The sequence below is a fragment of the Phacochoerus africanus genome, chromosome 5, assembly GCF_016906955.1.
Source record: "Phacochoerus africanus isolate WHEZ1 chromosome 5, ROS_Pafr_v1, whole genome shotgun sequence".
Lineage (NCBI taxonomy): Eukaryota > Metazoa > Chordata > Mammalia > Artiodactyla > Suidae > Phacochoerus > Phacochoerus africanus.
In genome coordinates this window covers 8,336,524-8,398,705 of record NC_062548.1, presented here as the reverse complement: position 1 = coordinate 8,398,705, position 62,182 = coordinate 8,336,524, and the positions used below count along the sequence as shown (strand labels likewise).

At 43.8% G+C, this 62,182-nt stretch overlaps 1 protein-coding gene across 1 annotated transcript; it reads right to left on the bottom strand.

The window, feature by feature from the left end:
- Positions 1 to 11,066: 11,066 nt before the first annotated feature.
- LOC125127075 (cytochrome P450 3A29-like) lies at positions 11,067 to 49,112 on the bottom strand. The gene is made up of 13 exons (XM_047779603.1): positions 48,959 to 49,112; positions 44,919 to 45,012; positions 43,079 to 43,131; positions 40,070 to 40,169; positions 31,305 to 31,418; positions 30,957 to 31,045; positions 29,262 to 29,410; positions 24,736 to 24,863; positions 23,171 to 23,237; positions 19,188 to 19,348; positions 15,850 to 16,076; positions 13,013 to 13,175; positions 11,067 to 11,536 (listed from the first exon to the last, which is right to left on the bottom strand). Exons 1-13 carry the CDS (start codon positions 49,027 to 49,029, stop codon positions 11,441 to 11,443), a joined length of 1,512 nt encoding a protein of 503 aa, XP_047635559.1. The 5' UTR covers positions 49,030 to 49,112; the 3' UTR covers positions 11,067 to 11,440.
- Between the last annotated feature and the right edge of the window lie 13,070 nt (positions 49,113 to 62,182).

Here is a 62,182-nt window from a genome sequence, read left to right as displayed (position 1 = left end):
ACATTTTTAAAATTTAAAAAAAAACCATCAATTATCTTGTTGTAAATGGAAAGAATATTATTACTTGTTTTTGTCAGAAACCCAGCTGGTTGATCCCAGGGGGAATAATTCAAATATCGCTGAATAAATTAAATATTCTTCTACCTTGTGAGGCTGTTTGCACTGATCAACAAGGGTTCGTTTAGCTGAGATCACCTAGGTTCCCAAGCTGAGTTCCCCACATTTCATTAGAATATCAGCTCCTATTGGCATTCCTATTGTGGTGCAGTGGTTCACGAATTTGACTAGGAACCATGAGGTTGCAGGTTCGATCCCTGGTCTTGCTTAGTGGGTTAAGGATCCGGCGTCCCCTTGAGCTATGGTGTAGGTCACAGACACGGCTCAGATCCCACGTTGCTGTGGCTGTGGCATAGGCCAGTGGCAACAGCTCCAATTAGACCCCTAGCCTGGGAACCTCCATATGCCATGGGAGTGGCCCTAGAAAAGGAAAAAAAGAAAAAGATCAGCTCCTATGATAATCATAGGGCAATAATAAACCATATACCCAGAAAATAAACAAATACTCATCATTTGTGCATGTAGTTCCAAGAGTTTCCTGAAGGGACATATCGCCACGGTGCTGGCCAAGCCCAGGGGACCTGCCCCGCCAAGTACAGCCCAAGCCTGGACTCCAACATAAGGTACCCTATTCTGATCAGTCACACAGTTACCCCAGGGTCATAGGTCCTCTCTATCAGGCTCAATCTGCCTTCACTCTGCCCACCGCTATGACGCACCATGGGGACAAAGTGTGAAAAAGAATGTCGTGAAGGGCGCATTCCTGGCTGGGGTGCTCCGTGCAAGTAGACGGGAGGCTGAAGTAAGCAACGCTAAGTGGGATCTGGAGACACTGGAGGGACGGATGGGCTTCCCGGAGGAGGTGGCACTCGCAGTACCAACGACAGGGCAGTGTTGCCCAAAGGAGAGAAGGACACAGGGCATTGCAGGCTGTTGAGAATGGCCCAGCTCACCGTCATCACTGCTGAGTAAGTCTGTCATTACTTGGTTGCAAAGCACAGTGTCTAAATCAACTCAACTTGGGTTACCACTGATAGGGAAGTGTTCAGATCCCCGGTCCTGTATTTCTAGGGCCATGGTTCCAACCTGGACAGCTCAGCAGGGAGCCAAAGGCTGTGCATGGCCTCTGGAAAAACTCACTGATTTTCAGGCATCATATATATGTCTGAATGTCTGAATGGTTTTGCCTATTCTACATGTTTCATACACATGGAAGCATATAACATATGGCCTTTTGTGTCTGGATTCTTTCATTTACATGTTTTAAGGTCATACCCTCTTAAACCATGTATCAGGACTGAAAACCCCTTTGATGGCTGAATAATATCATGTGGTACCGATATACCACAATTTATCTCTTTCTCCACTGACTGGCCTTGTTTCTACACTTTAACTGTCATGGAGAGTGTTGTGATGTACATGCAGGTACATGTGTTTCTTTAAGAAACTGTGTTCCTGGAGTTCCCGTCGTGGCGCAGTGGTTAACGAATCCGACTAGGAACCATGAGGTTGCGGGTTCGGTCCCTGCCCTTGCTCAGTGGGTTAACGATCCGGCGTTGCCGTGAGCTGTGGTGTGGGTTGCAGACACGGCTCGGATCCCGGGTTGCTGTGGCTCTGGCGTAGGCTGGTGGCTACAGCTCCGATTCGACCCCTAGCCTGGGAACCTCCATATGCCGCGGGAGTGGCCCAAGAAATAGCAACAACAACAACAACAGCAACAAAAGACAAGTGCCGCGGGAGCGGCCCAAGAAATAGCTAAAAAAAATAATAATAAACTGTGTTCCCTTCTCTTAGGTATCTCCCAGGAGTGCAATTGTGGGGTCATACGGTAATTCTGTTTACCTCTCTGAGTTGCTGCCAAACGTTTTTGCCAATTGTTGCACCAATTTACAACCCACCAACAGTGAAAAAGCCTCCCAATTTCTATACATTCTTGCTGAACACTTGCTTTTGACATTTTCCTCAAGTTGATATCCTAGTGATAGTGAGCCAGTAGAAGTTCTGGAATGTTGAAATAATTAAAAGGCTGGGAGTTCACGGATTCTGAGCTCTATTTTTTTTCCCTTCTCATTGATTGTATTTAAATGGCTCTCTTAATAGCCTGCTATGGGTGGAGCCACTGAGTCACTGTTTAAGATTTAATATCCTGGATTCTAACTGGGGCTGGTGGTGTCTGTCCAGCTGTCTGAGCTCAGCACCCTGAGCACAACCTCCCCACCTCAGGGCACGGAGCTCCCCCCTCTCCCCACCCCTGTGGGACCTGAAAGCCCCTTGTGTTGAAATACCTCCCATTCTCCTCCTCCTGACCTGGGGTAGAAATTGTTTCAAAAAGTGCCCAAACTTGAGTCCACTGTAGGCAGAGAAAAGATTAATCACAAAGGAACAAAAAAACAAAAGTAGAGAAAGTTTATTCCCTCCTTACAGACACAGAGTATTTATAAAATGCAGCCAGGACTTCCAGGCAGGGAACAGACTAGGACAAGAAGAGTGAGGCATTCCACATGAAGGCAAAACTGACAAACTCTCAATCATCAAGATTAGAGTTTATCTGACATGATATTTGTAAAAACTGACATTAATGCAAAAAATCTATGAGTGATAAAACATCAAACATTTTAACAAAGGATGGGATCAATAGGGTAATTTTCTTTACATCCAGAGTTCTTCTAATTAATGACACACATGCTCTACTTTCTAGGGGCAAACTGTCCTTATTGTGCACATACACTGAAATGAGTCAAAAAATAAAATGGGTTGAGGGTGGGTAGAGCGGTGTGAAGATGAAGGCTGCTACAAATAAAGCAAGATGCTACCTGTTCAATCAAGAGGGTGGTGCAGGTATCTTTACAATTTTTTCCATGTTTCTGCTCAAATTTTCTATATTTGAAAACTTTCGTTATAAAATTTTAGGAAAGGATAACTAGCGATATTTTTGGTACTCAAGAGTAAGCTATACTATACTATTTATTAATCAATTTTACACATGCTTGCTGAGGGCCTACTATGCAAACATCACTCTGCAAGAGTTAAAAATACAGTAGAGAACCAGAAAACTTAGCTCCTGTATTCAAAGTGCTCATACTTTTGTGAGGAAGACAGATAGTATAGTAATTAAGAAGAGAAAGAACAGGAGTTCCCATCATGGTACAGCAGTAACAAATCCGACTAGGAACCATGAGGTTATAGGTTTGATCCCTGGCCTCGCTCAGTGGGTTAAGGATCTGGCGTTGCCATGAGCTGTGGTGTAGGTCACAGATGCAGCTTGGATCTGATGTTGCTGTGGCTGTGGTGTAGGCCGGTGGCTACAGCTCCAATTAGACTCTTAGCCTGGGAACATCCATATGCCATAGGTGCAGCCCTAAAAAGGACAAAAGACAAACAAAAATCGAGAGCAAGAGAGAAAGAACAAATCTTCTTTATACAGATTTTGTTTTGTCTTATCTACTAACTAGCAATATTTTTAAAGAATTTCAATAACATAGGCAGAATACTCTTTGACATAAATCACAGCAACGTCTTCTTTGATTCACCTCCTAGAAAAATGACAATGAAAACAAAAATAAAAAGTGGGGAGTTCCCGTGGTGGCGCAGTGGTTAACGAATCCGACTAGGAACCATGAGGTTGCGGGTTCGGTCCCTGCCCTTGCTCAGTGGGTTAACGATCCGGCGTTGCCGTGAGCTGTGGTGTAGGTTGCAGACGCGGCTCGGATCCCGCGTTGCTGTGGCTCTGGTGTAGGCCGGTGGCTACAGCTCCGATTCAACCCCTAGCCTGGGAACCTCCATATGCCGCGGGAGCGGCCCAAGAAATAGCAGCAACAACAACAACAACAACAACAACAAAAAAGACAAAAAAACAATGGGACCTAGTTAAACTCAAAAGCTTTTGCAGAGCAAAGGAAACCATTAAAAAAGAAAAGACAACGCATAGAATGGGAGAAAATCTTTGCAAACGATGCAACCAACAAGGGCCTAATCTCCAAAATATACAAACTCATACGACTCAACAACAACAACAACAAAAAGCCAATTGGAAAATGGGCAGAAGACCTGAATAGATATTTCTCCAAAGAAGACATATGGATGGCCAGCAGGCACATGAAAAAATGTTTAACATCACTAATTACTAGAGAAATGCAAATCAAAACTGCAAGGAGGTACCACCTCACGCTGATCAAAATGGCCATCATTAATAGGTCTACAAATAACAAATGCTGGAGAGGGTGTGGAGAGAGGGGGACTCTCCTTCACCGTTGCTGGGAATGTAAATTGGTACAACCACTATGGGAAACAGTATGGAGGGTCCTCAGAAAACTAAACATAGAACTACCAGATGATCCAGCAATCCCACTCTTGGGCATATATCTGGACAAAACTTTCATTCAAAAAGATACATGCACCCCTATACTCATCACTGGAGCACTATTCACAATTGCCAAGACATGAAAACCTAAATGACCACCAACAGATGAATGGATTAAGAAGATGTGGTACAGGAGTGCCCATCGTGGCTCAGGGGTTTAGGAACTCGAGTAGGAACCATGAGGTTGTGGGTTCGATCCCTGGCCTCACCAGTGAGTTGAGGATCCGGCGTTGCCGTGAGCTGTGGTGTAGGTCACAGACACGTCTCGGATCCCGAGTTGCTGTGGCTCTGGTGTAGGCCGGCGGCTATAGCTCCAATTAGACCCCTAGCCTGGGAATCTCCATATGCCATGGGTGCGGCCCTAGAAAAGGCAAACATGCACACACAAAAAGAAGATGTGGTACATAAGCACAATGGAATGCTGCTCATCTGTAAAAAAAATAAAATGTCATTTGCCACAACATGGATGCAACCAGAGATTCTCACGCTAAGTGAAGTAAATCAAGAAAAGACAAATACTTATGATATAATTTATCTGTGGAATCTAAAATATGGCGCAAATGAACCCATCTACAAAAGAGAAACAGACTCACAGACATGGAGAATAGACTTGTGGTTGCCAAGGGGGATGAGAAGGGAGGCAGGTGGACAGAGAGTTTGGGTTTGGTAGATGCAAACAATTACATTTCGAATGGGTAAGCAATGAGGTCCTGCTTTACAGCAGAGGGAACTGCCCAGTCCCTTGTGATAGATGGTGATGGAAGGTCGTACGAGAAAAAGAATATGTATATGGCTGGTCACCATGCTGTAAATCAACATGGTGATTTACAGAAATTGGCACAACACTGTAAATCAACTATACCTGATAAAAATACAATTAAAAGATAATTCCAATATTTTTCATACCTTGCCCACTTCTCACTCACCACACCCCTATCCTAGGCAGACCCCCAACATCTCTGACCTAGACAATGACCGCAGCCTCCTGTCCTATCTCCTCTTAGACGGCAACCTTTGCACATCTAATCAGGACACTCCTAAATCTGACCCCTCCCACAGTCCTGTACAGCCTGTGCCTCATCAGGTGACAGGTGACACCCCAGCTGTATTCCCAATGGCCCTTATCAGACCTCACACTGCCTCAGCCTGGAGTATTTGCAGGTCCCTGCACAGCCCACACTACCTCCCACCTCTCACTTTCACTCAAGCTGTTCCACCTACTTATAATCTCCCGAATCCCTCTTCATTTTTAAGATCCTCTAACAAACTTTAAACATGGTGGGTTGAACACATGCTTTTATTTCTGAAGCAGCCTGATGCCCCAGTAAAATGCAGAAAAGAACTCTGTCTCTCTCTTTCTGTGTGTGTGTGTGTGTGTGTGTGTGTGTGTGTGTGTGTGTGTCTTTTTAGAGCTGGACCCATAGCATATGGACGTTTCTGAGCTAGAGGTTGAATCAGAGCTACTAGCCTACACCACAATCACACCCACACCAGATGCGAGATGTGTCTGTGACCTACACCCCAGCTCGTGGCAACAGTGGATCCTTAACCCAGTGAGTGAGGCCAGGGATTGAAACCACATCCTCATGGACACTATGTCAGGTTCTTAACCCACTGAGCCACAACGAGAACTCCAAGAATTTTCTGAAAAGGCATAACCCCACAGGCACAAGGACAACCAGATGGGAGACAACAGCCACCAAACATTTGAACCTACAAGTAATTGTAGCCAAGAGCATTGGTTCCTTAGAAGGAACCAATGCTGCTGACACCTTGATCTTGGACTTTTAGCCTCCAGAACCACAGAAGAACCAATTTCTATGGTTGAAGCCACCTAGTCTCTAAGACTTTGCTCTGGCAGCTCTAATAAACTAATATAGATCCCTTCTCCTTCCCTCATGGGCTTGGAGCAACAGTGCCTGAGGTCACACTTAAATGTGCAATAAGTATATTTTTGTCTCTTTAATTAAATTATGGGATTCTCCTGGGTGGGAACCAGGATTTGTTCATTTCTATATTCCCAGGGCCTAAGACTGCTCTAGCTGGCATGCTGACTTGCAAGGAATGCATTAATGAAGGAGTAATCTCCATTTTGCACAACCAACTTCAAATTTTAGTTAGATGGGGAGTGCAGAGGTCACATCAGTCTATAAACAGACCAATTGATTCCTCATTAGAGGGGTCATGGGGCAGGAAGCTGTTAAGCCATTAAAGTCACTGGAATAGCAAGAGTTGGGCTTTGAGTAAAGCCAGGACCACTGACACCTGGAATGGCTGGCTTTAGGTTCAGGGTCTGCTTTGGCATTTCACCTGAAGTTAGTTCAAATAAGTCAATCCAGCAAAACTGTAAGACTTTAATACCTAGATCTTCTATCACTGCCACTTCTCTGCCAGATAAAGAGATGAAAGCTCACAAAAATGGAGATTAACCATAAGCCGGGTTTAGGGGAAAGCCCACCAATGCACCAATGTGACCATGGCATGGGAGCAGCAGGGTGGGCCCAAGAAAGGGACAATGCCGAGGAGGGGGCAGATGTCAGGGCAGGACGTACATCCAGAAATAGAGACAAGTCAACTTATGGGAATACCACAGGCACAGCCAAAAAACAAACAAAACAAAATAAAGCACTTTAGAATTACAAACTTAATACAAATTACAAACTTCATGTCACAGGGCAGCATCAGAGAGGATGAAATGGAGAAAAAGTGAAATCTCAAAAAGTATCCTCAGACCTCCAGGGACTAAGCCACTAGGAAAACTGGCTCTTCAGCAAAGTGATCTGTGGCTAAGTGGGATGCTGCCATCTCTTCTGCAGCTCAGACCTGGATCCTCACCACGAAGGCCAGCTCTGTTGGTGGGTCAACATGTGCTTGGAACCATTCCCAGTCTCCTCTGAAACAACTTCCTAAATCCCCTCAATAACCCCATGAAGCAGGTGCTATTTACCCCTCTGCTGCCCAAGGGGTAAAACTGACGTTCCCCAAGGTCACCTCCCTAGGTCACCCAGTTTATAAGTGGCAGAGCTGGGTAACAAATCCAGGGGGAGAGAGCCTGCCCCTCGACCCCCTTCCCCTCCTGGAGGCACCACTCTTTACCCTCCAATCACAACACCTGTTGGGCACCCCCGCCCCCACTTCACGGGTGTGCCCACAACCCTGTACACACACCACCACACTCTCATGGGGGGTTTGTATCTTCAAACAGGACTCTGTGGAGAGGACAACTGTTGGCCTGTAGAAGTGAATATGGAAGTAGAGACACTTCCATGGCTGAGGGCCTTCCAACCCCATGGATGAGCACCACGCTGCAGAAGGTATCAGCCATGAGTCACAGGAGGGGAAGTGAATCCTGAATTAATCATTGTTGACTATGGTCCTGCCTCTGCATCTTTGACCCCTGATGGGATAAACTTGCTTCCTCTTAGCTTTTCATGTGTCCTGGACACTGCACAGCCTAGACATGACCAGAGAAACCTGTCAGAAACTGGAACCACAAGAGCAATTTGAAGGGAGGGCAGGAGAGAGCCCCATGGATACAGCGGCAGCATTTCCCCAGGGTCACGGCAGTGCACCTGCCCTGCTTCCCCAGGCTTACTTGTGATGACAAAGCATGTCTGGCCGGGGGTGTTTATATTGGTCTTTGCAAAAACATTGAAGAGCATCCGTCACTGGTCTGACATGGATGATGTAATAAAGTTTCATGACAGATGTTTGCCATGATTTTTTGAAACAGTAGATGAAGCTGGAGCTGATAATGCTGATGCCCAAACCTTGGAACCAATGTTGGCCTCCTGACAACAAGATAATGTGTCTGTGAGAATAACGGCCGTTATTTATTGTCAGCTGACTCTCTGTGTCCTAAACACATCACACACATCCTGCTTTCAGCCTCCCTTAAGGTAGGTGCTGGCATTAGCCCCTATTTTGCAGACGGGGACTCTGAGGCACCAAATACTAAGGGACGAAGATAATTACCTTCTCCAAAGCTGTATTCATCAGTGTCAGTAGTGGAAGAAGTTACCAGATTCCTTTCCTGGGCTGCATGTTCATCCCCCAGTCATGGCAGTGTTTGCCTCATTAGTAATTAAAGCCTGCCTCATTCTCTGGAGCATCTCCTGGGCCAAACTAAAGTCACTTCACCTGGGAGTTTGTGCCTCCTGAGGGATGGGAGGGTCGGTCTATGACTCACTGATGGGGTCCAGAAGGCTGGTCCCCTGCCTCAAATTGGGATCCACTCTGTGTTACAAAGCTCAGATCTCCCTGTGGGATCAGCCAGCTCCACAGAGACCCCTCTTCACTCAGTTTTTCCTCCGGCCCCACCCAGAGCCCCTCCCTCCCTCCCTTCTCCTGGGAGCCCTCCCTCAGGAAAGTATTTATACAAGAACCCCCACCTCAGGTACTCTTTTCAGGAAACCTGACTAAGGCATTGGCTGAGCCCCAGATAATAGATGCACCGTGGCATTTCGCTGAGGGCCCTACCAGGGCTGACATTCAGCCCAAACTCTGTGCGCCAAGATATGAAAAGGGCAGGGGAGGGGGGCGCCTTTTCCTCATTTGCCCAAAGTCACTGACTTTGCTGGAATTTAAAACCCAGGAGCTCCGGCTTCAGAATCCTCCCCCCATCTCTCAGTCACAGGCTGGTGCTGCCCTCATGCTAGAATAATACAAAGTCTAAAGTGGGGGGGGGGTGAGTGCCAGCCAGAAGGTGCCCTTGTGACCACCGCCCTCAGCAATCACAAACTTATTGAATAGTCTGTTCAAAGAACCATGTTTCTGATCACCTCTGATACTTCACACCCCCTATAGCCCCCGCACACAATGACAGGTCCTCTGTGACCTCAACACCACCTCCAAGTCAGGGTGTTAATGCGGATACATCACTGCCCTCCAACCTCAGGGCCCCCAGTCCCCCCACCTGTCCCACCTGTGCCCTTAGAGACAAGGACCTGCTGTCATCTCCTTGGGTCTGGAACATTTTCAGTCCGTCTTTGGTTTTCATGATGCTCTTTCCAAGATTACAAGCCAGTTACAGACCGGGGTGAGTAGAACGTTCCTCAGGGTGGGTTTGTCGGAGTCTTTTCACAATTGCCCTCAGGTTTGTCTCCTTGGCAGGAAGAGCAACCAGGTGAGGTGACTTCTTCCCACTGCATCCTATCAGGCGAAGGGTGATCAACTCATCCTATTTCTGATGATGCTCTCTGACCCCTTGATGAAAGGGGTGTCTTCCAGGTTTCTCCTCTGAAGCTACCCCTTCCCTTTGGAATTAAGGGGTATTTTGAGCCCCAGTACTTTGAAACTATGTAAATATCCTCTTCAATTTATAATGTACCCATTTATTTATGTACATCTGTAGGTACTTGTGTTCTATTTTCTCAAAATGGCTTATAATCTCTTACCATCCGTATTTATAATTATGCTCAAATTGTCTTTGCATTGGTCAGTGGAAGCCTCTCTGGCTGGCTTCCACGCCTTTTTGTCCCATCAGTGTTTACATGTCCTTGCTTTCTAGCACAGGATGTTTCAGGGTCATCACCTACTTTCCCAGCCCTGGGAGCAGCCATTCCTCTAAGGAGGCCTGGTTCTTTTCAGTTGAAAATATTATTTAATAAGCCAAGATCTAGGCACAAGCTGTGATTGTTGCTATTAGGATGTCACTGTTTCTAAGCCCTAAGAGTGGAAAGAAGTAAGTAATATCTGTATTTATATCTACACACACACCTATCTATATATCTACACCTGTCATCTGTATATATCACTCATCTAACCAGCTATCATCTATCTTCATAGAAAGGTATGGATTTACACTGATAGATTCAGTTCCAATCTTTGACTCCCTGGGTTTATTCTGGTTTTCTCCCTTTCTGAATCAGTGACTCTCTTCTCCAACAGGGAGAATTCTAGCTTCCACCATCCTTCATATATTTGCTTCCTTGATCAATTCCCCTTTATGGAGCCAGTTCCCCGAACCATCCCTTTCTAAGCCTGGACACCCTCCTCACATACTTGGGATCTCCCACCCTATTTAGACTCTGGGTGCTGCTACAGGCCACCCTTCTTAGGGAGTCCTTTGGGTCCCCACACCTGTGCCAGGCTGCCATCCCTGTGGACACCCTCCACTCCCTCCTTGGTCTCTGACTTGGAAACTCTCTGCCCCCTTCTCTACTCCTGCCCTGCAGTGTGAGGCTGCCCACCTTTGGTGCCCCACCTCCTGGCCTTAGGACTGGATCTTCCTGAAAGAGCAAGTGAGGCAGTGGAAGGAAAGGAGAGGGAAGGAGAAAAAAAGGGAAAGGAAGAGCCCCATGCAGCTTCTGATACCCACTGAAACCGACCAGTGCTTGTAGCCACTCTGCCCCATCAATTGACCAATCAGCCACCTTTTATTTCATGCTCATTGTGTTAAGGTAGTTGGAGCTTGAGGATGGAATACAAAGAGCTATGAAAAAATATGTGCTCTCCCCAAAAGAAAGATTTAAACTATGAATATACTGTCTAAGCAAGGGGGATTAACTCTTACTTATTGAATAAATCAAACAGAAGTTTTTGAAGACCCCACCCAACGGGTGACTGAGATGGTCAAAAGCATTTAGTCACTGGCTCTTTCAGACACATTGTAGACATTTCCCCAAATGTGCATGAAGACATCAGATGATACTTTTGTAAAGGGATGTTTATTGACTTCATATAATATTTAATTTAGAATATTCAAAATAAAATCTGTAACACAAATATCCACTTTGGTCACCACAATAACTCTTATTTTCATTAAAGTTTGTTCCTAGGAGAACCCAAGAAGCTGAGTCTGCATATCTGACCCTCATTAATCACCTCTTTCAAATGACACAGTATGTAACACTCCACATTGACAGTGAGAAGCTAAAGAATGTGCAGAATCTCTAATCATCCATCGAATGCACTAGATTAAGCTTATCTTTATTTCGAGTTCTTATCACAAAGGAAATCAAGGTCTCTGGTACTCTGGGATGCAGCTTCCTTGAGGAACCAAGCCCGAGTCCTTAGGGAAAGTCAGGCTCCACTTGTGGTCCCATCTCTGGGCACAACCATTAGAACAATAGGTTTTTCTGGTTGGATAAGTCCCTGGGAGCTTATTTTCAGGGGGATCTGCAACATGTGAACAAGCAAATGAGAACCAATTAATGAAACATCACCAACAAAAGAAACAGACAAGCTACATGATGCACACTAATTCTTGACAAACATATAAAAGCTGACTTTTAGCACCATATAGTCTTGATTTTTTAACTACTAACTCAATATGTTTCAAAGATATAGGGAGAGTCAGACTCTCTATATTTCCTTGATTGAATTTTAATAGTTGGTGTCTTTTGGAGAACTGTTCTATATTATAAAATATATGTGGGAATTCCCATCATGGCGCAGCAAAAAAAGAATCCATCTGGGAACCATGAGGTTGCAGGTTCGATCCCTGGCCTTGCTCTGTGGGTTAAGGATCCGGCATCGCCGTGAGTTGTTGTGTAGGTCCAGATGCAACTCGGATCTGCTGTTGCTGTGCCTGTGGTGTAGGCCGGCAGCTGTAGCTCCGATTTGACCCCTAGCCTGGGAACCTCCATAGGCCATGGGCATGGCCCTAAAAGGACCAAAAAATTAAAAATTTTTAAAAATTAAAATAAGTTTTTAAAAATATGGGAATAAAGATGTTTGCAGTACTTCCTCATTATCCTCTTTCAAAATTAAAAGATGTCCCCTTTTATTGTGACCTAAGTGACTTGACAGCCGGGCATAAGTTTAAGATCCACATCATAATGAGTCGACTTACATATACCGTGAAATTATTACCACAAGAAGTTTTGCTAACACTCATCATCTCATATAGATAGGAAAAGGAAGAGAAAGGAAAAATATGGGGCTTTGTGTGTGTGTGAGAACTCTTCTGATCTACTCTCTTATGCTACACAGAAAAGTTAGCTCTAGTCATCATGTTATGAAGTGCATTCTCGTACTTATATTTTATCTGCAAATTCGCAACTTTTTCTTATGGCCACACTCATGGCATATGGAAGTTCCCAGGCCAGGGCTCGAATCCCAGCCATAGTTGCAGCAACGCCGGATACTTTAACCCACTGCCCCGGGCTGGGGATAGAACCTGCACTTCCCCAGCTATGGGAGCTGCAGCAGTCAGATTCTTTTTTTCTTTTTTTTTTCTTTCTTTTTTTTTTTTTTGTCTTTTTTTGCTATTTCTTGGGCTGCTCCCGCGGCATATGGAGGTTCCCAGGCTAGGGGTTGAATCGGAGCTGTAGCCACCGGCCTACACCAGAGCCATAGCAACGTGGGATCCGAGCTGTGTCTGCAACCTACACCACAGCTCACGGCAACGCCGGATCGTTAACCCACTGAGCAAGGGCAGGGACCAAACCAGCAACCTCATGGTTCCTAGTCGGATTCGTTAGCCACTGTGCCACGACGGGAACTCCAGATTCTTAACCCACTGTGTCTTAGTGGGAACTTCAGAAGACATTATTCTTTGACTAGATCACACTTTTACAGACAGACCCCTCAGTTTAAAAAAAAAAAAAAACTTAAGAAAACACTATTAATGGAGATAGGTAACTGTCTGACCTGTGTTTCTTTACAAGGTTTGAAGGAGAAGTTCTGCAGGACTCTGACGAGAGCGAGTTTCATGTTCATGAGGGCAAACCTCATGCCAATGCAGTTGCGGGGTCCAGTCCCAAAGGGCAGGTAAGTGTAAGGATTCATGGTGTCCTTGTTCTTCTTACTGAACCTGGTTGCGTAACAATACATGAAAACTAATTAATGCAACACAGAAACCTCAAGAGCTCCGAGTGTGAGGTGTTCACTCTTCAACCAGGCGCATGAGGGGTACGTCTGGGGGCTGGTCATTCATCCTGCGGTGGGTACGTTGCTGCGAGGAAGGGATGCTCCGGATCCTGCCCACCCCCCTCCCCCCGTGGGCGCTTTCAGCTGCACTGAGGGGATGTGATGCCTGCTGTTTAAAAGAAATGCATACACACAATGGAATACTACTCAGCCATAAAAAAGAATGCCATAATGCCATTTGCCGCAACATGGAAGGAACTAGAGACTCTCATACTGAGTGAAATGAGTCAGAAAGACAAAGACAAATACCGTATGATATCACTTATAACTGGAATCTAATATCCAGCACAAATGAACATCTCCACAGAAAAGAAAATCATGGACTTGGAGAATAGACTTGTGGCTGCCCAGGGAGAGAGGAAGGGAGTGGGAGGGATCGGGAGCTTGGGGTTATCACATACAACTTGGAATGGATTTACAAGGAGATCCTGCTGAGTAGCATTGAGAACTATGTTTAGATACTCATATTGCAACAGAACAAAGGGTGGGGAAAAAATGTATACATGTAAGAGTAACTTGATCCCCTTGCTGTACAGTGGGAAAAAAAAATAGTAACAAATTAAAAAAAAAAAAAAGAAAGAAATGTAAGTGTGACCAGATCACCTTGCTGTACAGTAGAAAACTGACAGAACACTGTAAACCAGCTATAATGGAAAAAAATTAAAATCATTATACTTAAAAATATTTTTTTAAATAAAAGGCAATTAGAAACAAAGCAACAACAACAAAAAAGAAATTTTGTCCTTAAACACTAAATTTCCATTCAGGGGGGTGAGGGGTTCACACTCTGAAGGGCAGTTAGGAAAGGAGACTGACTGTCATGCTCTGAGGATTTAACTGTTATTTCCCCTTGTTTTCCCATCCCCTCCCCTCCCCCTGTGTCCCTGCCTGGCTGGCTGGCTCTCTTTCTCTCTCTCTCACCCACAGAGGATGCTTTAGTCAGAATATTGATACGGACACATTAGGCGACTCTACCCAAGTGCAATCACTGACTTCCTGGTCAGCCCATACATTCCTTGATGCTTAGACCAATGTTTTATTCAAATTTGACTCCTCCATATTTGAATATATTAAGAAAAAAATGTGGATTTGGGGAAAGCGGTAATGGTGCTGTGGTTATGTCTATTTTTAAAGAGTCCCTATTTCGGAAAACATTCTGGAAGATTCGCAGACAATATGAACTAAAACAAAACAGGAATACAGAGAAAAGTAGCAGTAGCATGTGGATAAGGCAGCTAAATTGGGTTGATGATTCTTGAGCAGGGAATAGGCACAGACAAATACCTTAAAATAGTCCGTAGACTGTGCCTATAGAATAGGCTGTGGCTATGTAAATATACATATATCGTATATTTTTTTTAATTCTCCACAATGGTGTTGTTTTTTTTTTTTTAACATTTGGATTTCTCACTGCCTGTCCCAGGCCCTGACACATACGGGTCAGATGTATGTGTCTGCTTGACATCTGAACGAATCAGACAGAAATGCAGAGTGGTCTCTGGTTTTAGGTTCCTGAGGCTCCAGGAGGGGGCGCTGCTGAGCTTGGAGGTTCCCTGGCCCAGAACACAGAGGACTGGGTTGACTCTGACTTCCTCTTTCAACAAGTGCTGTGTGTGGAGGTTGTGTCAGCACCAGGGGCCGGGTGGCTAGCACAACAAAGTCCCTGCCATCAGGGAGCTTAGAGTCGGAGGCTATAAAAGTCTAAATTGCATCTAGTGCTCTAAAAAGTTCCCTCCAAATTGTGCTCCCAACACACAAAAGGGAAGAAGCATCGACTCCTTCCAGAGTCCAAGCTGTGTCCAGACCAGACCTCAGCTCTGAATTCTCAGAAGAGGATGCTTAGCTCCTCCAAGGAAGACATCTCAGAGGTCTGAGGGCAGAGGACGTCTCTGCAGAAGGTCAGCAAATACTGAGAAGAAGGATCTGGCCCAGGACTGCAGCCACAGACAGCACCGGGGCCTGGGTGCACCTCCACCCTCAGTGAGGCTCCTTGAACCACAGGGATGAGGCCTCTCAGTCCCCAGCCCGCATCTCACAACAATGCTGGAGGAAACGGCAGATGCCGTTTAAAGAAATGAAATGTGGGAGTGGTGGTGGTGGATTCGGAGAGAAGAGAGGACAGACAGAAGATCTAAAAGGAAATAAAAAGCCTACCCACCACCAACAATATAGTTGTTGGGTAACTTTTTGGCACATGCATACAAACATGTATATGTAGAAGGTTGTTTAGAATGAACTGTTAAATCAAATAATCAGTATAAAGCCAAATTAATAGAAGGCCATTTGAAATAGTAAGCATCTGTACAGGCCTAGAAAAATATCCTTAAGGACTTAAATTACAAATTGATGAGGCCTATCTTAAGGTATTGAGAATGCAGAGAACCATAATTTACTTTTTTCTAGTCCACCCTTTGTATAAATTTGACTCAACCAATGGAATCTTATAAAAAGAAAAACTTAACCATAAAAAGATGTACGAAGAAATGACTGCATGCGGTATCAGAATATACAAGCACCAAAGAGGATCAGGATGGAGCCCCTTCCCTGGGGTCTCGTACCTTTCAGGGCGGAACTCCTCAGGCTCTGGCCAGAGCTCCGGGGCTCTGTGAAGCGCAAAGATTGGCACCATCATCACAGTCCCTTTGGGAACGAACGCGCCATGGATTTCCACATCCTTCTTACAGACCCTCTCAATTCTAGGAGTAACTGGGAATATTCTGAGAGCTTCATTCACCACCATGTCAAGATACTCCATTTGCGCCAGACCATCGTAGGTGGGAGGCGCCTGGGAAGAAGAAATAGATCTTGATGAATTAAGATTTGGGATCAAGGGTCAACTCAGTCTATGTAGCCCTCTTCAAATGGTAGGACCTTCAGAGAATCATAGTTTTGAATTTATGGCACACCCACAGCATATGGAAGTTCCTGGGCCAGGGACTGAATCCAAGCCAGGACCTACATCACAGCCACAGCAACACCAGATCCTTCACCTATGGCGCTGGGCCAGGGATTTGACCGCCAAAGCAATCCAAGCTGCTGCAGTCATCAGATTCTTAACGTTCTGTACCACAGCGGGAACTCCTCCAAAGAATAATTTAAATGGGTAAAGGACTTTAGCATTTATAGACATTTTACTGTTTATTCTGGCCTTTGATTTCTCAATGGCCCATTGAGATGTGTGGAGTAGGTATGACAATGGGAGACCTTTGAGACAAACCCTAAAAATAGCCTGAAATCCTACTCATTATCGTGCAGTATTTTTTTCTAGGACAAAAAAAAATTGTGACAAATGGACGATGAACTTTAAGTGAAATATGCCGACATCACCATTTTCTTTTTAAAAGGAAGGCGTGACATCTATGCTAAGGAAAAGGAGATCCAGGAAGTAAAAATCTCCCTCTTCAATAAATTTTTTTAGTTTTTCTTTTTTTAATTACTCAATGAATGTATGACATTTATAGTCGTACAATGATCATCACAATCCAATTTTCTAGGATTTCCATCCCACACCCCCAGTGCATCCCCCCACCCCCCAAACTGACTCCTTTGGAGACCATAAGTTTTTCAAAAACTGTGAGTCAGTATCTGGTCTGCAAAGAAGTGCATTCTGTCCTTTTTTCAGATTCCACATGTCAGTGAAAGCATTAATAAATTTTTAAGTTGATAAATTCTAGTCACTAATTCTCTCTCCATGCTCTATTTTTTTCTTTCCTTTTCTTTTTAGAGCTGTACTTGTAGCATATGGAAGTTCCCAGGCTAGGGGTCGAATCAGAGCTGCAACTGCCCGCTACAGTCACAGCCACAACAAGAAGCCATGTCTGCAACCTACACCATACCTCACAGCAACCCCGGGATCCCTAACTCACTGAGCGAGGCCAGGGATCAAACCCACACCCTCATGGATACTAGTCGGGTTAGTTTCCACTGTGTCACAAGAGGAAATCCCATGATCACTAATTCTTTTGATTATACATATAAAATGTGAAACCAAATGATATAAAATCTCCATAAATAATATGGGGAGAAAAAGAGTTACTTTCTAAATCAAATATGTAAAATAGGGGTAAGATGGGTGGTACCAGGAACAGAATTTCAGTTCCAGGGAAAGTTACAAGAGGATCAAAGTGCCCCCCACCCCCACCCCCAGCCCCAACTCTGTCGCTGGAACACATCCCTTTCGTCCCTTCAGGTTGACTATAAGGTCTGAAAGTCCCTACAGTCAAACCCAAAGCCACTCCAGCCCCAGAGGCCAGGTCTCCTCACCCCACCAAGAATCCCAGTTTGGGCAGAGATCTGGGAACAGTGAGGGTGATATGTGAGTGTTTTAGGAACAATACTATAGGTGGTGACAAGGCTCAGGAGCCAACACCCTGGCTCCCAGTTTGGCGTCTTCACCACTGGGCACAAGGCCGGTGCATGCGAGTGCTTTATCTCTCGGTAGCTCAGTGTTCTGAAATGCTGCATGGACATAATCAGAGTTGACCCTTCCTAGGGTTGAATGACAGAGACAGTCTCTGCTCCCCAATATCCACGTGGTCCCCCTATTTCCCAGCTCACTTGACGTTACAGGAGACCAGCTTTGCCAATGGGCTGTGAACTGAGGCAGTTATGTTGGTTCAGGAACAAATCATTTAAAAAGCCAGGGAGCAGTGCTCAAGTTCCCTATTCCCCAGACAAAGACTCATGTCCAGATAATGCAGGTCCAGGATGCTGGGGCCTCCTAGTCCGTTTCCCTGAGTAACTGTGTGGAGCAGAGCTTCCCACTCCCGCCCTCCGCTGACCATCTGTGCTGCACGTGGAGATGTGGGTCAGAGATAAGCCTTTGCTATGAGAGCTCAGAGAGTTGGGGGCTCATCTGTTACTGAGGCATAACGTAGCCTCTCCTGACTAATGCAGAATTTTATGAAGCTTAGATTCATTTATAAATAGAAAGTACTAGAATAGATATACATATAGGAAGCAGCAAATGTTAGCCAAGAATGTTGTTATTATAAGTAATACACTAACAAGGGGAGAACCCAATGCTTAACTAATGTTTGTCTCTTAGTGACCTTCTCATCTTATTGCATCAAAAGCATCCCAATATGGCGTTTACCAGTGACAACAGACCATCTCTAAACCAGGGAGGTCCTAGGATGCATCCTTACCTTGTATTTGAAGGACCTAGGACTCTAGGCTTGTCCAAAACCACAGCCAGGACCCAAGCTCATGTCCTCTATTTCCTTTCCTATGCCCTTGTTGTTTCACGCCTCCTCCTGGTCCCAGGGTGGTAGACGGAATTAAAGGTCCCAGTTTTCCACCCCTTCCTGGGTCCACGTCCTTTGCCATCTAGCGTTTTGGCGCCCTCCTCTTCTGACTCAGGTTGACCAGGTGGCTCACTTTGAACCAGTGGGAAGTGGGCTCAGTGTGATGCTAGCAGAGTTTTGAGGACACCCACATGATTGGGGTTCTTGCTCTTGACACCTGCCACTGCCCTAGAAGCAGACGTGGGCTATGAGAGATGTGTGGAGCTGAGTCGGCCAGGCCAGCTGAGCCACGGCCAGCCCAGATGAGCAACAGTCAGACCAAAGCAAGTCCAGCCAAGTCAACAGTGACTATGCAGACGCTAGAGAAACAGATGCTTCCTATCAGATGACACTGAGGTCGTGTGACTTTTACATGACATAGCATATATGATATGCCAGTACCAGCACTTTTTTCACAGTACCTACAGATCTGTGCACAGCAGGCAAGTCCTGTTTTCTTGCCTTTGTTTTGTATGCTTTAGATCCTTCCAAAACAGTGCAGGTAAAAAATGTGGGATTCCCTTTTTTGGGGCAAAAATCTCCTAAGAAGGGGCGAGCAGGCATCCTGCTTAGGATTCATCCCCTCCCCCACTCCAGATATCACCACTCACCTTATTGGGGAAGGTCGCATCAATCTCCTCCTGCAGCTTCTGCTGGACGTCAGGGTGAGTGGCCAATTCATACACAAGGAGGGAGAGAGAACTGCTAGTGGTCTCGTAGCCAGCAAAAATAAAGAAAACACCTTGGGCCACAAGTTCTTCATCGGACAGACCTAAAAGGAGATGAAAGACATTTTAGGTAAAGCCTGTCAATACAGTGTCACAGTTTAGGTGATGAGAAACCCAAACGAAACTGCCAGATCTCTAGGGAACAAGTGTAAAAGCAGCTGAGAGTCATACTGGAAGTGGTTTTCACTCTCCTGTGCTCCTTAAGGAGCCAGCGAAAAGCAGCAATTGCCTTAATCCTGTTTCCCCCATACTGTTCTTGGCCTCTGACTCCCAACTATGGTGCCTCCCCCACAACACAGCTGAGTAATTTCAAGAGACAGCATTTGAGTCTAACAGACACTGCGTTATCAGTTATGTCCCTTGCAAAATCCTAAAAGGACTTCGGCTATAAGTAACACAGGGTAATATTCTCTTTCATCATCATTTAAATTATTCCAGCTAGAGGATAACTTGGTTTTTTGTCAGATATTACAAGACTAAAGCTTCATCACAGGAAACATTAAATGATCTTTTATGTCAATAGGTTTGTGAGAACTTAAGAGAACAATACTGGGCTACAGATAAATTCTAGCTACTCAAAGTGTGGTCCATGGCCCAGCAGCATCAGCGGCATCTGGGAGCTTGTTAGAAGTGCAGAGTCTCACACCCCGACCTAGAACTAAGAACGTTCATGAGATGTGGTGATTTGTGTGCACAGCGTAGCCCGAGAAGCAAGGGCTATACTTTGAGAGGCATCAGGTAAAAGAAGATCTGGGGCTCTAGTCTCCACATGGAGGCCCTCAGCTCTGCACAGAAGCTGCAGAGATTGACAACAAGCTAGAAGAGCTGTGATTGACCCTAGTGTCATCAGGACATTCAAATAGCAGAAGAAAGAATGTGTCCTCAGAAGGACACTGGCCATCATGCAATACAGCAAATGGGGGTCCAGTGAGTGGAACTTGCAGTGCTTATTCGATCGTGGCCCGAATGTCATCTTCTCAGTGCCTTCCCCCGTCTTTGCTCTTCTTTATGCTCAGCAAACAGCCCTGGGATTATACATGGGTCCCCCTGTTAATTTTCTCCTAAGAGAAACCAAGCATGGTCAGATTCTAATCTCTTCGATGGGAATGGACTGTGACAGTCAGATACTGACGGCCCTCAAATCAATGTGAGACCCACCCCAACCATGTAATTCACAACAAAAACAACACAAAATGAGTGTAAGAAGCATCTGCAGAGTTCTGATTTCCCAGTGATGATTTCTGTGATACTGCTGTGGGTAATTTCTACTATCAAAGTCTTTCCCCAGTTAATGTAAACCCCATGATACTCAGAGTTTAGAGCTGTGCCAGCCAGTACAGTAGTCACAGGTGACACTTAAAAAAACACACAGGGGAGTTCCCGTCGTGGCGCAGTGGTTAACGAATCCGACTAGGAACCATGAGGTTGCGGGTTCGGCCCCTGCCCTTGCTCAGTGGGTTAACGATCCGGCGTTGCCGTGAGCTGTGGTGTAGGTTGCAGACACGGCTCGGATCCCGCGTTGCTGTGGCTCTGGCGTAGGCCGGTGGCTACAGCTCCGATTCAACCCCTGGCCTGGGAACCTCCATATGCCGCGGGAGCGACCCAAGAAATGGCAACAACAACAACAACAACAAAAAAGACAAAAGACAAAAAAAAACACACAGGGAGTTCCCCTCGTGGCTCAGCAGGAACAAATCTGATGAGCATCTATGAGGGCAAAGGTTCGATCCCTGGCCTCACTTAGTGGGTTAAGGATCCAGCATTGCCATGAGTTGTGGTGTAGGTCACACATGTGGCTCAGATCTGGTGTTGGTGTGGCTGTGGTGTAGGCCGGCAGCTACAGCTCTGATTTGACCCCTAGCCTGGGAACCTCCATATGCCATGGGTGCGGCCCTAAAAAGACAACACACACACACACACACACACACGTACGTATATTTTATGGCCACACCATGGCATATGGAAGTTCCCAAGCCAGGGATTGAATCCAAGCTGCAGCTATGATGACCTACACCAAGCTGCAGCAAAGGCTGATCCTTTAACATACTGTGCTGGGCCTGGGATCAAACCCCTGCCTCTGCAGCAACCCAAGCTACTGCATTCAGATCCTTAACCCACTATGCCACAGGGGGAACGCCTACATTTATCTTCAAATTGATTAAATTAAATACAATGTAGCATGCAGTTTCCAGTGGCAGTAGCCACATGTCACGTACTCAATAGCCACATATATTTAGTGCTTCCTGTACAGAACAGTGCAGATATAGAATATTCCTTCATCACAGAAAGATGTGTGGGACCTGTGCTTACATATATAGATCAATATATTGAAGGATATTTACACATAGTTTTAGATACATTTATAGTGGGTGCAAGAGTCAGCTAATCCTTTCTTAAGCAAAATTTTTTAAAGTTCAAGAAATTTTGCGAGATGGTTGTCAACGCATTAGTAGCTTGAAGTTAACCATAGAGGAGCATTCGTGCCATGCAATAAATTACAGATCAGGGGCTTCTTGTTTGAGAGAACCTGTTTGTATCACTGGTGATGGGTAGACATAGAAATACCTATGTTCATCAGTCTTATGTTGGATGTTCTTAGCTTTGTCCACTGAAAAACATTCCTAGATCCCAGGCTTTGATTTCTAAATACCACTTCTCACTAAAGGGAACCATTACCCCTTGGAGAAATGGTTGGTTCCAGGGCTACTCAGGGGAAATAGAAGAGAAACCCGGACTGTCTTGCCTCAGAACGTGAGGAAGTTCTCTGAAAATGATGGATTAAAAGGATACCGGATACTCCCTATGCTGTAATGGTGGGGATACCTTATTATGCATTTGTCAATACCCATAGAATATACACCAAGAATGAACCATAAGGTCAATTATAGACTTTCAGTGCTAATAATGTATTAACGTATCTTCACTGATTGCAACAAGCGTACAAGTCCAGTATTATCCTTTGATAGGCGGTGAAGCTCTGTGTTGATGGGGCAGGATGTATGTTGGAAATCTCTGTACTTTCCACTCCATTTTGTTCTGAACCTAACCCCTCTTAAAAAAAATCCTTTAAAAAAGGATTGAAGAAGAAGAAAAGAAAAAGGAATACAGGATCGCACTTGAAAAAAACTCCAGTGGACAAACCTGGGAGAATTTGAGAATCAAAATCCAGAATGATGTGAGAGAATAAGTTAGCTGTCCATGAGACCGTCAGGATATAAATAAATAAACCAATAAGGAAATGAGGGCGGATGGAGCACTCTTCCCTACACAAGAACATGAAGAATGATGGACCTCGAAAGCCATGGTGTTGCCACCATCACAGCAACAAAGGTTTCAGTCAAGAACCATCCATGGATAATGAAAGTGGTAGGTGAAATGTGGAGGATTAATAGAATATTTACAGTCTCAAAGGCTTCTCCCACAAGTTACTTATTAATGACAGAGAAAAAAATGAAACCTTACAGTGATTGAGCTGGTGAACTCAAGCTTCCCAGGAGCTTGTGCCTCCTGATGTGATGAAGCCTTGATGCAAATTTCCAGGCAGAGGCTCTGACTCAGTGGGTCTGGAGGAGCCTGAGCGTCCACACTGGAAACAAGGGCCCCAGAGGCTCCGCTGTAGGGGATGCACAGACCAGGACTGGCTTCTGGGCCTGACCTCCTTGCTGCACTTGCCCTTCAAGCTCTGAACAAAGTTGCGCCTGCCCACTTCTAGGAAGCACCTCTGGCTACCGTTTCTCTCTAAATGTGTGGCTTTCTTCAACGGGGCAGAAATGCTCATCTGCCTGGAAAAACTTCCTGCACATTTTCAGAACCACCCCTTCCTCTGGGCCTCCCCACAGGGGCCCCTCTGACCCCTCCGTGCTTACCTTTATGGGCGTCCGTTTCTTTGGAATTCTGGGAGTTAATCATCAGCTGAAGAAAATCCACTCGGTGCTGGAAAATGGAGAAATTTCAATGAGAGAAAAGTCACTTGCGGCGTCATAGATTAGTCAGGGGGTGGTATATCTCCTCTCTCCTGAGAACATGGCCCCTTAAAGACCAGGAGTCTATGTAGTACTGCCTGAGTCCTCAGTGAACACCAACACCACATACAAGGCTGGGAGACCATGGTGTGTCTCTAGGGAAACCCAGCCACCACATTCAAGAGCCTTTTGGTCCTTATTCCCCCTGAGCTTTGGCATCTCTGGCTTTTGAAACAGCTTCTTGGCCAAAGAATTGTCTACCCCCATTCCTGTCATAACTGCTTACTCAGGAGAGTAGCCATGATGTCAACCTTTTATTTCTCTCCGGCTTTCACGCTTTCTTTCTTTCTTTTCTGTTTGCTTGTCTTAGTTCTTGGTCCAGGGATTGAACGTGCACCACACCAGTGACCCAAGACACAGCAATGACAATGCTGGATCATTGACTGCCAGGCCACCAGGGAACTCCTAATTCCTAAGGAAGGGCCATATAAATGGAGCCCCTGACCTTTGAAGAGTTCAGTGGCATCTTTTGTAGAAGCATCTTCAAGCTCCTGATCCTTCCAGATCTCTACACAACCTCCAGGACCACCATGGGTACCCAGCCCTGTAACCTCTGACCTGCAGGCATCCCTGTGCTGGTCTCCAGACCTCACAAAGGCAAAGCTGGTTAACCAGCTTGCAGCCTCATCACCCAGAGAAGACCCCTGCCCACCCAGACTATGAGAGGCTCAAATGTACCATAGGCTACACCCCACAGGTGCCTCATGGGGCTTCCATCAGACCATCTGTGAGAGAGGAGGCTTGAAGTTGAAGTGGTTCCTTGCCAGTCTAATATGTGAGGAAATTATAATACCAGTAAAATCATTTTTAAACAGTAATTTTTATCCCTTGACAATTTATTGAAGAAAAGTGGTCCACTTCTTACCTCAATAATATTTATACAATAACATACGAATTTCTGTACCTTTCATTTGTTTTTTTTTTTTTTTTTTGGCTTTTCTTGTCTATTCAGGGCTACACCCCACAGCATATGGAGGTTCCCAGGCTGGAGGTCCAATTGGAGTTACAGCTGCCGGCCACAGCCACAGCCACAGCAATACGGGATCCAAGCCACGTCGGCAACCTACACCACAGCTCACGGCAACGCCAGATCCTTAACCCACTGAGAAAGGCCAGGGATCGAACCCAAAACCTCATGGTTCCTAGTTGGATTTGTTAACCACTGAGCCACAATGGGAATGCCATGTACCTATCCTTCTATATAAACATTGCTCTCTGACTCATATTCTTATTTTCTTCCCCAATCACCTCCTTCTTCACTCCCCCAGATTTTAAAACCCTCCTGTTCTAAACACTACAGTTTCTCTACCTTCCTTTAAAAATGCAGAGATATGCACAAGCCACATGTGTACAGCACAGTCAGTTCACTAAACAGTGAACGCCCTCAGGGAACCACCTGCCGATTTTACCGTTTGTTTATCTTTGAGGCGACTTTCTTTCATCCTTTTTACAGATTTCGTGAAAAAATTCACAACACTTTTGGGAAACACAGTGACGTTTAATACTTCCAAGATCGGGGTGAGGAATGGAAAGAATACTGTAGGGGAAAAAGATAAAAGGAAGCATGGTGAATTTGCAAAGTTTACCTGGAGCAATTACCATGTGCACTACCAAAATCAAAGAAGTACAACCACCAGGACACTCAGCCAGGAGCCAGTGCCTCTATGACTTTTACTGAGATTTCTGAGCCAATGACTGAGCCAGAGTAAGTCCACATACAGTGATGTCATGTAGAAGTGAGGTCAGTGGCCCTTTGGGCATCTTTGGAATGATGAGAGGATGTCACTACATTCTGGGAATTACAGTCTTTAGCTCTTGGACTGGCCTCTCTTTGGAGAAACCAGATCGCAATCTGTTAGTTCAAGTAATCAAACTGTTCAAAAACAATAATCGTGACAGAAATAATACAAGGTATATCATTACACCACTATGGAATGTAATTATAAATCAATAACAGAAAGAAAGTATGTGGAAATTAAATATCACACTCCTCAATAACCAATGGGTTGACAAAGATAGCAAAAGGGCAATCAGAAATTACTTTTCAATGAATAAAAATGAAGACACAACATGCCAACACTGATGAGATGTAGCAAAAGCAGTGCTCAGAGAGATATTTATGCCATAGGTTTCGATCTTAAAAGGTCAAAGATCTTAAGTAAATAATCAAACTTTCCACCTTAACACACTGAAAAGAGATGAGGAAACAAAAACCTAAAGTAAGTAGAAGGCAGAAAATAGTAAAGACAAGTGAAGAAGTTATAATGAACAGGAGAATAAAAAATTAGGAAGAAAATCCATGAAACCAAAAGTTGGTGCCTTGGAAAGAATTTTTAGCTAGATTGGCCAAGAAAGAACAACCAAATTGCTAGCATCTGAAATGAAAGACGTGCTTTTTAGGGCTGCACTTGCGGCATATGGAGGTTACCAGGTTTAGGGTCAAAGCAGAGCTGTAGCTGCCAGCTTATGTCACAGCCACAGCAATGCCAGATCCAAGCCATGCCTGAAACCTACACCACAGCTCACGGTAATACCAAATCCTTAACCCACTCAGCGAGGTCAGGGATTGAACCCACGTCCTCATGGATACTAGTCGGGTTTGTTAACCACTGAACCATGATGAGAACTCCTACAACTGACTTTCTAAAAATGAGAGCAGTTCCTGTTGTGGCTCAGCAGGTTAAGAACCCGACATAGTGTCCATGAGAATGTGGGTTTGATGCCTGGTCTGTCTTAGTGTGTTAAAGATCCAGCATTTCTGCAAGCTATGGCATCAGTTGCAGATGTGGCTCAGATCCTGCATTGCTATGGCTCTGTCATAGGCCTGAGCTGTATCTCCCATTTCACCCCTAGCCCTGGAATTTCCTCCAAACGCTGCAGCTATGTCCCTAAAAAAGAGAGAGAGAGTGAAAGATTATAAAGAAATCTATGGTAGATTCCTGGTGGCTCAATGGGTTAAGGTTCTAGCTTTGTCATTGCTGGGGCTTGGTTCAACCCATGGCCAAAGAACTTCTACATGCCATATAGCATGGTAAAAGAAAGAAAAGAAAAGGAAAACAAAAGAAAATAAATCTGTGTATAGTCAATATCTTGCAATCACCCATAATGGAAAAGAATCCGAAAAGTGAAAAAGTGTGTGTATGTGTGTGTCACTGACTGAATCACATTTCTGTATACTTGACACTCATACAACATTGTAAATTAACTATGCTTCAAATAAAAACAGTAATCTATGAACAACACTATGCCAATAAAATAGATAATTTAGATAAAGGGATAAGATTCCTAGAAAAACAGAAACTGACTCAAAGAATTAGACAATCTGAATACAACTATAAGAGCTCAAAAGTCTGAGTTAGTAACCAAGAAACCACCTACAGTTTGGCAAAGAAAAGCTCAGGTCCAAGGGGTTTAATGGTGAATACTACCAAAAAATTAAAGAAGAATTAATACCATATTAAAAGAAACTCTTCCAAAACTAGATGGTGCAACACTTCCAAATGTATGAATCTGATACTAAAACCAGGCAAAAATAGCACAGATAAAGAAAGCTACAGGAGTTCCCATTGTGGTGCAGCAGAAACGAATCTGACTAGGAACCATGAGGTTGCGGGTTCAATCTCTGGCCTCGCTCAGTGGGTTAAGGATCCAGCATTTCCCTGAGCTGTGGTGTAGGTCACAGACATGGCTTGGATCTGGCAAGACTGTGGCTCTGGATTAGGCCAGCAGCTGTAGCTCTGATTAGACCCCTAGCCTGGAAACCTCCATATACCGAGGGTATGGCCCTGAAAATACAAAAGACAGGAAAAAAAGAAAGAAAGAAAGAAAGAAAGCTAGCTACAGACCAACATAACTTATACCATGGATATACAAATCCTCAACAAAATACTAGCAAACTGAATCCAGCAAAGTATAAAAGGTGACAACACACCATAATTAAGTTGTAGTGTGTAATACATATCAAAGGAATAAAAGACAATGACCATGTGATTATCTAATAGATCCATAAAAAGCACATGACAAAATGCAACACACTCTTGTGATAAAAGTACTCAACAAACAGGAACAGAAGGGAGTTTCCTCAACTTGATAAAGGGCATCTACGGGAGTTCCCGTTGGGGCTCAGTGGTAATGAACCCGACTAGTATCCATGAGGATGTGGCCCCGCTCAGCAGGTTAAGGATCTGGCATTGCCGTAAGCTGCAGTGTGTGTTGCAAAGGTGGCTCAGGTCCAGTGTTGCTGTGGCTGTGGCACAGGCCGGCAACTACAGCTCTGATTCAACCCCTAGCCCAGAAACTTCCATATGCTGCAGGTACAGCCCTAACAATTAATTAAATTCCATTTCTATACACTGTAATAAATAACCCAAAAATTAAGAAAATAACTCTATTTACATAACATCAAGAAACAGAATATTTAGGAATAATTTAACCAAAGAAGTGCAAAACTTCTACCCTGAAAACTGCAACATTGTTGAAATGAAAATGATAATGATATATAAGTAAATGAAAAATATAGCAGCCCTAGAAATGGCAAAAAGACAAAAAAAAAGAGAAATATTGTATATACATGTCTAAGAACACTAAACATTGTCAAGACAGCAAATCTACAGATTTAATGCATTCCCTAGGAGAATCCTAGCTGGTTTCTTTTTAGTAATTGAAAAGCTGACTTTAAAATTCATTTGCATTTGCAAGGGGCACAGAAGAGCCAAAACACTCTTGAAAAAAAGAAAAGAATAAAGTTGTAGGACTCATACTTCCTGATCTCAAAACTTATCACAGATCTATAGTAAATCACAAATCTATAGTGAACAAGGCAATGTCATATGGGCATAAGAAAGATACAGTGAAATAGAATAAAATTTAGACTCCAGAAATAAACCCACTTTTCTATGGTAAACTCAACGTTGAGAAGAGTTCCAAGACCATTCAGTGGAGACAAAATAGTTTTTTTTGTGTGTGTGTTTTTTTTTGTCTTTTTGTTGTTGTTGCTATTTCTTGGGCCGCTCCCGCGGCATATGGAGGTTCCCAGGCTAGGGGTGGAATCGGAGCTGTAGCCACCGGCCTAAGCCAGAGCCACAGCAACGCGGGATCCGAGCCGCGTCTGCGACCTACACCACAGCTCACGGCAACGCCGGATCGTTAACCCACTGAGCAAGGGCAGGGGCCGAACCCGCAACCTCATGGTTCCTAGTCGGATTCGTTAACCACTGCGCCATGACGGGAACTCCGAGACAAAATAGTTTTCAGTGAAAAGTGCGGGGACACCTGGACGTCTACGTGCAAAAAATAGAAGTAGACTCTTACCTCACGCCATATATGAAAATAAATTCAAAGTAGACCAAAGACCTAAACTTAAGAGCTAAAACAATACACCTCTTAGAAGAAAACCGGTGGGTAGATCTTTATGACCTCAGATTTGGCAATGGACTCGTAGAGATGACACCAAAAGAACAGGAAAGAAAAGGAAGAAAACGGAAATTGTACATAATGAAAATTTAAAATTTTGCTCTTCCAAGTGAAAAGGCACCTATAGAAGGGGAAAAAAATCTTTTTAAATCATCTCTCCAATAAAGGGCTCTTATCTAGAATATACCAAGAGCTCCTATAACTCAACAACAGAAATGCAACCCAACTATAAATATAAATCTTACAGTGGTGCATTATACGGTATGTGAATAAAGCTACTGAGCTAATATTAAAGCTATTATTAAAAAAAGAAAGGTGGTGTTCCCTGCTGGCTCAGTGGGTTAAGGATACAGCATTGTCACTGCTGTGACGCAGGTCTGATCCATGACCAGGGAGTCTTTACCGGCCCTGGGGCAGCAAAAAAAAAAAAAAAAGGTGAAAAAGGGAAGGAAGGAACAAAGGAATGAAGGAAGGAGGGAGTGAAGAAAAGATAAAAGAAAAAGAATTCAAGTAGTCTACATACTTATTGAGAGAAATAATGGACTGAAGAAACTAAATTTTAAGAGCTTCTTGCTATTTTCCACAAAGGGGTCTCGTGGGTTGTTGAGGGAATCCGTGTTCACTCCAAAGGCTGTGCTAGTGATCACGTCCATGCTGTAGGCCCCAAAGATGCTGAGGAGAGAAAGATGAGAACGATTAAAATCCACCTCTCTTTACTGGCCTTACCCAACACGGGTAACAAGAAGCACCTGGAAAAATCCGATGTCTAGCCAAGAGAGGTAAAGAGCCACACTCTTCCAGAACCACCTGGTAGATCATGAAGCATCTGTGCTACCAACACTCACTCACTCACAAGGTGTACAAGGTGCCAATGATGCAGCTGGCCCTGTGCTGGGGTGGTGGGGACCCTAAGGCAAGTTAGACTCCCCCATAATCAGACAGAATACCGTAGTGTGTTTTGACCATGGGCAACAGGAGCCATACAAGCATTGTGTCTGAGTAGGACACGGGGTATGATAATTAACTCATCCTGGGGGGAGTCAAGAAAGGGGACAGACAAAAAAAAAAAAAAAAAAAAAAAGGAGTTCCCGTTGTGGGGCAGTGGTTAACAAATCCGACTAGGAATGTTGAGGTTTCGGGTTCGGCCCCTGCCCTTGCTCAGTGGGTTAACGATCCGGCGTTGCCGTGAGCTGTGGTGTAGGTTGCAGACGCGGCTCGGATCCCGCGTTGCTGTGGCTCTGGTGTAGGCCGGTGGCTACAGCTCTGATTTGACCCCTAGCCTGGGAACCTCCATATGCCATGGGAGCAGCCCAAGAAATAGCAAAAAGACAAAAAAAAGAAAAGAAAGAAAGAAAGAAAAGGGACACTGGCCTCGCCTCAGTCCCTGTACTCAGAGCCAACTCCTCTTCTGCACATTACAGAACAGCAGCTCCCTGTTCTGAGCTGCCAGGAACATCCGCCCTCCTCGTCTTACACCCCTGTGAAGACTCCTGAAAGGTTAATCCTTCACTCCAGAGGTGATACAGAGAATCCCATAGTAAGTGGTCTTGTGTTCTCACTCTTCCTGAGCCATTCTCAGTTTACGCCTGCTGTTCCTGCATGGTATGTATAAACTTTTTTATATACAATCTGCTTAGACAATACATGCTATGGTCACCCTACCCATAGCCTGCATGGGGGCTTTTCTCTCTTGAGGATGAAGGAAAGCCAAATGGTGGTTAAGAATCAATATTAGGATTTTCCCCAGGAAAATTCGGAAGAGCTTGAAGTCATTTCAAGTTCCACATTGAAATATTCCTACCCAACCCACTGCCTGCCATTACCTACCAAGAGCCTACCTCCACTGTTCCCTACCCTGTACGTGCAAAACTTGGAACGTGCACATGCATGCACGTGTGCACACACACAGGCGCACACACAGACACACACACTTTGGCATAAGAACATTTGTCTTTTCTAAACTATGGATTTTTGTTTTTCAGAATGGCCAAAGTGGCAGGTGAACAGGTAAGTTAAACCCTGGCTCATGCACACAGAAATCACCTTCTCTCTTGGCTGCCCTGACACTCAATCGAGGGTGGCCCCCTGAAGATGTACCACCACACACCTACTTCTGTCTGCTCCTTACAGTGACTCAGCAGTGGGGATCTGGCTCCGCGATGGGCAGAGGGAGGGTCTCAGCAGAGCTCAGAACCCCCGCAGCTCCACCTCTACTTACTCTTTCATGGTCACAGGTTTGCCTTTCTCTGCTTCCTTCCTCAGGTTGCTCACCAACAAGTCTCCATAATGGCTAATGATGGGGAACATCTAGACACAAAATAAACACCACCCGAAGTTAAATGCAGAGACTCAAGTCCTAGCAGGACCTGGCTTTCCCAAACATGGCACAGGAAGTGACATTTGACATTGAATCTTAAAATATCTCTTCGAAAGTGTAACAATAAAAGACATCATTAGGAAACTCAAGTTCAGCAGACTCTTCTTTGGAAAGGGAGTATGACCATTTTCTACCTGTCCCTAGAGTCATTATTTAAGTTCGTAGTGGAAAGCCCTCTGCTTTGCTCACCTCCTTGAGCTTTCCACTGGTGAAGGTCGGAGACAGCAACGTTCGTATTCTTTTCCACTCTTCATCCTCAGCCAGAGAGAGAGCAGTTCTCATAGCGCCACGAGGACCAAAAGACTAGAGTCAAAAGCCAAACACATTGACCCTGTGTAAGTTTTGGAAGTCTCAACAGTTGTAGAAAATGTCTATAATACAAACCAATTATTTAACAAACACTGACTGATGGTCTAGTTAGTAGCAGACCCTATGCTAAATGCTCAAGAAATATTTATCCTAGGGAGTTCCCATTGTGGCTCAGTTGTAATGAGCCTGACTAGTATCCATGAGGACACAGGTTCGATCCCTGGCCCCGCTCAGTGGGTTAAGGATATGACATTGCTGTGAGCTGTGGCATAGGTTGCAGACGTGGCTTGGATCTGCCATTGCTGTGGCTGTAGTGCAGGCTGGCAGCTGAAGCTTTGATTCAACCCCTAGCCTAGGAACCTCCATATGCTGCAGATGCAGCCCTAAAAAGAAAAAAAAAAATAGTAGGTAATACATTAATATATTAAAAATAGATTTAGGAATCTGTTTGCTATTCTGAAGAAATGTTACAGTTACATAGAAATCCTTTTCTCTTCCATTTTCCTCCAGTGGTAGAAGGAAAAGGAAAGGGATAATTCTGTTTCTCAGTTTGGGATTGGATGATCAAGCCAATCTGCTTGAGACTTTTTTTCCATCTTCCAAAATTATATTCTGTTTTAAAATGGATACTTCAAACACCCACTCATGATGGAAACTTACCAACTTGATAGATAAGGAATTTCTATGTAATAACATGAATATGCGACTCCATATTAGAAACACAACATCATTTGTAATCACTCCCAGTAAAATAATTTGTTAAATACATAGTTAACAGAATGGGCACAAGATGGCGGAGTAGAAGGATTGGAGCTCAACTTCTCTCCTAAAAATAACAAAATTCACAACTAAAGACTGAGCACTCTTCACCCAAATGGACCGGAAACCTTAAAAAAGATACCCTACTCCAGAAGAAAAAGAGGAGGCCACATCAAGAGGTAGGAGGGATAATTTCACAATATAAACAACCACATACCTCCTGGGTGGGAAGCTCCACAGACTGGAAACTATCTGGTACACAGAGACTCACCTACAGGAGTGAGAGTTCTGAGCCACACATCAAACTCTCACATGTGGTGAGCTGGCACAGGGAGAAAGAGCCCTGGAGCATCTGGCATTGAAGGCCAGTGGGGCATGTGTGCAGGAGCTCCACTGGACTGGGGGAAACAGAGACCCCATTCTTAAAAGGCGCACACAGACTTTCACGTGCACTGAGTCCCAGGGCAAAGCAAAGTCTCCAAGGGAATCTGGGTCAAACCTGACTGCAGTTTTTGGAGGACATCCTGGGAAAAGAGGGGTGAATGTGGCTTGTTGTGAGGGAAGGACATTGAAAGTGAAGCTCTCGGGAATATTCAGCAGTTGCCTTTCTCTGGAGATGGCCATTTTGGGAAAATCTGGCCCTACCCATCAGCCAGCTGCTGAGAAGCCCCAGGGCAAACAACAACCCAGGTGGGATCACAGCCCTGCCCCTCAATGAACAGGCTACCTAAAGACCCCTTAGGCACACAGCTGCCTCTAATCCCATCCAGAGACTCAGCCCCACCCACCAGAGGGATTAGAATTGGCTCCTCCTACCAGGGGGCAGGCATCAGCCCCTCCCATCAGGAAGCCTACACCAAGCCCCCATACTGACTTCAGCCACAGGGGAGCAGACATCAGAAGTAAGAGAGGCTACAACTCTATTATCTATAAGAAGGTCACCACACCAAAAATCTATAAAAATGAAAAGACAGAGGACTATAACTCAGATGAGGGAGAAAGAAAAAACCCCAGAAAAACAGCTAAGCCATGAGGAGATTCTCAGCCTCCAGGAAAAAGACTTTAGACTGTTGATGCTGAAGATGATGCAAGACATTGGAAATAAACTGGAGGCAAAGATGGATAACTTACAGGAAACACTGACCAAAGAGATACAAGATACAAAACTTAAACAAGAAGAGATGCAAAATATAATAACTGAAATAAAAAATTCACTAGAAGCAGCTAACAGCAGAATACAGGAGGCAGAAGAACGAATAAGTGAGGTGGAAGACAGATTAGTGGAAATTACGGATGCAGAACAGAAAAGAGAAAAAAGATTGAAAACAAATGAAGAGAGTCTCAGAGAACTCTGGGACAACGTGAAACACACCAACATCTGTATTATAGGGGTGCCAGAAGGAGAAGAGAGAGAGAAGGAGACAGAAATAATATTCCAAGAGATAACAGCTGAAAACTTCCCTAACAAGGGGAAGGAATCACTCACTCAAATCCAGGAAGCACAACGAGTACCATACAAAATAAACCCAAGGAGGAATATCCCGAGACACATACTAATCAAATTGACCAAAATTAAAGACAAAAAGAAAATCTTGAAAGCGGCTAGGGAAAAGAAATAAATAACATACAAGGGAACCCCAATAAGTCTATCAGCAGATTTTTCAACAGAAGCTCTGCAGGCAAGAAGGGAGTGGCATGATATACTTAACATGATGAAAGGAAAAAACCTCCAACCAATATTACTCTACCCAGAAAGGCTCTCGTTCAGATTTGAAGGAGAAATCAAAACCTTCACAGATAAGCAAAAACTGAGAGAATTCAGCAACACTAAACCAGCCTTACAACAAATACTAAAGGAACTTCTATAGGCAGAAAACAACAAGAGAAGAAGGAAAGAAAAAAGAGCAACAAAAACAAATCCAAAGCAATTAATAAAATGGCAATAAGAACATACATATCAATAATCACCTTAAATGTGAATGGACTAAACGCCCCACCCAAAAGACATAGACTGGTTGAATGGATACAAAAACAAGACCTATATATATGCTGTCTTCAAGAGAACCACTTCACTTCTAGGGACACATACAAATTGAAAGGGAGAGGATGGAAGAAAATATTTCATGCAAATGGGGATCAAAAGAAAGCTAGAGTATCAATACTCATATCAGACAAAATAGACTTTAAAATGAAGACTATTTTAAGGGACAAAGAAGGACATTACATAATGATCAAAGGATCAATCCAAGAAGATGATATAACAATTTTAAATATATACACACCCAACACAGGTTCACCACAATATATAAGGCAACTGCTAACAACCTTAAAAGGACAAATCGACAATAACGCAATAATAGTGGGGGACTTTAACACCCCACTTACAGCAATGGACAGATCAACCAGACAGAAAATCAATAAGGAAACACAGGCCCTGAATGATGCATTAAACCAGATGGACTTAATAGACATTTGTAGGACATTTCATCCAAAAGCAACAGAATACACATTCAAGTGCACATGGAACATTCTCTAAGATTGATCATATCCTGGGCTACAAATCCAACCTCAGTAACTTTAAGAAAATTGAAATCATATCAAGCATCTTTTCTGGCCACAACGCTATATGACTGGACATCAACAACAAGAAAAAAACTGCAAAAAACACAAACACGTGGAGACTAAACAACATGCTACTAAACAACCAATGGATCACTGAAGAAATCAAAGGGGAAATTTAAAAATACCTAGCAGCAAATGACAAAGAAGATACGACACTCCAAAACCTATGGGATGCAGCAAAAGCCGTTCTAAGAGGAAAGGTTATAGCAATACAAGCCCACCTCAGGAAACAAGAAAAAGCCCAAATAAACAAGCTAACTTTACATCTAAAGCAGCTCAAGAGATAAGAACAGACAAGACCTAAAGTTAGTAGAAGGAAAGAAATCATAAAGATCAGAGCAGAAATCAATGAAATAGAAACAAAGAAAACCATAGGAAAGATCAATGAAACGAAAAGCTAGTTCTTTGAAAAGATCAACAAAATTGATAAACCCTTAGCCAGACTTACCAAGAAAAAAAGAGAGAGGACTCAAATCAATAAAATTAGAAGTGAAAAAGAAGCAACAACAGACATCACAGAAATACAAAGGATCATAAGAGACTACTATATGCAACTATATGCCAATAAAATGGAAAAACTAGTAGAAATGGACAAATTCTTAGAAAAGTAAAATCTTCCTAGACTAAACCAAGATGAAATAGAAAAGATGAATGGACCAATCATAAGAACTGAAATTGAAACTGTGATTAAAAAACTTCCAACAAACAAAAGTCCAGGACCAGATGGCCTCACAGGCAAATTCCATCAAACATTTAGAGAAGAGCTAACACCTCTCATTCTGAAACTATTTCAAAAAATTGCAGAGGAAGGGATACTCCCAAACTCATTCTATGAGGCCACCATCACCCTGGTACCAAAACCAGACAAAGATACCACAAAAAAAGAAAACTACAGGCCAATATCACTGATGAACATCGATGCAAAAATCCTCAACAAACTTTACTAGCAAACCAAATCCAACAATACATTAAAAGGATTGTACATCATGATCAAGTGGGATTTATCCCAGGGATGCAAGGGTTCTTCAATATGCGCAAATCCATCAGTGTGATACACCACATTAACAAACTGAAGAATAAAAACCATATGATCCTCTCAGTAGACTCGGAAAAAGCCTTTGACAAAATCCAACACCCATATCTGATAAAAACCCTTCAGAAAGTGGGCATAATGGGAACCTACCTCAACATGATAAAGGCCATATACAACAAACCCACAGCGAACATCATTCTCAATGGTGAAAAGCTGAAAGAATTCCCGCTGAGATCAGGAACAAGACAAGGATGTCCGCTCTCACCACTACTCTTCAACATAGTTCTGGAAGTCCTAGCCACAGCAATCAGAGAAGTAAAAGAAATAAAATGAATCCAAATTGGAAAGGAAGAAGCAAAACTTATCCCTATTTGCAGATGACATGATACTATACCTAGAGAATCCTAAAGACTCTACCAGAAAACTGTTAGAGCTCATCCACGAACTTGGCAAAGTCGCAGGATACAAAATCAATACACAGAAATTGACTGCATTTCTATATACTAACAATGAAAAAGAAGAAAAGGAAATTAGGGAAGCAATCCCATTTACCATCACATCCAAAAGAATAAAATACCTAGGAGTAAACCTACCTAAAGAGACAAAAGACCTATACTCTGAAAACTACAAGCCACTGATGAAAGAAATCAAAGATGACACAAAGAGATGGAAAGATACAATGCTTGTGGATTGGAAGAGTTAGTATTATCAAAATGACTATAGTACCTGAGGCAATCTATAGATTCAATGCAATCCCTATCAAATTACCAAGGACATTTTTCACACAACTTGAACAAAATATTTTAAAGTTTTTTTGGAAGCACAAAAGACCCAGACTAGCCAAAGACACCCTGAGAAAGAAACATGGAGCTGGAGGAATCAGGCTCCCGGACTTCAGACTATACTACAAAGCAACAGTCGTCAAAACTGCATGGTACTGGCACAAAGACAGAAATATAGATCAGTGGAACAGGATACAAAGCCCAGAATTAAACCCACGCACCTACAGCCAACTCATCTATGACAAAGGAAGCAAGACTATACAATGGAGAAAGGACAGCTTGTTCAATAAGTGGTGCTGGGAAAACTGGACAGCCACATGGAAAAGAATGAAATGAGAACACTCCCTAACACCATACACAAAAATAAATTCCAAATGGATTAAAGACCTAGATATAAGACCAGACACTATCAAACTCTTAGAGGATAACATAGGCCAAACACTCTCAGACATAAACGACAGCAACATCTTCTCAGATCCACCTATCAGAGTATTGACAATAAAAAGAAAAATAAACAAATGGGACTTACTCAAACTTCAAAGTTTCTGCACAGCAAAGGAAACCCTAAACAACACAAAAAGACAACCCACAGAATGGGAGAAAATCTTTGCAAGTGAATCCACTGACAAGGGATTAATCTCCAAAATTTATAAACAACTTCTGCAGCTCCATACCAAAAAACAAACAAGCCTATCAAAAAATGGGAAGAAGATCTAAACAGACAGTTCTACAAAGAAGACATACAGATGGCCAAAAACACATGAAAAGATGTTCAACATCACTCATTATTAGAGAAATGCAAATCAAAACCACTCTGAGGTACCACCTTACACTGGCCAGAACAGCCATCATCAAAAAGTCTACAAACAGTAAGTGCTGGAGAGGGTGTGGAGAAAAAGGAACCCTAGCACACTGTTGGTGGGAATGTAAATTGGTGCAACCACTGTGTACAACAGTATGGAGATTCCTCAGAAAACTAAACATAGAACTACCATTTGATCCAGCAATCCCACTCCTGGGCATCTATCGAGAGAAAGCCATGACTCGCAAAGACACATGTACTCCAATGTTCATTGCAGCACTATTTACAACAGCCAAGACATGGAAACAACCTCAATGTCCAACTACAGAGGAGTGGATCAAGAAGATGTGGTCCATATACACAATGGACTATCACTCAGCCATTAAAAAGAATGAAATACCAGCATTTCTTGCAGCATGGATGGACCTAGAAACTATCATGCTAAGTGAAGTCAGCCATACAATGAGACATCAACATCAAATGCTTTCACTGACATGTGGAATCTGAAAAAAGGACAGACGGAACTTCTTTGCAGAACAGATGCTGACTCATAGACATTGAAAAACTTATGGTCTCTGGAGGAGACAGTTTGGGGGGGTGGGGAGATGTGCTTGGGCTGTGGCATGGAAATCCTGTGAAATCAGATTGTTATGATCATTTTTAAAAAAAGGAAATAAATAAATACATACATACATACATAGTTAACAAAACATGTAGAGTATCTGTATGAAAATGACACAATGTTGTGAAAGGAATCAAAGAAAACTTAAACAGAGAGACACACTGTGCACATGGATTGAAACTTTTTTTGGAGGGACCGTAAGTTCTGACCTAATCAACACATAGATTTTCCCTTCATTGATCTATAGGTTTATTTCAAATCTTATCAAAGTCCCAGTGTCTTTTGGTAAACATGCATAAACTGAATCTAAATTTGTATGGAAAAAAGGAAAGGATCTAGTAGAGCTGAAACAATTCTGAAAAAAAAAATACAGTGGGAACAATTTTCTACATGCTAAGACTTACGATACAGCTACACTAACCGTGATTCCCGGCAGGGGGCTAAATACATAGACCAGTAGGCAAAATAGAGCGTGAAAAATAGGCCCACACAAATAGGTCTAAGTGATATCTGACAAGGGGGCAACAGCCATACAGTGAAGGAAGAGCTGTCCTTCCGCAAATGCTGGTGGAGCAATTTAGACATTTATAGGCCAGAAAAAATAATAAAAGGATAATGACCTAAACTTCACATGATATACAAAAAGTAACACAAAATGGATCATAAACACAAAATATAAAAACTATGTAATGTTTAGGAGAAAATCTTCAGGACCTAGGGCTAGGCGAAGAGTTTTCAACTTCATACCAAAGGCGTTACAACCCAAAAAAGAATAAAGGATAAATCTGCCTCATCAAAAAAAATTTTTAATTGCTTTACGAAGACTCTGATAAGAGGAAAAGACAAGCTACATACCATGGCTACAAAAGACGAGTGAGAAGGGGCCTGATGAGGATGGAAGAGTTTTGTACATTAATTGCAGTGGTACTACTGTGAGGTACCACCTGCCACTAGCCAGAAAGGCCATCATCAAAAAGTCTACAAATAATCAATGCTGGAGAGGGTGTGGAAAAACAAGAACCCTCTTACACTATTGGTGGTAATGTACAGTGGTGCAACCACTATGGAAAACAGTACTGAAAAATAGAACTACCATGCAATCCGGAATAAACCATCATTAGAAAAGATATATGCACCCCAATGTTCCCTGCAGCACTGTTTACAATACCCAGTACAGGGAAGCTACCTAAATGTCCATCAACAGAAAAATGGATAAAGAAGATATGGTACATATATACAACAGAATATTACTCAGCCATAAAAAAGAATGAAATAATGCCATTTGCAGCCACAAGGATGGACCTAGAAACAAGAATACTAAGTGAATTTAGTCAATGAAAGACAAACATCATACAAGATCACCTATATGTGGAACCTTTTTAAAAAAGGGATACAGAGCAGAAACAGATTCATAGACTTTGAAAAACATATGGTTACCACAGGGGACAGGCGAGGAGGGCGGGAAGGATGGACTGGGGGTCTGGGATTGGCATATTTACACTGAGTTATATGGAACAATTGGCCAACGGGGGCCTGCTGTTCAGCACAGAGAACTCTACCCAGTATTCTGTGATAAGCTACGCAGGAAAAGAATCTGAGAGAATGCATATGTCTATATGTATGTCTGGGTCACTTTGTTGTACAGCAGAAATTATCACAGCCTTGTCAATTCACTAAACTTCAATAAAACTTAGAAAGAGAGATACAAAAAAATTATGGTGGTAGTTACACCAATTATACACATATGATAAATTTCCATAGAGCAATACACACACACCAAAAGAATGCACAGAAAACTGATAAAATCTGAATAAGCTCTGTGGTCTGTGGATAGTATCAATGTCAGTTTCCTACTTGGAAACTGTATGATATTTATCCACAGTAGCAAGAGGGAAACAGGATATAGGGTACACAACATGGCACCACCCTGTCCTTTTCTCTTTTGACAGTAACCTGTGAATTTATAGTTACTTCAAAATAAATATTTAATAGATACAAATTTAACCTTAAAAAACTGATGCTTACCCGCCGGTTTGTGAAGACAGAATAACATTCTTTCACGAGGACTGTTTTGATCATGTCTGGATCAGTGATAGCCAACACGGGCTGCCGACCATCAAAAAACCTGTGGAGGGAAAACAGGTCTGATTAAAAATGATCTAGTTTCTGCAGCTGGAGTCACACCTGGAAGTCAAGACTCTCACCCTGACATTACATAATCCTTCCTCCTAGAGATCACAGTTAGAAATAAGATTAGAGGGAGTTCCTGTTGTGGCTCAGGACTGGTATCCATGAGGATGCAAGTTCGATTCCTGGTCTCATTCAGTGGGTGAAGGACCCAGCACTGCCATGAGCTGTGGTTTAGGTTGCAGACATGGCTCAGATCTGATATTCCTTTGGGTGTGCTGTCGGCCAGCAGCTGTAGTTCCAATTTGACCCCTAGCCTGGGAACTTCCATATGCCATGGGTGCAAGCCCTAAAAAGAAAAAAGAAAAAGGAAAAAAATTAGAACATTTGCTAAGTCTAGGTGTTGTGGACATAGGTATTTCCTATGCCATTCTCCATGATTTTTATGGAATTTTTTTTTCTTTTTTGGCAGCACCTGTGGCATATGGAACTTCCTAGGCCGAGGATTGAACCCACACCACAGCATCGGCCTGAGCTGCTGCAGGGACAATGCCAGATCCTGAACCCGCTGCACCACATGAGAACTCTTCTCCATTATTTTTATATGTTTTTAATATTTCATTATCAAAAAGGCAGTTAGCCTAGTAAATAATGGAGGGAAAGTCAGTTATCTAAGAATGACAAAGTAATTAAGGAGAGTCCACTCACTCATTTTTGCAGATATATCAAAACCATAAATGAGGCATATGAAATTTGGAGACACAGAGGTCATAAACATGCAGCAATTTGTCTGAAAATGGAAAAAGATTTGGAATGCACCACAAGTGAGAGGAGGACGATGAAAGATTTCCCGGTCTATTTTTTAAAATTTGCTTGCTGGTCTACATGTTTCTAAAGGAAATGTTATATTAATCAGGAGATATACTGGGTAGCATCAAAGTTAGAAAAGCTTGAAACCAAAGGACAAAGAGAATAAAGACATTGAGAGAAAGGCACAGATTTCATTTTGAAAAATATATTATTTTCATTACTTATATTTATTCTTCTGTATGAATTCCGAGTGGGCCTCGGGCTCCATGTAGGTGGCCTCCCGCAGCAGTAGGGTGGGCCCACGCCTGACACGCGTACCACTCAAAGCTGACCCTTCACATGTGCTGCGTCCCAACTGGCCTGATCTTCTGACTGTCAGGATTCCTGTTCATGGGAATGGGCCTCGGGCATGAGGTTGACTCTAAGTTAATTACACTGTCTTCTGGCCTTTTGTGTCCCACTGTCCATCATTCACAATCGGCTAGAACACAGTGGAAGATTTCCTACAAGTCAATTATTCTTTCTTGGACCTCCCAGAGGGATTTCCAATGGTTTTAGGACCACATTTAAACATGGATGAGAACCACTGCTTTATTCCTGCCCCTTTCCAAAATTATTCTGAAATTCAGAGGCCATAAGGGGGTGTCAAGTGTATTTAGAGCTGAAGCAGAGTCAAAAGGGAGTGAGGAGGCACATAATCTGCTCCCCATCTGATGGATCATATTTCTTGGATGATTCCCTTCTTCCCGTCATGTTTTTAAAAAAACACATGGGTGAAGACAGGACAGTGGTTTGGGGGAGGAGGCTAACTTTTTATATTCATGATCTCACTCCAGCCTTAGTACTTCTTACACCATCAGTTAAAATTCAGATTTGGGGGCCCCACCCCAGACCATACTGATTCAGTATTGCCGGTGGGTGGGGTCAATATCTGTATTTATCACTTGCTCTCCTGTGTGGTTCTTCTTGACACCCAAGCATAAGTACCACTTCCTAATGAGGAAACTGGGATCCTCCATCAAGAGCTCACAGGTAGTAAATGTCGGAGGGGCAGCTGGGGCTGGGCCAGGGAGGATCTAGTGCTATGTGTCCTTCACACTGAAGCAGGTTGTCTTTTCAGGGTCATGCCAACTCCACAGAGCCCTAAGGTTGCTGAGGACTTGATGAGAGAAGAGAAAATGCACAGAGAGGGAAAACCCTCTCTCACTTCTTCTTGGCAAATAATCACCATGTACACCTCTCCTGCTGTTCTCACCAAACCTCCAGAAATCCTAAAATTCATCAGCCCACAGGACACACTGTGGATTAAAAATATCCCACATCTTCTCAAAGGAAGAGGAAAAGCGTGCATAAACCACTAATTGTATATGCTTCTATTTAAAAGGCTTCATTAAAAAAGACATAACTCTATACTCATAGAGAAAGTAAAAAAATAAATAAATAAAAGTTAAGAAACAGTTTCCCATTTCTGAAGGCCTATGTTCTCCCCCAATATTTTCCAACAGCACATGTTGAATCCAAAATATAAATAAAGGAATTGTGGCTTTTAATTAAAAGTGAATCATGTGGGAAGGGGCAATAATATATATTGATGTGCACATATGAGAAGGGTCTGGAATTATGCATTTTATGCAATTAAAGCCATCCTATAAGTTATCCAGTGGCTTGGTGGGTTAAGGATCTGGTGTTGTACTGCTGTGGCTCAGGTCACTGCTGTGACATGGGTTCAATCACTGGCCAGAGAACTTCCACATGCTGTGGGTATAGACAAAAAAGAAGAGGGGGGGCACCTTAAGGAAGGAAAAATGGCGGGTGGGGGGGGATGGAATGGCAAGACATTGGGTAAAGAGATGCTAGGGGTCCCCAAGCCTCCAAGTCTGGAGCAAAGTGCTGACCTGCAGCTCTGCAGGCCTAACTCAGACTGGGGAGCTGGACACCTGGTGACATCTGGGGTCCCTGGTGGAACAAGCCTCCAAAGCTTTACAGTAGATGGTTTCCTCCCCAGGAGCTCTGAGCTAAGAGGGTCCTCCACTCCACAAGGGGGAGCCGCATCCCAGCAAGTCTAGGCAATGGAAGGTTCCAGAACATCATACTCACCCCCACATTTTCCCATACTGTTGAAAACACTTTTTATCAAAATGGTCAACACCCTGTAAGAAGAAACAAAATTAGAGTATTAATCTGAATGTATTGAACCCTACTTCTTTAGGAGACAAAAATGTCTTCCAATTCATGAAATCAGGCTACTGTTTTGCATAGGCAGTTGCAGGGATAATTCTTACTCAGAGACGTCTCAGAGCAAAGGAGGGAAAACAGAGGAGATATGGGAAACGAGAACTTAAAATCACGCTTGAATTTTCTCCAACTGTTATAGATACTGAAGGCTTACATTTGCCTGAGAATATTCAGTATCTCCTTGTCTTCTGTGAGAAAACTGAAGCTGGGGGGAAAGTTAGAGTGCCTAAACACCCTTTCAGCTCCCAGCTAAACATCCTTTCCATTTCTCTCATGAGCCCTCTCTGGAATTCCAGCAGAAGGAGGAAGTCAAAGACGCCAGTGAGCTTTATTGGTCTAGCAATTATGTGTTGAATAAGAAAGTGAGTGAATGAATCACAACGTAGAATTCATTTTCTAGTTTTCTAGATCAACACACAAAAAATGGAAGGTGCTGCAACCCGACAAAGATGTTATAATTTACCCTGAGTTTACGCTTCTGTAACTTAACAAAACAAAAACTTCCTGTGACTAAGTTTCTGCTGTAATATTTGATGGTGTAACTATGCAAATAAAGGTCCCCAGAAATGTGGGTCTTGGGTGCATCTACTAGGAGATTAATCTACTAGGAGGAAGAAGGGAAAGTGTTGCTTTTACAGGGGGAAAAATGTTCAGGAGATTAGGCAGTAATGAGACAATGAGGGCCTCTGTTGGGGAAAATCAGGATCTGAGATATGAACTTGAACTTCACGTCTGCAAGAAAGGAAATCTGAGCCAGAGAGCAGCCTGCATACAAGACTCTCTCCCTGGGTATCTGGACATAGTTCATGACCCTCAGTTCAGGCACCAGGCCCTGGGCGAGGCATCAGAGCTGAATTAACCACAAAGGCTCTGCCAAAATTCACAATCCATGTGTCACCTAGTACATTCCATTCAGTTAAATTAAATTTTTAATAATTTTGTCAAATCACATCGTTTTGATTTATTTTATATAAGTGATTCTGCCTTGTTTAAAAAACTTCACATCCTATTTAGTGGTTAACTAGCTGAAGTAAATAGACAACCACCATCTTGCCCCTGTTATACCTACTCCCTGCTCAGAGGCACCCAAAAAGTGCCTCCTTTGAAGGCACAAAAGTGAAGGAGAAAACTCCTGCTCCATCCCTTAAAACCCAAAAGATGTCAGGGGTAGCAAAAGTGGAATAGAGCCACAGAAATAACCGCAGGTGTTAGCAGATCGTGAATGGATTCGAGTTCATGCAAAACTACCCAAAGGTAAACACTCGGGCTGCTTAGAAACTGAAGTTACCCAGCAAACCAGGAGGAAGAAGAAAACGCTATCCAGAGCTTGTGCTGCCAACAGGAAAGTCTGACTCTAAGGAATGCAGCTGAATGGGCAATGACCAGGAGCTCCTTCCGGCTTTTCTCCTGATATTAAGGAGGACTGTGCCTCTCTGGGAATCTGCACCTGGAAGAAGGGTCTCTTCACAATACTCACAAGACAGAACATCAAGTCCTGAACTGAATCAGCCAGAGAGCTGGGCTGTCGGATTCAGGCAAAATCTGAGGCTCCTGACAACTGCAATGTGCTGGGTGGGGCCCAAGACGTCATTTCTACAAGGTATGAAATCTCAGAACTTCCTCCCGAGGAGAGCAGTTTTACTGTGGAACTCAGCTGGAATTTGCAACCATAAGAAGTAAAGGGAGTTCAGACCACACACACCTTAAGGTAGCCCAGGATATTTCCAAAATAAGGCAGAGGTCTTGGCCCAGGAATCCCCAGCTTCTTAAAAAGTCCGTGTGAATAAGTCCCATATCTATAAAGTGAAAGAGAAAACCAGGTCACAGGGATTATGGAATAGGTGCTGCCTCATAACTGACTCAGACCTGGAACGGTCAACCTAGGGAGGTAACATGTAGGCAATAAATAATATCGGCAACTCCCAAAGCAGTAGTTACACTCACTCATCACCTCCTCTGCCAGCACCACTATGAGACCCACAGAAGGTAACGATGATTAGCTCAAAGCAGCCCAATTCTTCGTGAACTGTCGAGTGAACACTCGACAGATGTTTTGGCTGTGAGTGCTCCTGAGAGGTTCGGGCTGGAAGTCCTCCAGGGAATTCCTCAGATTTCTTTCATAACTTGACTCCTGGATGATTTGGAGAGTCTCATTCAAAGTAGAAATGGGAAATTTCTTTTTCCGTGTCCACAATGAGCTTTCGCTTAAATGTGCCCCCCATAAAAACAGTAAGTTACGGAGACCCTACTGTGACGTTGTTCTTGCAATTTTCTTGGAGATTCTTATGCTTTTCTTTCCCTCTATGCCCTGACATGTCAGGATTTCATTCTACTTGAATCTATCTTCATAATCATACTTTAGTAAACAATAGTGCTTCTATTGTCATAACAGAAATGTGAGTACCTTTCAGCCACACCCAAGTTTCTGTCCTCAGGCAATTTGGTTGGCTTGAGCCACAGAGAAGGGTGAGTGACCATATGTTCCCTGAATATAAGTTCATAAATGAACCAATGACTCGTGAATCCATTTCCAGACCATTCTTTCTCAAATGGTACCTGGGCTTACAACTTATGGTACTCACCTGCTAAGCACAGTGCCCCAAGCACACTCATTTTTTCAAGATGTTCAGTCACAAAATAGTTACTTTACTGCCTCTGTGCATTAACTATCCCCAAAAGCCATTAAGACTGGTTCTTTCTATGCCTCATGGACCCAGAACTCATCTTCCTGTGTCCTGTGTGGAATTCCACAACTGTGGGTTTTAATTCTTGCAGATCCTCTCAGTCTGGTGTTACTCAGAGATGAGACTGGAGGAAAAGAGAGGCTGAGGGAAGAGGTTGCCAGCAATAGTTTTAACCATGAAGTTGCTAAGCCTCCAAGACCAATACTGTAGAGGCAAATTAGGAAGACGGGGCTGAAAAGTGTGCTATGTATAAGTGATTCAACATGTCCTGCAGGTGTTTTCAGCTAAAAGTAGGCCTTTCACACTTCAGGTACCTTCTTGCCAATAGCAAAAAAAAAGTCATTGTGTGGTATAAAATGAATAGCCATAAAATGTTTCAGATTGGTGGATTAAGACCTGTCTCTTCTTTGATGCTGAGCTTTTAAGGTCTTACAGGTCCCAGATATTCTGTACAAATCCATCACATCTTATAATATGCGACAAAATAAACACAAAAATTGCATGAGGGAAATTGCATTGTTTGAAGATGCAGCATGGGCACCTTGGCCAAGCACAGCTGAGTGTTTGGATCTTTCCTCCAGAAGAGTTGGTGGAGGAGCGGACATCAGTTTCCAAAAAGGGAGTGACCTGGGCTATGCCCACCCTAGTTCCTTCCTCAGCCATCATAACCAGGGAAAATCAGTTTCTCCTTCTAAACTCTCAATGTGTTGCATGAACTCAAGACTGATGCCAAGACACAACTACAGATTATCATGTTAAGTGAAGTAAGTAAGAAAAATGCCATATGATATCACTTATATGTGCAGTCTAAAATATGGCACAAATGAACCTAGGTACACAATATAAACAGAGTCACAGACATAGAGAACAAATTTGTTGTTACCAGGGGTGGGGCCTGAGGGGAGGGAATGGGTTGGCAGGAAGTTGGGATTAACAGAAGCAAACGATTACATTTAGAATGAAGAGACGTTAAGTCCAAGGCCCTTCTGTATAGCTCAGGGAACTATAGCCAATCTCCTGGGATAGACCATGATGGAAAACTATATGTATATAGTTTGCTATATTGCAGAAATTGGCACAACACTTTGCTATATTGCAAAAATTGGCACAACACTGTAAATCAACTATACTTTTAATATTTTTTAAAGTGATGCCAAAACATTGAATGAATGTGTCTGAATGAATTGGTCCCAAGGAAAGATCTGGTCCAGTGTCTAACCACACATGATTTCATATAAAGGCAGAGTGTGGTCTGGGTGAATTCTTGGATTACTTTCCAGCTTCTTATGGTTTGGGAAAGCTTCTTTGAGTAAAAAGGAAGGGCCTTACAATAAAGCCAATCATTCTTATTGCGTTCACACTGCGTTGGCATCAGGAGAACTCTGCCTGCAGCTACTGACTCTTGGCTGCACCAGTATCTTCTAAGGCGACTGTGACGTTTGCCTGGTGCTGACACTACCTAGTAACAGCCCCAGGGCCAGATGGACCACACATCATGTGACTTAGATGGTGACCCACCCCAGGCTTCAAGCGGATGAGATGCCAACTCTGCTGACCCCCGGTGGGACCAGGTCAGACGATCATCGCTGGGAGGTCTGCTCTGAGGAATGAGGACTATTCCTCCCTGCATCCTGACCCTCCCTGGGTGCCTCCCCCATTATCACTGGCTCCCAGGCGCGCTTACTCGCCTGCACTGAAGATTAAAATAACCTGCTGGCAGGTGTATTTAAAACAATCTATATCACATAAGTATACATTTTTATACTAGATTTCATTTTCCTGACATGATTCTAGAAATGTCAGCTTATTTATCAACTTTTATGGTCAAAAATACTGAAGAGCAGATCTCTTTTATCCTTCAGAAAGAACATATGGGAAATTGTCTTATATCATTAACAAATCTATGATGAAGAATGAATTAAAAGCTATCAATTTTAAAATGTCAGGAGACAGAAAACGTGTTGCACATACCTGAATCACTACCATTACTTTCCAAGAATTAAAACATTTATAGAGTTCATGTCATCATGACTTCTTGCTGTTTTCTAATAAAAGTGAAATTGAGATAGAAGTCAAATGTGACATGCAAATGGGTCTTTCCTACCCACTCCTTTAAAGTAATCCCTTTCCCAACCTGTTCTGTGGTGTCAAGAATCCCACACTGTTAGATGACTGTGATTCCTTGTCTAGTACTGTACTTAAAGGGAAAAAATAATTATAATACAAGTTGGAGTTTGAGACTTGCATGGGTCGTGAGCAGATTTCATATCATAGGGAAAATAAGTTTCTGTGTTAATGGTAATCCTTCCAGAGATAGGAGGGGAAAGTGAAAGAAATGAATAAAATATCCAGATTTCTGCCAAGTCTCCTCTGTTCTACAGATTTCTGATTTGGGGGCTAGAGAGTTGGGCATAGAAAGAGTGGGAGGGATGGCACTCTTAGAGATGAGTGCCAAAGAGGGGGCATGGCATGGGGGGGGGGAGCTGAGTCTAAGAGACGGGCAATGCCTCCAGCCCCTGGGTGACCAGGTGCCTTATGTGAATGACACCTGGGGTAGGAGAAATGGGACCAGGAATCCCTGAGTGACACAGGGGCCAGCTGCTCTACACATCTCTGGTAGCAGACAGACCCAGAACCCAGAAGGTGAAGACAATGGGACAAAAACCCAGTTGACTTCATGTCTCCAGGACTCCCAGAGCTTGGGAAGGGGAGGGTACCCCACTGCACAGGGACCTGCTGGTTAAAATCTTCCTCTGGTGGATTCTGGTCCATGGAAACTGGTCGCCCATCAGAAGATCTTCCCTGGGAGCAAATAATGTCACTAAACTCTGCCAACTACAGAAAATAGGCACTTGGGGGCAGGAGGTTGGTTACTCCTTCCACGGGACTGAGTCAATGTCAATAATATCAATAATACTCCCTTTGCTGTTTGTGGACCCACAGCTTAAGCACCCTTCCCTCCATTAAATCTGATCTTCAAATCCGTAAAGGGAAAGGGAGACCTGATTAGCACCTAAGTCCAAGGGAACAGAGCAGACAAGTCTGGACGGCTACTCACAGATAGAGGAGCACCAGGCTGGTAGCCAGGAGAACCCAGGTGTCTGTGGAAAAGCCTGGGATCAGGTCCATGGCCACTGTCCTCCGTGATTCTCTCCTCGGATTTTCCTTTTAGCTGGTTGTGCTGCACTTTGCCTGCTGCTTTCACACCCAGTGATGACTCACTGAGGCTGAAAGATTTATATGCTGGGAAGTGGGTGGAGCTGGGGTTGCAGCCAGTGAAAAAACACCAGTGCTCTTGCTGCAGGAGCCCTCCCCCCCTTGATAGTTGGCAAAGCGCCATGGACACTCAAGTTTGACCTCCTTTGAGCTCATATTCTGTGAGAATTCAATAACAACTCAATAAGTGTTATCAGTAAGTCCAAAGGTTACAGAACTCAAATAAAACCACTGGCCATTAATCTCCTCTAAAATGGCTGCCTGCACTCCACAATACTTGAAATCCTCCATACAACCTAGGTCTATAAATCTTTACCCATGCCATTTCCTCTGCCTAGAAATACCCCTACTTCCCCAATAAGGCACTTACTCATTCTTCAAATCCCAGCTCAAAAAAAAAGTATTCTGTCCTCAGAGACATTTCTAAACAACCTCCTTGACCAGGAATAACTGCTTCCACTTCAGGACAATTCCTATCGCCCTGGACACATGTCTATTACCCACCAGGACCATGGTTGGTTTCCACAGCTAGTTCCCTTACAGATGGAGAGCTTGGGCACATCTGGGTATTTGTCACCCTTATGTCCCTGGTACCTAGCACAGTGCTTTCTACAGAGTAGGCATCCAGAAAGATTGGTGGAATTGAGTTTGTGGAGGTGAGACCGGTGGGCCTTTGCCTGTTCTTTCCCTGTGGCTCTTTGGTGACTGCACCATCTTCCTGGATTGTTAACACAACAAGAGATCCTGGATGGGCCTTGGCCACCATCTCTGCACATTCAGGACCATCTATCAGGATTCTGTTGACAGGAGGCCCCCAAGGGAGAAGCAGGGCATGGAGGAGATGAACCAAGGGTAGCAATGCAGGCTGGCTCCTGTCCCACTGACAGGGCCTGCAGTCGACAGTGAGTTAGACGGAGTCTAAAACAAAAATGGCCCCTCTTTGTGGGAAAACCACCAGTTCAATAACAGCGGAGGAAAAGCAGCCCAGTGGCCAAGTGGACTTCAACCTCCTTATCCACCAAGGATGTAGCTAATATAGCACAAAGTTCTCCAAAAAGTTGGCAGGAGGTTTTTCTTCAGGGAAAAGGGCATCAGATTGGATGACTTCCTGCTTTTTGACCCGTGGGGTGTTTTCAAATGCAGCTGGTAGTAGGAGGCCAATAGACAGCGAGAAGCTCGTGTCACCTGGGAGACACTGCCATACACCTAATGGGAGAGAATCAAGGACTGAAAGTCCTGAAACTCCTCTGGCTCATTAGTATCCCTCTGAACCAAGTTTTGCATCTGTTTGGCAGAGAACCATGGACGATGTAAAAACCAAACCTCTGATGTTCTTAAACCTCAACGGAAATGGAAGACATTTAAGCGGCCCTTGTGCACTTCTCTCTCTCTTTATCCTTTTTCACTTTCCCTCCCTCTGGCCTGAAAGTCCCCAGAGCTGCCTCACACTGACCTGAGTGGGTGAGTGGCTCATTGGTAGCATGCAGTGAGTCCCAGCTCTGTCACTTGCCCTCTTTGATTTTCTGGGGTGTGTGTCGTGCAGCATGAAATTTCTACCATCATCATTTGTCATCTTTGGGTCCAGGCTTTCTCCAGGAAGCACCTCTTAAAATCCATAGCTGCCGCTGGAAATTGTAATGCGTGAGTATACCTATTCCTCTGTGCATTGATTCAAGGCCAAGTGGGTGACTGTCAGGTCCAGGTCCTGCGCTGGGCTGGGGGCTGGCTATAAGCCCTACAGTCCCCTCCCTTGGGAGCAGCCTCCCCATGGAGGCAGTGAGACATACGGCCAGGCCCAGTGTGGGGCACACCCTGGAATCTCTGGGAAATGGAGCCCTACAGAGAGGTAACCAGGAGAGAAGAAGCTGCAAGGTCGAATATCAACAAAGGACAGAATTTGGAGGCTCAAAGATGATCCCGAGGCAAAGTAGGATACAAAGTCCTAGGAATTCTGATGTGTTTCTGTCCCCTTTCGGTACCTTCTCTGGGCACCATGAAGTAGAGTCATGTAGAAACTGAGGCTCAGGGAGTGCAAGGGGCTTCCCAACAGCTGTGGATCAAAACATGTTATAAATAAGCTAATATGAAGAATGATTGGCAAGTCTTCTGCTGCTCTGAAATGCCGGTATTCAGTGTGTGCCATTCCCTGATGAGGGTCGCTACAGGAAATAGGGAGACCCAAGCCTGCAACAGCAAACTGCTTAGAATGTGGGTTCTTGTCTCCGTGGTTACCCCTGCCCAGGGGCTCCCCATGTGTTTCTCAAACCACAGACTCCTTCTCATCACAGGAAGAACCAAGACAGGTGCAGGTCATGAGGCTGCTGTGGGTCCTGGGTAGGATTCAACTCTCTATTCCTGACTCAGAGGTACACAAAATACATCCAGCATGGAAGATGAGGGTGTCACCTGATAACTACTGACAACTTAATTCACTCAAATTAAAAGACTTTCTTATTCTTCTTGGAAACAAAACCGTTGAGGAAACTTATGCATTCATCTTCCTCCAAAAGATACTCTGCTACAATGGTTTTCTCACTAAGCCTAATGGAACCATTTGCTGCCCTTTTTGCCTCAGGGCCTGGTCCAGTCGGTTGGAAACTAACTCAGTGGAGATAGGCTCTTCATGGTTTGAGACGAAAAGCTAGGCAGTACCATCTTCTAACCAGTGAAATGGCCTTGATCTGCAAGGGGAAACTATGGAGGACATGATTTTTGTGCCCCTTCATTTCACAGCAGAGAACAACTAACTTGAAAAGTCTGATGTACTAAGGTTGTGAAGGAAGACATTTGTGCCTGAAGGGCACCCAGCCCTCAAGTCTCTCATCTACTCATTTGTGTACTAAGGGGCTCAGCTTGTACTTTTTTTTTTAAAGGGAATTCTTAGTTTAATACGAACATACAATATCATGTATCAAAAGCAGTAAATATAATTTTGCTCTTATCTCATACATATATAAAATAATTTGTCATTGGTTAGCATGTATTTTCAAAGCTCTGTCTTAAATGCTTAGGGTGCAGATATGACTAAGATTCAGACAATATTTGGGTTGAAGATAGATAATAGATAATTATGGTTAATTACATAGATAAAAAAATCCAGAGTCCTCATCAACTATAAATGGCTTATCTTTTTTCTCAGTCTTTATCAACTGGTCAAGGTTGAAAATCAAACACTCAAGGAAGCATTAGGCTCGGGTATCAGCATAGGTGAACAGGGTGTCAGGAACTCAGTAGTGCAAGATGCACCATCAGTCTGCTATTTGCATCTTTTCATATGTTAGCCCAAGTGGCTTGTCTCCTGGGAAGCCTGTCCTGATTTTCTCTGGCTGAGGGAAACAATCACGGTATGAGGAGGAAGTGTTGCTCTGGAATGATAAATGTATTAGAGCAAATTTCACAGGTTACAATCTGGAGTGTCGTAAAAAAAAACATGATTGTTTTCATTGTCATTTGTCTAGAGGTATTTTGGGATTTCTCCCTTTGTTTCATCATTGACTTACTGGGTTTTTAGTAGCACATTGTTTAATCTCCATGTGATAAATGTTTTTCCCATTTTTCTTCCTGTGCTTCTGTGCTTCTAGTTCCATACTTTTTTTATTTTATTTTTTTTTTTTTTGCCTTTTAGGGACACACCTGTGGCATATGGAGGTTCCCAGGCTGGGGGTCCAATCAGAACTACAGTTGCTGGCCTATGCCACAGCCACAGCAATGCAGGATTCGAGCCTCATTTGTGACCTACACCACAGCTCACAGCAATGCCAGATCCTTAACCCACTGAGCCAGGCCAAGGATTGAGCATACAACCTCAAGGTTCCTACTTAGAGTTATTTCTGTTGCGCCGCGACAGGAACTCCTAGTTTCATGCTTTTGTGGTCAGAAAAGACACTTGTAATAATTTCTATCCTCTTAAATTTGTTGAGGCTTGTTTTGCTCCCTAGAATGTGGTCTCTCCTAGGGAATGTTTCATTCAAGCTTGAAAAGAATATGTATTCTGTTTTGGTTTTGTTTCATTTTGTTTTCTGGATATAGTGTCCTATACATATCAGTTAAGTTCCACTGATTGTGTCCTTTAGGGTCTCCACTGCGTTATTGATTTTCTCTGGAAGATCTGTCCATTGATGTCAGTGGGATATCAAAGTCTCCTACTATAATTGTATTTCTGTCAATTTCTCCTTTTATGTCTGTTAGTATGTATTTTTCATATTTAGGTGCTCCTATATTATTGTGGATATACTCTGATGAGTGTAATATCCTCTTCTTGCATTGATCCCTTTATTATTACATACTACCCTTCTTCTTCTTTCTTAAGAGATTTCGTTTTAAAGTCTGTTGGGTCTGATGTGGGTTTGCGACCCTTGCGTTCTTGTTATTTCCATGTGCATTTCCTCTGTGAATAACTCTGGCAGCTCTAACAAACTAATATAGATCCCTCCTCCTTCCCTCATGGGCTGGAGCAAGAGTGCCTGAGGTCACACTGATTGTACAATAAGTATATTTTTGTTTCTCCAATTAAATTATGGGACTCGCTGGGTGGAAAGCACAATTTGTTCTATTCTATGTCCCTGGGGCCTAAGACTGCTCTAGTTGGAATGCTGACTTGGAAGGAATGCATGAATAAAGAAATCATCTCCATTTTGCACAACCACCTTCAAATTTTAGTTAGATGGGGAGTGCAGAGGTCACAGCACTGTAACAAAGCCAATTGATTACTTGTAAATACTGGTTCTTAGGGTATAACATGAGGGGTCATGGCGCAGGATGCCATAAGCCACTTAAAGTCACTGGAATAGCAAGGATAGGGCTTTGAGAAAATGTGGCCAAATCCAGGACCACTGACATCTGGAATGGCTGGCTTTAAGTCCAGGGTCTGCTTTGGCACTTCACCTGAAGTTAGGTCAAAATAAGTCAATCCAGCAAAACTGTAAGACTTTAATACCTAGATCTTCTATCACTGCCACTTCTCAGGCAGAGACAGAAACAAAAGCCCACAAAAAAATGGAGATAACCATAAGCTGGGTTTAGGGGAAAGTCCATAAATGCACCAATGTGACCATAGCATGGGGGCAACAGGGTGTGCCCAAGAAAGGGACAATGCCGAGGTGGGGGCAGATGTCAGGGCAGGATGTACATCCAGAAATAAAAAGAAACAAGTCAACTTATGGGAATACCACAGGCACAGCCAAAAAAAAAAAAAAAAACAAAGAAACAAAATAAAGCACCTTAGAATTACAAACTTAATACAAATTACAAACTTCATGTCACAGGGCAGCATCAGAGAGGACGAAATGGAGAAAAAGTGAAACTTCAAAAAGTATCCTCAGTGGAGATCCCGTCGTGGAGCAGCGGTTAACGAATCCGACTAGGAACCATGAGGTTGCGGGTTCAATCCCTGCCCTTGCTCAGTGGGTTAACGATCCAGCGTTGCCGTGAGCTGTGGTGTAGGCCGCAGACGTGGCTCAGATCCTGTGTTGCTGTGGCTCTGGCGTAGGCCAGTGGCTACAGCTCCGATTAGACCCCTAGCCTGGGAACCTCCATATGCCATGGGAGCAGCCCAAGAAATGGCAAAAAGACAGAAAGTATCCTCAGACCTCCAGGGACTAAGCCGCTCGGAAAACTGGCTCTTCAGCAAAGTGATCTGTGGCTAAGCGGGATGCTGCCATCTCTTCTGCAGCTCAGACCTGGATCCCCACCACGAAGGCCAGCTCTGTTGGTGGGTCAACACGTGCTTGGAACCATTCTCAGTCTCCTCTGAAACAACTTCCTAAATCCCCTCAATAACCCCATGAAGCAGGTGCTATTTACCACCCCCGCTGCCCAAGTGGGAAAACTGACGTTCCCCAAGGTCACCTCACTAGGTCACCCAGTTTATAAGCGGCAGAGCTGGGTAACAAATCCAGGGGGAGAGAGCCTGCCCCTCGACCCCCTCCCCCTCCTGGAGGCACCACTCTTTACCCTCCAATCACGACACCTGTTGGGCACCCCCGCCCCCACTTCACGGGTGTGCCCACAACCCTGTACACATACCACCACACTCTCATGGGGGGTTTGCATCTTCAAACAGGACTCTGTGGAGAGGACAACTGTTGGCCTGTAGAAGTGAATATGGAAGTAGAGACACTTCCATGGCTGAGGGCCTTCCAACCCCATGGATGAGCACCACGCTGCAGAAGGTATCAGCCATGAGTCACAGGAGGGGAAGTGAATCCTGAATTAATCATTGTTGACTACGGTCCTGCCTCTGCATCTTTGACCCCTGATGGGATAAACCTGCTTCCTCTTAGCTTTTCATGTGTCCTGGACACTGCACAGCCTAGACATGACCAGAGAAACCTGTCAGAAACTGGAACCACAAGAGCAATTTGAAGGGAGGGCAGGAGAGAGCTCCATGGATACAGCGGCAGCATTTCCCCAGGGTCATGGCAGTGTACCCACCCTGCTTCCCCAGGCTTACTTGTGACGAAAAAGGCGCACTTAACATGGGGTGTTTCTTCAAGGCTTACTCATCAGTGTCAGTGGCAGAAGAAGTTACCAGATTCCTTTCCTGGGCTGCCTGTTCATCCCCCAGTCATGGCAGTGTTTGCCTCATTAGTAATTAAAGCCTGCCTCATTCTTTGGAGACTCTCCTAGGCCAAACTAAAGCCACTTCACCTGGGAGTTTGCACCTCCTGGGGAATGGGTCTGTCTATGACTCACTGATGGGGTCCAGAAGGCTGGTCCCCTGCCTCAAATTGGGATCCACTCTGTGTTACAAAGCTCAGATCTCCCTGTGGGACCGGGCTCCACAGAGACCCCTCTTCGCTCAGCTTTTCCTCACACCCCAGGCAGCTCCCCGCCCTCCCTTCTCCAAGGAGCCCTCCCTCAGGAAAGCATTTATACAAGAACCCCCACCTCAGGCACTATTTTCAGGAAACCTGACTAAGGCATTCGCTGAGCCCCACATAATAGATGCACAGTAACATTCAGCTAAGAGGCCATGCAGGTGCTGACATTCACTCAAACTCTGTAGGCCAAGATATGAAAAGGGTGGGCAGTGGGGGGGTGGGAGCTTGTCTTCCTTTGCCCAAAGTCACTGACTTTGCTGGAGTTTGAGACCCAGGAGCTTCAGCTTCAGACCACCCCCGACCCCCATCTCTCAGTCACAGTGTGGTGCTGCCTCCTCCCACTAGAGTAATACAAAGTCTAATGTGAGGGGTGGGAGATGTGTCAGCCAAGAGGCATGCTTTGGCCATCATCCTCAACAGCCACTAACTTACTAATGACTCTGTTCGAAAGAACCGTGTTCCTGACCATCTCAGAGTAAATTGCCAGCCAGAGACGTCACACCCCGTAGCCCCCCGACACAAAGACGCCTCCTCTGTGAACAACATGCCCTCCGAGTCAGGGCATTAACACTGATACATCTCTGCCATCCAACCTCAGGGCCCCAAGTCCCCACCTGTCCCACCTACGTCCTTATAGACAAGCACCCGACCCACACATTACACGTTTAGACGTCACCTCTTTGTCGTCTCCTTGGGTCTGGATCATTTTCAGTCCGTCTTTGGTCTTCATGACGCTGTCTCTTTCCAAGATTACAAGCCAGGTACAGACCAGGAGTAGAACGTTCTTCAGGGTGGGTTTGTCGGAGTCTCTTCACGATTGCCCTCAGGTTTGCCTCCTTGGCAGGAATAGCAACCAGGTGAAGTGACTTCTTCCCACCGCATCCTGTCAGGTGAAGGGTGATCAACCCATCCCACTTCTGATGATGCTCTCTGACCCCTTGATTTAAAGGGTGTCTGGGTATTGCAGCCACTTCTTTGGCCTTCGGTCTCTGTGCCTTTCCCAGAGCTTCCAGCAGCACTCTGTTGGGACAGACTATCTGGAGGTTCACAACCTCTGTCGTCCAAAGAAGCCCCTATGAGGAGGGTCCAGGGAGGAATTTACCATTTTCAGTGGAAAACAAGTGGCGGTTACTGGGTATGAGGACTTTTGTACTTTGGATTTAGATTTGCTGCACCTATCTTTATTGTAAGACCCCAACCACTTAAAAAATAATTCCTGAGACAGATATGAAGAGGAGCATTTTTTAAAATTTTTCTTCTAAATATTTATTTATTTTATAATGATTTTTTTTAGGAGCATTTTAAAAGGTGCAGTCTCTGGGAGAAAATATTTGCAAATGAACGGACTGACAAGGGATTAATCTCCGAAATTTATAAATACCCCCTACAGCTCAATAGCAAAAAAAAAAAACAAAGAACCCCATCCAAAAATGGGCAGAAAATCTAAACAGACAATTCTCCAAAGAAGACATACGGATGGTCAAAAAAACACATGAAAAGATGTTCATCACTCATTATTAGAGAAATGCAAATCAAAGCACTATGAGGTACCACTTTACACTGGCCAGAATGGCCATCATCAAAAAGTCTACAAACAATAAGTACTGGAGAGGGTGTGGAGAAAAAGGAACCCTAGTACACTGTTGGTGGGAATGTAAATTGGTGCAACCACTGTGTACAACAGTATGGAGATTCCTCAGAAAACTAAACATAGAACTACCATTTGATCCAGCAATCCCACTCCTGGGCATCTATCGAGAGAAAGCCATGACTCGAAAAGACACATGTACTCCGATGTTCATTGCAGCACTATTTGCAATAGCCAAGACGTGGAAACAACCTCAATGTCCATCGACAGAGGAGTGGATCAAGAAGATGTGGTCCATAGACACAATGGACTATTACTCAGCCATTAGAAGGAATGAAATACTGGCCCTTTTAGCTACATGGAAGGACCTAGAAATTACCATGCCAAGTGAAGTCAGTCAGACAATGAGACACCAACATCAAATGCTATCACTGACATGTGGAATCTGAAAAAAAGGACAGATGAGCTTCTTTGCAGAACAGATACTGACTCACAGACTTTGAAAAATGTATGGTTTCCAAAGGAGCCAGGTTGGGGGGTAGGGGGATGCACTGAGGGTTTGGGATGGAAATGCTGTAAAGTTTGGTTGATGATTGTTGTACACCTGTAAATGTAATAAAATTCATTAAGTAATAAAAATAAAAATAAAAGGTGCAGGCTCTGAAAAAGGGATCAAATTCTTGAATTCGACATTTTAGCTATGTTCGTAAATGAGCATATGGCGTAAGTCTTTGATGCCTCTTCTCCGAAAGAGGGAACGTGATAGTCGAGCATGTGCTTTACTTTTTATTTGGGGAATATTCCATTATTAGCTTCTGACTAAGTAGTGTGTGATTTAACTTGTATTTTGGTCTTAAATTCTGAATTTTAATTTTCGATCCCTAGGTTAGGAATTTGTTGGTAATTTGTTACAAAAGAGTAATGCACACATTGTCCTGTCATTTTTTTTAACTTTTTTAACTTTATACTTTGTCTTTTTTTACTTTGAAGAAATAAATTAATTTTTCTCCATGAGCGCTATTAGTTCATTATTAGGAAAACCAGGACTGTATACAGTTAAATTTAAGTTCAAGATCTTCATTTTTCCCCCTAGACTTGAACCCTAAATCTAGAGTTTTGGCCTTGGTAAATGTGCTGCTGACCAAGGGTAGTCTTGTTTAGAGTGAATGAAATAATATTTGAAGTGGAATGTGATAGCATGTGAGACAATATAGGAAATATTCCCAATTTATTCTGGAGCTTTGACCAGTAGAAATGGGTTAAAAAATGGTTCCGATCAGTAATTGTGCCAGTGAATCAAATCCATTTTCTTTTACTCCCAGTTTGGTCACTTGGAATACTTGTCTTTAGGCTCTTCAATAACCACCTGGCAACTACTTAAATAAGGATGAGATGTAGTCTAAATGGCTTTGTCCAGCTATGCCCTGTATTTGTGTGTTGATGTTTGATTATCCATGGGTGAATTAAATGTTTTTCTGTGTTTGGACAGTTTTTCCACGTAACAAGAGTAAGAGTTTGGGGTTTATAAAATGATTTTGAATTCTTGATTCAAAAAAAGGGGGGGTCTCTCTGAGGCTTCTCCTTTGAAGCTACCCCTTCCCCTCTGTAATTAATGGATATTTTGAGCATCACTTTATTGACACTATATAAGTATCCTCCTCAAATTACAATTTATCCATTTATTTATATATGCCTGTATACACTCTTATTTTCCTATTTTACGATTGGCTTATAATCTATTACTATCCTGATTTATTATTATTTATTATGCTCAAATTTTCCTTGATTTGGTCGGTGGAAGCCCCGAAGCTGCTAGTTTCTGTGTCCTTTTCTTGCCCTCAGTGTTTAACTTGTCCTTGCTTTCTAGCACAAGATGTTCCAGGGTCATCACATACTTTCCCAGCCCTGGAATCTGGCATTTTTCTAAGGATCCCTGGTCCTTTTGGTGGAAAGTTTAAGCCAAGATTTGGGCACAAGGTGCGATGGTTGCTATTAGGGTGTCACTGTTTCTAAACCATAACCGTGGAAAGAAGTCAGCAGTATGCGTATTTATATCCACACACACACACACACCATCTATATTTATGTCTACCATCTGTCCATTTATATCACTCATCTAACTAGCTATCATCTATCTTCATAGAAAGGTATGGATTTACACTGATAGATTCAGTTCCTATCTCTGGCTCCCTGGGTTTATTCTGGTTTTCTCCCTTTCTGAATCAGCGACTTCCTTCTCCAACAGAGAGAACTCTAGCTTCCATCATCCTTCACATGTTTGCTTTCTTGATCAATCCCCCTTTAAGGAGCCAGTTCCCCGAACCATCCCTTTCTAAGCCTGGATGCGCTCCTCACCGTATTTGGGATCTCACACCCTGTCTAGGCTCTGGCTGCTCTTACAAGCCACTGCTCTGAGTGGGTTTTTATGGGTCCCACACCCTGCCAGGCTGCTATCCGTCCGTGCGGACACCCTCCCCTCCCTCCTTGGTCTCTGGCTTGGAGCCCCTATGCTCCCTTCTCTGCCCTGCCCTGCAACGTGTGCCTTCACACCTCCTGTGCCCCACCTTCTGGTTTAGGACTAGATTATCCAGAAAGGGAAGGCACTGGCAAGGGAGGGAAAGAAGAGGGAAGGAGCAGAAAGGGCAGGAAGGGCAACTTCTGATACCTGATGCCGACTGAAATTGACCGGTGCTTGCAGCCTTTTAGCCCAATTAACTGATGAATCGACCATCCTTTATTTCACATTCATTGTGTGGGAGCTGGGAGGAGTCCCCATCGTGGCTCAGCAGTCAGGAAACTCAACTAGCATCCATGAGGATGTGGGTTTGATCCCTCGCCTAACTCAGTGGGTTGGGGATCCCGTGTTGCTGTGGCTGTGGTGTAAGCCGGTGGCTACAGTTCTCATTAGACCCTAGCCTGGGAACCTCCATATGCCACAGGTGTGGCCCTAAAAAGATAAAAACAGCTGAAAAAAAAAAAAAAGGACAGTTGGGGAGTTTCCGTGGTGGCGCAGTGGTTAACAAATCCGACTAGGAACCATGAGGTTGCCGGTTCGGTCCCTGCCCTTGCTCAGTGGGTTAAGGACCCGGCGTTGCCGTGAGCTGTGGTGTAGGTTGCAGACGCGGCTCGGATCCCGCGTTGCTGTGGCCCTGGCGTAGGCCGGTGGCTACAGCTCCGATTCAACCCCTAGCCTGGGAACCTCCATATGCCGAGGGAGCGGCCCAAAGAAATAGCAAAAAGACAAAAAAAAAAAAAAAGGACAGTTGGGAATTGAGGATGGAATGCAGAGTTATGAAAAAAAAAAAAAAAAAAACCTGTTTCCTGCCTTCCTGAAACATCAGGGGAGATGAGATGAAAACATTCAATGAAAACTAATAATAAGAATTGTCTCAATTGAGAGTTACATAAAATGTATGCTCAAAAAAAAAAGGTAGATTTAAACTATGAATATACTTTCTAAGCAATAGAAAACGTCACACTGGTTTAACTCTTACAGACTATTTATGAAATCAAGCAGGAGTTTTGCCAAAGGCCCCATCCAGTCACTGAGTGTGATGGTCAAAAGCATTTAGTCACTGAATCTCCCTTGCTGAGGTGTGTGCATTCCTCCCAGTATGCAGGATGGTACTGGGTACTTTTGTAAAGAGATGTTTATTGACCTGCTCAATATAATAGTTGATTCAGAATATTCAAAATAGAATCTTGTGCTATAAATGTCAGTACTTCCGTCACTACAATGATTCTTTTCTTTAATAATTTTTTCTCCCATTATTGTACCACGTTGGAAGTATCTAGACACAGTTCTCAGTGCTACACGGCAGGATCTCATTGTTTTTTTTGTTTTTGTTTTTTTTTTTTTGTCTTTTGTTGTTATTGTCGTTGTTGTTGTTGTTGCTATTTCTTGGGCCGCTCCCGCGGCATATGGAGGTTCCCAGGCTAGGGGTCCAATCGGAGCTGTAGCCGTTGGCCTACGCCAGAGCCACAGCAACGCGGGATCCGAGCCGCGTCTGCAACCTACACCACAGCTCACAGCAACGCCGGGTCCTTAACCCACTGAGCAAGGGCAGGGACCGAACCCGCAACCTCATGGTTCCTAGTCGGATTCGTTAACCACTGCGCCATGACGGGAACGCCAGGATCTCATTGTTAATCCATTCCAAAAGCAATCATTTGCATCCGTTAACCCCAAGCTCCCAATCCCTCCCACTCCCTTACCCTCCCCGCCCCCCGGGGCAACGACAAGTCTGTTCCCCAAATCCATCATTTTCTTTTCTGTGGAAAGTTTCATTTGTGCTGTATATTAGATACCAGATAGGAGGGATATCATATGGTATTTGTCTTTCTCTTTCTGACTCACTTCACTCAGTATGAGAGTCTCTAGTTCCATCCATGTTGCTGCAAATGGCATTATTTTGTTCTTTTTTATGGCTGAGTAGTATTCCACTGTGTATATATAACACATCCTTAGAAATCTATACGTAGAACTACCATATGATCCAGCAACCCCGCTGTTGGGCACATATCCCTACAAAATTTTCCTTAAATGAGACACATGCACCCGCATGTTCATTGCAGCTCTATTCACAATAGCTGAGACAAGGAAACAACCCAAATGTCCATTGACAGATGACTGGATTAGGAAGATGTGGTATATATA

Excerpts from the sequence above, each read along its gene's own strand:
- LOC125127075 (XM_047779603.1), bottom strand. The coding sequence starts at position 49,029 with ATGGACCTGATCCCAGGCTTTTCCACAGACACCTGGGTTCTCCTGGCT. Across the intron at positions 43,132-44,918 it reads ATATCCTGGGCTACCTTAAG|GGTGTTGACCATTTTGATAA; the intron begins GTGTGTGTGGTC and ends TTCTTCTTACAG. Across the intron at positions 23,238-24,735 it reads GCCTCAAAGATAAACAAACG|CACCGAGTGGATTTTCTTCA; the intron begins GTAAAATCGGCA and ends TCCATTTTCCAG.